The sequence below is a fragment of the Gallinula chloropus genome, assembly GCF_964237585.1.
Source record: "Gallinula chloropus genome assembly, chromosome: 1".
Classification (NCBI taxonomy): domain Eukaryota; kingdom Metazoa; phylum Chordata; class Aves; order Gruiformes; family Rallidae; genus Gallinula; species Gallinula chloropus.
Window position 1 is genome coordinate 116,724,212 of NC_140085.1, and position 72,089 is coordinate 116,796,300.

The 72,089-nt window shown below is 43.6% G+C and overlaps 2 protein-coding genes across 5 annotated transcripts in view; one reads left to right on the forward strand and one right to left on the reverse strand.

Moving 5' to 3' along the window:
* Positions 1-24,257: 24,257 nt before the first annotated feature.
* Positions 24,258-30,261, forward strand: KCNJ15 (potassium inwardly rectifying channel subfamily J member 15; the record flags this gene model as incomplete). 2 transcript variants are annotated; one of them, XM_084267602.1, is made up of 2 exons in its annotated part: positions 24,258-24,400; positions 29,115-30,261. In XM_084267602.1, 2 exons carry the CDS (start codon positions 24,258-24,260, stop codon positions 30,259-30,261), a joined length of 1,290 nt encoding a protein of 429 aa, XP_084123728.1. The 2 variants fall into 2 exon arrangements, with proteins under 2 accessions (XP_084123728.1, XP_084123729.1); XM_084267603.1 differs by lacking the exon at positions 24,258-24,400 and adding an exon at positions 28,692-28,759.
* Positions 30,262-71,756: 41,495 nt separating this feature from the next.
* ERG (ETS transcription factor ERG) overlaps positions 71,757-72,089 on the reverse strand; it is a gene marked incomplete at its 5' end in the record, with an annotated part of 108,821 nt that continues 108,488 nt past the window's right edge. For all 3 annotated transcript variants that reach the window (XM_084273992.1, XM_084273991.1, XM_084273990.1), the window contains one exon: positions 71,757-72,089. This exon is cut by the window's right edge and continues 215 nt beyond it. In XM_084273992.1, the coding sequence (XP_084130118.1) occupies positions 71,784-72,089 (306 nt within the window). In that variant the 3' untranslated portion in view covers positions 71,757-71,783.

The window sequence follows — 72,089 nt, forward strand, 5'->3', positions numbered from 1 at the left end:
TGTCACGAAACAGTCATTTTCTTCCCCTGTAATATCATGGATTATATTTTAATTCCTCTCAAAGTTGAGTTCAGCAGTTAAATGGTGTCAACTCTGCTTTCTACAAAATTTGATCTTAAAGTTGAGTCTTAGCACTGTCTGGACAAATATTTGCGCTTTGCTTTTGGGAGACCACTTTCCTAATCACTTTGCAGTAGGGAATGCCATGATCTATGATGGTGATAGTAAGCCTGGGGATAGTCTTTGTACATACACCCTGTACTGCAAACTCTGTACCCTTCCCTTTATTACCCTCTTTTGGTGCACTTTCAGTAGTGTCATGCACTCTGTCAACCTCAATAGTTGTCTTTAGGCTCACTTCTTAATCCTCTTTGATAAAGCCTGGCAAAGGTACACACTTCGGTTCCTTTCATTAAAACCCGAAGTTATTTTCCAGGAAGACACATTTAAAATGCACAAAGTTACTCATTGAATTAGCTCTTCCTTTTTAATACTACTTCCCATGAGTCCATCTAGTCTGTGCTTCTGAAACTGGTAATAGTAATGCCACGTTTTTGTCTCAAATAGTCACAGGCTTGTACAACTCAAAGAAATACAGTAAAGAAAGTCCAAAACAGGTATTTTCACAGTGCTCTTATTGCTGCTCATGCCAATAACTTTCCAAGTAAAATAATCCATTATTTCCCAAGTTACTCCAAAGCAGAACTCCACTAACATGTCACAAAGTTTTAAAGGTAATGAAAAAAACTAAAACTACCTGCTGGAGAATGCTAAGAAATTTGTTTGAGAATTAGAGGTTGTGGCCTGAGTGAGTTGGAAAGCTGTCTGCTCCTGCTCTCATAAGAAGGAGCATGGAAGTGCTACAGGATGTATCTTTGCCTCCTGGGGTGCTACCAGCAATGTGAGTAGATCATTTCCATAGACAGATTTATACATTTTGCCGGTTCATGATGTGGCAAACTGAGCACGTACCCACCACAGATTTTTAGAAAGCAAAGATGCATGGGCCAGTTCCAGGAATTTGAGGTGAATTTTGTCTGCATTGGACATTCTCACCAGATTGGCAGGGGAGGGGCAATTAAAATCACTGGTGGATCTGAAGTCCTTTGTCATTTTATCTTTGGTGTGGAAAGTCAGCTTGGATTTGAATTCCTGCTTCTGAATCTGCCTTAGGTCAGGGCTAGAAGCGAAACTGGAGGATGCTCGTTTCTGCAGCTGGAGGCAGGGAAGACAGCCAAACGCACCTGGGAATGAGTGGGTTTTTTTCTCTGGAGGCTGTTTTTTTCTCAAGAGCTTTCTGCTACCTGGTAATCGTTTTGACACTTTAGATAGTACCATGTCAGTACTTTTGTCAAGAAGCAACACCTTTGGGTGGGAGCTCAAATTTGGAAGCTGAGGTCAGCCATCAAAGTCTTTCCATCCCTAGAAGGACAGCAGCCTTGCTGATGCTCTGTAACCCTGCACCAGTGGATGAAGAACAACTACCTTCCCTTGTGTGAACAGATAGGACACATCTCAGCAACTGCAGTCTTCTTGAATCCAGTTTACTTGGAATGAAGTTCAAGCTTTTGAAAGCATTAACAAGGTTTCCACAAAAGTCACAGTTTGCTTCACTGAGAAGGGAGCTGGGCCCTCCTCAGCCGGATCCATCTGTGTGAAGCTCATCAACTGGGATAAAATCCCATTCCAATTATATGCTTTTCATGTGTACAATGATCCCTTAGGATCAACAGTGTCAGCCACAACCTCTTACAATGGAAAGAACATCTGCTGTAGGGCTGGTGCGCACACCACCGCTGTAAACCCCAGCAAGCTGGGTAATGTGCTGTGAATTCCTTGGTGCAGCCACGGTTGCAACACCAATAAAGACACGACAAAAGAAAGAAGACAGAAAAATGTGCATCAACCATCCAGAAGTACACATAGGCAGTGAAAGCATGGGGTTTGGGTTTTTTTTGGAGAGCTGAAGATCCATGTGACCTTAATCATTCACACACTTGGAGAATTGCATTTCCTATAGCACCTTCAGGTCCAGTGTTGTACCTAATCTCATAAGAATGTGTGCAATGAACTTCAGCATTTTCAATTCTTTTTTTTTATTTAAGAACTTCATCAATAAGAAGCAGATGAATGGATTGATTTACAGTTTAGATGAATCATAGAATCAAAGAATAGCTTGGGCTGGAAGCAACCTTAAAGATCATCAAGTTCCAACTCCCCTGCCATGGGCAGGGACACCTATCACTAGACCAGGTTGCTCAAGGTCCCGTCCAACCCGGCCTTAATACACATTGGAGAAATACAAAAACCAGAAAAGTATTTTAAAACAATTAAAGAAATCATACAGTAAAAAAGGCACAAACTCACCAGAGACTTTCTCTATGTTTAACAAGAACTGGTTTTGGATTAAATACTTTGAATCTCTTGTATTCAAGTGTTCTCGTTAAGAAAGCATTTATTTCTATTTCCATGTGATAAAGTCAGTGAAACTTTAGCTGCAGGGGATAGTCTAGAAACTTTATGAATAGGAAAATAAATTTAGGTTAGCCTCTTGCTTTTAAAATCAAATTCATGTGGACAGCAATATGGTTATGAGGTTTTTTTACCATTTTCAACAAATGCAATTTTGATCCTGGAGGTGTCTTGTACTGGCTGGGTAAGATTCAAATGATGCTCAGTGAAATGGTATTTGGGCTTAGTTCCGCATTGTGTGTTACAGGTTTTTATTGTTAATAGGAAGTGGATAATTTTTATTGCATTGGTTTTATAGTATTTGCTTTCAAATCAAGACATGTTTTGAAGTAATGAGTCCATAGACAACTTAGGCAGCATTCCTACCAGCTTTTCACTAACACATCTACTAACTGAAGGCCTTCCTATTATTGATGCAATTTTTCAAAAGCCTACAATACAAACAGAAAAAATGGCTTGTGCAGGTTATGATGGATGGCCAGCTGGTACATGCAGAAAACATTAAGTTCTGTCAGTCCAGTACTGAAATACAAACACAGCACTTGGGCTGCAGGACTGAAATGGCTGCAAAATGCAGAGCACCATGAATCATGGCAGAACAGTTCTGGCCTCCAGCCAGCAGAACTGAATGCTTTACCAAATTGTTTTGACTTGGAGGGTGCACTAAAAATAAATACACTATTATGAGAGATAAATTTTTGTTCTTTTCCTTCCCATCTTTACTGTATTTGCTGTAAAATATTTCTAAGGTTTGGCTGTGCTGCTATCCCAGTGTTACAGAGGAAGCCTGAGTCCTGAAAGGCCATGCATGCAATGAGGCCTTGTCACCAGTATGATTTCTCTGTGTCCTGTGGTCCCCAGCACTTTCAAGGAGCTGGGCAAGGGAAGGAAAGGCTCAGCTTTACACAGATATTTAGGTGCGTAAAAATACAAACAGGGGTGCAGCAGATCTCAGGTGACATGTCTGCTCAGAATGCTTTGAACTGACTTTGTGCAAAGATCCATTTCTAGTCCCCTGTCTGGTTTTATATAGCAATCCAAATTTCTTTAAATCCTGTATCTGATTTTTAACTCATGAATTCGAGCTTCACAGGAACAGAGAAAAAGAAATAAGGCTTGAAGTGACATTGTGGCTTTTCCCCATGCCCATTGCACACATATTCGTGAGCTGAGGGTCACTTTCCACATGAGAAGCTGAAAGCACTTTTTCAGGAGAAGAATTGACTTTGGATCAAGGATAAGTTGGAGGTGCAGACCTGATGTGTAGGACTAACTTTTCTGCCAGGGATTCTGGTTTTATTGTCTATTTCCTAACTTAACTCTATCCAGAGCCAGCATAAGAACTGAAAATGCCCTGAGCAAGCCTCCTATCATCATGGGATTTCCTGCTCAGCTTTATTGATTGAAGCACTTTGGATAAGATTCTCAACTTATCTAGTCCAAACTTTTGAACCCTTACCTGTTGTTGCTGTAAGGAAACAGGTTTATGAGCTCTGGTACTGAAAAAATACTTCAACTTTTCGTGTTTTGGAGAGCATGGACTAACAAATTAGCTTCCCCTTTTAGCCCACCTCAGCAGCAGTGTGGGAACAGTCCAGGAGCATGTGGTTGCCTGCCAGGAAACAACGCTTGTTTAAGATAGCTTTCATGTAATAAAGGAGAAGTAAGAGCTGAGCACAGACAGCTATCAGCTGTCTGTGGTAACCCACGTCCTGCTCTTCCTCTGCTGCCCACACACTCCTCTCACTCCTCTTGTAGGAAATCCCATATTGGTGTGACCTCTAGACAAATTGCCTCAAGTTTCTAGACTGGCAGAAAAGTAACCCTGCAGAAAGGAACAGACATAGGGCCCTTACTGTCTGATTTAGCAAGATGATGGGATTCACTGAGCAGGTCGGATGAACACCAGAGGTGGTGCAAAGGTGGGGAAGGGACAAGCACAGTTAAAGCAGAGAGAAAACAAGGGATGAGAAATTGCTTTGCATGGCAGTGAGCAGTGTAGTCATCTCAGTCATCTTTTGGAGCCTGTCCATACCTTCCTGTGAGAGAGGATGTGTAGCCTTTATTTCCTGCTAAGAGCCCTGATCACTTGTGCTCTCGCTGCTAAACAGATGAATAGAAAACTGTGTTCAAAGAAAGGAGTTTACATTTTCAAGTCAAGCGTGCAAAGTTGGGAAATGCCCATGCAACTTAAATTCTACCCTCTGCTCCACTGATCTGTCTTCTGCAATGGGACAGGGATGCACAGGGCTTGAGCAGAACACCACAGGAATGAGAACAGTGAGTTTGCAGAAAGTGTGAAATGCGTCATTCAGAGCATATATTCAAATTATGCTCTCCCAGTCACCCCTCACATTGCAGCTGATTTCACAGGCACTGTCTTGCCACAGATGCTGATTTGGGGGTTGTGTGGGACTAACACATTAGAATATTCATATTCAATTACAACTGGGGCAGTTTCCCAAACTTTGCCAGAAGAGAGGAGACATGTAATTGGGGATTTTTGGATAATGTATAATTCAGTTACATCTAAATGTAATTAAATTGGATAGTGAATAAGAATTTCTAGTATAGGTGTTTCATCCCACAATGTTGCTAAGGGCTCTGCAAACAGAAGATCTTATCTGAAAGGAGAAAAAGACATTCACAAGCATTTTTATATATACACACACATATATATATAAAATGAAAACAGATGGGAACTGTTGCCATCTCCCTCATAGTAAATATAGAGATTAAGATACCAGTGCAACAGGTTCATGGATTTGGGGAACAATCCAAATCCTGTGAAATTCTTTAGTCTCTGGCAAAATAAAAAAAAAAAAAATCACATCTAACTGTTGCCCTTTTAAATGTAAAACAGCTGCTGCCTACTGGCACTGCCTGAATGCCGACATACTTGACCACTTGACGGCAGAATTCCAGCCTCCAGTTTCCTATGGTTGCATATCATGACATTATTAATGTCTGTTAATGGCATTCAAGTGTCTGTTTACCAACACTACTGAGGAAAGGAGACATATTACTTTTGATAATGTGAGTTTGAAGTGGGCAGGATTTTCTTCACAAACTACTACCTGGGGAGTGGATTTCTTCTTTCTCCCAAGCAAAAGGGAATGAAGTTAACCTGGCACCGGTCGGACTGTGGGATGCCCCTGCAGGTGATGCTGAGCTACAGGTGTATTGGGGTAGCTTGCCAAGATATGTGATTCCTGGAAATGGTATCCCTGGGAATACGATATCTGAGAAGGATGATATCCAAGAGGTGTCACGTTAGCCTTTCTAGTGCTGCAGAGACTTTTCTTTCATTGCTGCTGTTTGCATTTGGTTCTGGGTACCGGAGTGGTACCGACAGCAGTGTACTGGCTTTACGGATGGCAAGCATCCACACCTCTTCCTCGACTCATTCAAGGTACCCGACTTGCCCCAGTTCAAATCAGCACTATCTGCACTTTCTGCATCTCAGAAACAGAATCAGAAAGGCACTGAAGCAAACCCAAAGGAAAAGCCTGTTGTGGCTAAACAGATTGGAAACTTTGGTGGTCAGGGATTTCAGCTGCACCCGTGGCTGCTGCAGCTCAGTGTGTTACAACCATAGTACGTATTTATTTCAGATGAGTCTCGGCCTCCCTTTTGCCAACAGGAAAGGGGTAATCAATAATGTTGACTTTTTATTCTTTTTACTCTTTTCTTAGCATTATACAACCACTTGTAACCTTATTTATTTAGGCAATAAGGCCTTTAAGGGACTTTGATCAGCCTGGCTAAAGTTTCTTCAAAGATTAACTGGTGTTCTTTAAAAGTACATCAGTTTCCTCTTAAGCAGGTATTTGCTTACCACGTAACTGGGTGTCGAGTACTATGTAGTTATAAAGTTTGCCGGGCTCAGCTGTAGATTTCCTTAAGACATACTGCTGACATCACTGAGTCTCCTCTCGGACTACTTTTTTTTTTCTCTCTCTCTCTTTCCCCCTCCCTCCCTCTCCTCCCTCCCTCTCTCCAGTTTCTTTATTCAGGTAATTCCAACTCAGACTTATTCCAACTTGTTTTTGACTGACAGTGAGGCAAGGGAGACTCTCTGAGGGCTGTGTTTTGGGTTTTTTCTTTCTTTGTTTTGTTTTTTTTAAACCATACACCCATGCTTTATTGAAAATACATCCAACCTTCTATAAAAAAAGATTGTCTGACTTGTCATGACGATAACATCTAGTAAGGAATCTGAACATTGCTCTTTTACAGGTAAGAGGTATTTGTCAAAAATGCATACATGCTTAAAAGTGCTTTGGAAACTGCGGAACCGAAAGCTAACGAGTAGGTTCTTTTCCTATTTTTCTTTTATTTTAGTAATTTAAGGATTTAGAAACTCTTTGTAAAAGTAAAATGTTTAAAGATTATGCCTTCTTGCGAACTTTGAGATACGGGCAGTATGTGATGATAATGCAAAAACTGTCATGATTTGGTCTTTCCACTGATGCAAGCTACTGACTGTGGGGTTTGTAATGTATGTGGCTGATATTTTTATATGTTGGAGAAAGGGGGGTGGAGGGGAAGCAGACACTGAACCTCTCTTTGTAAATGTTTGCTTGCCAGAGACTTTTTCTTGCAGAAATGCATAGCGATTTTTAGGGTCTTAGAAGCATATCTTTCAGTCAGCTCTTGTTCTTTTTTAATGCAGAAGTCAGTTTTCATTGAAACAGGGGGAAAACTTGCCTAGAACTTTATCCAGTTCCTGTTACCCTTCTGTATAAGAAAAGATTATGTAAGTTTTCTGTGGTAGGTGTAAAGGATGTAAACATGTCTGAGTTGGAGAACATTATGCATTTTCTTCCAACTTTCGCATGTGTCTTCATATTTCTTGTTTACAACAGGTTTGGCTTATCCTCAGTAATCACAATCTGAGCCTGTGGTGCGAATTCCCCTCTACTTCAGTGTAGCCAAATTTTGTCCTCCCTTTCTTATTTTCACATAGGGATCTTGTTGTAAAGAGATTTACAGATAAGTTCCTTTTTTTCTCCGTGACGTGCTGGTCATAAAAAGGAACAAAGCTGGCTTTCCTTTGCAAACCAGGAGTATCTACATTACTTTTTAACTAACCTTGTTTCCTCACTTGCCTTTGACTGTACAGTATTTAGAGGCATTTCTAGGGTCTTTCTGATTGTAGTGCCTGTGCACTGATCTGCCAAGCTTATTGTCCACATTATTACCTGCGATTTATTCTTTTAAATTTGAGGGGAAAGGGGCCAATTCACTATTACAGAAAAGTATTCTTTCTTTCCTTGGCTGTAAAATGTCACTATGCTCTCTGCACTCTCTAATAATCAGCTTATGGGGGTGGGGGGGGGGGGGGGGGGGAGAGGAACAAGCCTGGAATGTAACACAGTGCTGGTTGTACAGTACAAACTGGCATCGCTTTTGTAAGCAGAGTGTAGACGAGACCAAAAACTTCCCCAAGAATTTCATCCCAGTAAATGAGGCATGGCCTAGAGACAAAAACAGCAGCAGATGACTTGGGCTTCAGTCTTCCAACATACATACAATACTTCAGTCCTGTTACTTTTTATAGAATTTCAAATGAAAACAAATAGTTCTTTTTTATCCTGGCTCCTCATGCAAAGAAACAAACAAGCCATCAACCCGCAGCCCTGATTGGAGCTGAAATTTTTGTTTGTCCAGATCTCATTAAAGCAGTCTGGAATATTTTTCCCTCCTCCTCTCCTGTTTCTCCCTCCTAAGACACACAGCTTACACGGACAGGCTGTGTTCTTTGGGAACAGGTAGAGACCGAGTCCATGAAGTACCATGCAGTACTCTTGTGAGGGGCCAAGAAAAACAGAAACTTCACTGTTTTGCATGCTGAGCCTCAGAACATTTTGAAATAAATTTTGCTTCACTTTACCTCCAGGAAAAACAAAGCAGATTATGGGATGACTTTTTTTTTTTAAAATCTATTTATTTATTAATGGAGGTAATTACATTTTTTAAGACTTTACCTTATTTGCTATACTGTGTATATGAAAATTAGGAAATATATTGGTTGTAGTATCAAACAGTTAAAATCAACCTTTTCAGTCCAAATGAATTCTCTAAGTGTTAAATATTTGAAAGCTAGCTACTTGCTCAGCTGTCCTTAACTCCTTGGGATAAAAGACCATTCGTGACTTACTTGCATGAGTTAATACATGCTTGAAGAACATTTTAGCACTCAATGTGTTTGCATCATTAATATGGTAAACAGCTCAGCATTAAGCATGTGCACGCTCTTGGAGTAAACAGGGCACAGCTGAAAAAAGTAGCTCACTTGTATTGGCTGTGCATGAATTGAACCCCCTGCTCATTCTCTAATTATCTAGGCTGAATGGTGCGAAATACACGTGAAGAGCAGCCAAAAGCAGTTTATACAGTACTAATGGCGCTGGAGGAAGAAAGAAAAATGTCAAGTAAGAACCACAGCACCTTTTCCTCCTCCTAAGCATATTAAATTGTATGACTACCACACTCTGAGGTTCAGAGTAAGTTAGAGGTCATGGCCAGGCAGAAAGGGAGCAAGCAACGGCATGACTGCTCTGAGTATTATCATCCTTTACTGGCAAAATAAATGCTTGGACATAAAGGGGGAAGGTATATGTTTTGGGATAACACATCCGCAGTCATTTTTACCCACCGGGGAGAAAGGTGTTTGGCAAATTTCATCTTCTAGCAGAGCCCTGTACAAATCTTGAAAGGTTGACACTGAACTGGTCGGACATAGGTTGGACCCAGCATGTATCTCAGGCAAGTGCTGGGGTGTTGCACAGTTTCCCTGTGTCTGGAGGACACCCCTGGGGATAATGGGAAGCCTTGCAAGCTTTTAGGCACCAAGGCTTGACTCTCCTTGGCTTGCTTGCTAAGGAGATCTGGCTCACTCTGCAAGGGTCAGTGGTGAGCAATCAATCATTTTGATCTAGGCATTTTGTTACTTGTAAAACTTCTTCCTTCCCTGTAGAGTCTGCTGAAGTATGAACTGTCCTTTTGTTGCCTCTGAAGGCTTCTTGATTAAAAAATGTCTTTCTGCCACTCGGTTCAAAGTAGCCCCCACATTTTGACCTTCAGGGCAGACTGTATTATAGCTGGCTTTTCAGGTGGAGGGGAGGTCTAAAGCTGGGAAACTGCAGCTTGGTATCTTTTAAAACCACAGTTGACTCCTTTCTGGTTTGTTTTCCTCATGGAGAACGTCAGCTAGATCTGTCCATGCTTAGAGAGCCTAGGTAAGCCACCTTCTCCTTGAAAATAAAAAGTGATAAAAGTTTTGACTGGAACAATAGTATGGCCTGATTAGATTAATTTAATCTCCATTGCTTTAACTATTCACTCTTGGTTAGATCATAGCTTGCAGGATACCTCTCTGGGTTTGCATTGTGAATTCTTCCTTATCTAGTTAGCACTTTTGCTTATATAGCTATATGATAAAAATGTTTATCTGTTCAATGAATGACTGTACTCTGTAATGAAGAAATACTTATAACTACACCTACTTAGATGATTTACAATCTGTACTTTCAGCATGAACTGATGACGAGAAACAGGAAAAATATATTACGATCAAAATTTCCCATTTTCCTCACTAGAAATACACAGCCTGGCAAAAACATATAAAAAATAGATGTTCACAGCATTTTGACCAGTAAGTAAATTTTTCCTGCTTAAGTGCTTTTTATTTCAGTCAAATTTTTTCAAGTAAAATATAAACAAAAAATGTATCTGATTTTTTCTGACCTTGTCTGTAACAACTCCCCTAAAGTCCACCCTGTTTTCTGCTCCCACTCAAAGCTGCCTACCCTTACTCCTGGAAACTTCCATGCCTGCTGTCCTCTTCTGAACCTCCTCCAGCCTCTCACCCAAGCAAACAGGCTTCAGTTTCCTGCTGCCTTATCCAGAAATAATGTTTCCTGAAAGTTTCCTTCCTCAAACACTCCAACATCAAACCTATCAACAGCTCTCCCTCTTTGCAATAAACAGCCAAACCACAGCTCCGTGTGTTGCAGCAATGGATAAAAGGACCAAGGGAAGGCAAGCAAAGATGTGCTTTCTCTGACTTTCCCAGCATTTGATCAGGGCTAGGCTTCTTTGGCACATGAAAGTTATATCAGCATATGGGAGGAGGTGTTAAGTGATACAGAAAACTTGTAATTCCAATTCATTTTCTTAGGCAAATGAAAAAAAACATTCTTGCCTCAATACAAAAGCTTAGGATGAAAAAAACCCCAAAACTTTTAAGGCAACATTTTTTTATTACCATATTTTCACTAGCTGGCACACTTGGTGGTGTCTATGGTACATGGTAGCTGGTCTCTTGACTGTTCCCAGCTTGTTGGTTTTAGATCACAACTTTCCCTAAGATTAGACAGAAAGTAAATCTTCACAAGGCACTCTGTTCATGAGTTATAAATTAACATAGTGAACGTCATACTCATGGGTGCTGGCCTTCAGTATGTCCATTACCCGTTGTGAAATGTGCTACGTAAAAGGTGCTGAAAGCTCTTGTCAAGGCAAAAAAAGAAAGTCAAAGACTAAAATGGCCTGCAGTGTAAAATGCTTCCACAAGACTAGAGGTCAATGAACACAATTCAGGCAGGTGTGGGAAAGCTAACAATGCCATTTTTATCTATGTACAATGGACAAACAAAAGGCTTCAGAGCTGGTTCTTGTTCACATTCTGGCTGTTTTACGCTGCTATGGGAAATGTAGAGACCGGAAGGGGTCTTCTGCTGGTAGCATCACACTATGAGCTCCAAGTTGAGGTCTTTCTGGTTTTACTTGTGAGAACACATTTCAACAAGAAAAATTCAGAAAACTGTGCCATACATCAGTTAGTTTTGCAGATGTCTAAAGGTCTATTAGACTGCCAAGAAACCAAATAATATATCTTATTTTTCCTCATACCCTTATTCTCCTTGAGCTAATTACGTTAACACACTTCAGGCTATAAGCCTTGCTCCCTGTCCTCAGTAAAGGCAACCACAATATTGGTGCTTTGGTCCAAGTCTTGAGGAGTGCCTGGTCCTTGAAGCTCATTCCTACTCTGTTCTATTGTTGCACTTTAAAACAAAACAAAACAAAACAACAAAGTGACCAAAAAACCAAACCAAAACCTATGTACTAAACTTTAAGTATATATATTTTGGAATAAAAGTGTCTAAATTTTAGTGTTGGTTTTACTTTCTGTTAGCATAAAGCTGTGACTTAATGATGACCCAGAATAATATTTATTGGTAGTAAATGTCGTTCCCCTGTGTAAAGTCTCAGGTGATAAGGGACATGAAACTTTATTTTAAGACCTTTTCTTAGGATTTCTGTGCTGAAATACAAGAAAACATTTAAGTGGAGCAGTTCTGGTGGTATATCCTCCTACTGTAGCTTGGTGTGGGGTTCTACCGTTGCCGATACATTGCTGGTTGGTAAGCAGTGAAAATGTAAGGGGGGCACCATGCCCTTAAAAGCTACATTAGTTCTTTAGCTCTCATAAATAATGATTACACAATTAAGGAAAACACTTTTATTTCCAATTACTTTATATGATCTTAAGAAGCATGTTAGTCACCCAAGCTTTCACATAAAGACTAACAGTGTCACAGAAGTCAGTAACTTTTGTGTTCTCACCAGAAACTTTGGTTTAAGCATGTTGCTAATAATGCATTCTATATGAGCTCAAATGTTAACACTAAAATAAAAAAAAAAAAAGCTGGGGGAAGGACCAGATCCTCATTCCCTAGCCTCAGAAGAGAACAATGCTCAGAATTTCAGAATTTGCTGAGTTTGTAAAACTCCAAGTGTTATGAACTGAAATTAGTTCTGATCTTCAGCTTTGCTCAACTTAGAAGAACGCGTGCCACCCACTGGTTTAGTCACCTTCTCTTTTTCAACTGATTACTAGTTCCATCTCATTGAATGGGAGGTTAGGCACAATGAAAAGCAGGAGTAGACTTGAAGCACATTGTGAAAAAGTGATCCTTTGAAAGATGCAGTGGACAAGAAATATAGGAAGTAGGTTGTTCACAGGCAGGCCCAGACATCATTTTTTGGAGGAGCATAGATAAAACCGTCAAGGAGGATTAAGCCCCTTACAGCACAAGCTTGATGAATTCATACATTGGTAATGGATGTGGTAACAGTGTTTCTGTTGATGACATAGATAAGGAAGCTGACCTCAACGTCATAGGCCAAAACCTGTAAAACAGAACAGACATGTCCTGTCTCTTGTTTTAGATTCCTAGACAGCTTGCTTTTGCATAAGAACCTTGTTCATTTGCTTCAGTACATGATTTACATTCGTTTACAATAACTAAACAATATGTGTGATAGAAACAGTACATCATGTTGTGTAATCTTACATCGGATTCCATACCACACAGCATTCTCTATGGGATTGAACCGGAAAGGCTTCATCAGTACCAAACTGACATCTGTTTATTTAGGATATTTCAACTTAAAATACCCATATGTACTATGTATCTTACACGTGTAGGCCTTGTGATTCCAAGAAGAATGGGGGTACCTTCACATGCTCTGGAACAGTTGATTTCCATACAGGTAGCAAACTTGCCATCTCTCAGAAGCACTGGCCTTGCTATATGGGTGAAAGTATAAGATAAATCTCAACTGCTTATAAGTTAACAATCTGGGTTTAGTTCATCAGGCCCTGCAAGGAAATGGGCACCTCCAGGCATTAAAGGAAGACTCACTGTGTGGAGGTGTCCAGCTCTTTCCAGTGTATCTGGTGCCTTAGAGGACTAACTCAGACCAGACGGAAACCTTTCAGAGAACTAAAGTGAAAGGAGAGGAATTTCAACCTACACAACCCAACGCTTGGCCTTGCAGTGCATCTACCTTTAGAAATGTCTCAGTTTGGTAGCTGGTCGGCAGCTAAGTACAAGCTACTGTCTTATAGTGAGGTTTCCAGATGTCGGTATTCCCAGGCAAATTTTAAGAAAAGCATATCTCCAAGTTTCTTTCAGACAAAGCTTACTGTTAGATAAAGAAGCATCAACCAAGGTAACTAAGGTATGTAGTAGACAGAGCCATCCTGGGAAAGGAGTACCTGCAAGAAAACAAATCCCTTGTTATCATTGCTGATTGCAAACATAGCCTATAATCAGAACACATGATTTCTCAACATGCTGTAAGTCCTCAACAAGCTTTGTGGTCAGGTGAAAAAAGCACAGGAAAACTTTAGATCTGCTCTAAATGATTTCAGATCTAGCACTAAGTGAGGCAGGATTGCCCATGGCAGGGTATTGGAACTAGATGATCTTGATGGTCCCTTCCAACCCAAACCGTTCTGCGATTCTGTGATTCTAGATGCAACAGATAGGAGGAACTTGTTAGATGAACATCACAACTAGCAGATGTTTGTTAAAGTTGTAATGTGTCTCAAAATGTGTATCTTTAGGATTTGTTTGCAAGCTGGTGAGGGGGGGGAATTTCATGTATGTTAAATGGGGGGGGGGGGGGAATTGTGCAATGGTAGAAGGGAAGTCTAAAGCATGAAGGGAGCAAAAAAATCAGAAGGAGTAGAGGAGTAGGTGCTGCTGAGAAAGAGGAATGAGATAGCACCAAAGAGTAAATGAAGGAAAAGCTGTGGCATCTGGGCAGTAGCTGTGGAATGGTTAGGCTGTGACCTTTATGGGTATGAAGTAATGAATGAAATGTTTGCATTAATGAAGGGGAAAATTATGGTCAAAATACTAGAAACAACGTAAGATTTTTACCATAGAAGTTAGAATGATTTCTCCAATTAGAAGGGCTGTGAACAAGAGGCACATTGGGAAATGGATTAATAATAAACTCTAGTTCTGGGCAGGAAGAAGAAGTAGATTTTGGAGATGTGGCATCAGACTGCCTACAGACAAGCAGCCTGACACATATAGCAAGTGGAGCAGAGGAAGTGCTTTCAGATACAACATGTCTTTTTGGGAAGACCTGGCTTTGATAGTGTGTCACCAGAGCAGTGAATAAAGGGGTTTTCCGTGCTGCCATTAAGCCATCATCTGCCTGGTGGAGTCACAGTCTCTGAGGTTTTCCAACATCGGCACTATCACAACCCCGTTTGAAATACAACAACGCAGCTTGAAACCTTCGTAGTCCTGCTTAGCTACTTTCTGCAATGACATATCTTTCACAGTTGTCTGCAAAATATGAATTCTGTTCACTAGCACTAAAATAACATATAAATGTCTAGTAGGTCTAGTTACACATTTCCAATCAAGTGTGTTTTTCAGTGAAAATGAAGGCTTTATTAAATTAAATATTACAGGAAAAGTACGGAGGGTGAGAGATCAAAAAGCTTCAGTTTTCCACTGAAAGAATGATCTCCTGTGGAAGATGCAGTTGATTTTCTCATACCCCAGTTATTCTTTATGCCCGGACTCCTCAGCCAGACTGTATTTCCATTGATGTATCAAGCCTTATAACAAGGCAACAGAAAGTAATTGGGGAATGGTGGTATTTTTTTCTTCTCATAAATCAGGCTGCTTGGAAAACATCAAAGTGACTTCTGAAATTCACGGCATCTGGAAAACTTACAAAAAACAAGGTAGAAATTGCTGAATATTGTAGAATTTTAAAAATAAGTTTGCGGTATTCTGAATGTAGTCGGAAACTATTCTCAGCAGAACAGGAACAATGTTCTATTCAGTCTAATTACTTCAGTGATCAAAGCTAGACCTTCCCAAGTTCCCAACTGTAAAAGATTGCGGAGCTTTTGAGATGACATGGGATCATAAAGGAACAGTCATAAAGATAAGGTATGTGTAAATAAACAAGCAAAATAAGCTCCTTTGAGTATAAGGAAATGTAGTAACTTTGAAAAACAGCATGAGCTTTTTTTCTTGTTTGATCACTGCTTTTTTTCAGCGTGTTGCAGGGTAGCACCGCAGAGCTTCTGTGGAGGTTCCCAAGAAACTATAGGATAAAGAAAAAAATGACTGGTGAATCACACAGTTATGTCCCCAGACCCCAACAATGGAGACCAGCATTTCTTCTGCTGTGCTCTCCTAAGAGGAACAGTAGTTCATTGCACAAGCTTCACTTGCCACCAAATCAGCCAGGAAACTCATGTGGTCTTTACAGTTGCAGAAGGCTGTGATTTTTCAGCCAAAATTCTTATGAGCTGAAAATGCAGACTTAGGTCAGATGCGAGATATAATCAGTTCATGTGAACAAGATAAAGCTTACGCTGAAAAAGCCTGAAAACAATTTTGAAAAGTAAAAAAAATGCATTTTGACTTTGTGGAAGAAAGATGTTGTGATCTGTCACTTCAAGCAATGTTGGGTTTTTTCCTTTTTATTCCTCACCTTATTTCAGCTGGCCTATACAACTGTCAAAGAAAAATGAAAGGTTTCATTTTGGTTTGAACAAACAGCGTCTTGAGTCCAGGATGACTTTTTTTATTATTATTATTTATTTTGCCAGAAAAGTTGAAACTTTTTCTTTTGCATTTTTTGTTTGTTTTGATTTTTTTGGTTTGGCGAGAAAATAAAAAAACATTGATGTGCACCAGTACATTCATGCTATTTCCTCCCTTTCAGAAGCCACAGTCTCTGCAGACTGAGGGGTCTGTGTCATGGAAACTGGCAGGGGTTGAGTAATTTGGGAAAGCAATGAGGAAAACAAATATTCTTTTCCTTCTGATTCCTTGGGAGTTTATCTGGAAGACATACAATCCCGAGCTGTGTAACCTTTCTTCAAGAAATTCAGGAAACAGATTTTTCTATTCAAAACTCTACATCTGTTATTCCAAGTTTTACAATATAAGAGTGATGATAAGGTTCTGTACAGTGACAACATTTTGTTGATGGAAAGGATAAATAATTAACCTAGAATATTTTCATTTCCATCCCCTCACAATGAAGGGATACAAAGCAGCCCATGTATTTAAATGCACAGGCTAATTTCAGCTTAACTTGGCTGGTGAACAGAGGCTTCAGAAATTACATTCCAACAAGCTTCATGAAACTAGGTGGTTCTGTAAGTCATACAGACTTCACTAATGCCTTCACTGAGAAGAGGAAACAAAAGGGGACCAGCCTTAACCAGACATCAGAGAGTCCCCATGGAGGCGAGTGCAGGGGAAAAGGCTTTGCGTGGAGCTTGCCTGTTGTTACAGCCCTGGGGTTCACCCTGGAGGTGTAATAGCAGGAGGGAACAGGGCTTTGCTGGCTCCTTCCCCGTGGCCTGGGGGCTCCTGCCACCCCATGGGTCACTACGACAGCACTTGTGGGAGGGAAGGCATGGGACAGGGTGGAAAGGTGAGAGTCCTGCAGCCGTTCGTCTGCCAGGCTGCTGCTGGGGAGGAGCCCTTGGCTACCACCTGTCACAGAGATGCTTGTGGCCCAAAATACCCTGGTAAAGAATCACGGAATGACACGGCTGAAAATTTTGCTGTATAAAAATCCCTAATGTTTCTTGCCATTAAGCTTTATTCATTTTTTCATCCTTCCCATAAAATATCAATGCATCCAAGAGTGCTGCTAAAGTCGTTCATATCAACGGAATGAAAACACATACCAGCCAGGAGCTTATGCTATTTTGCTTTATGATTATTAATTTTTAAATCTCCATGTCATACCACAAATACAACTCAGGGTCCCAGGTAACCAGTGGGTCTTGGACACTGTGCACAGAAACAGAGTATTCCCATGGATGGCACTTTGAATGTCTCCTGTTTCTGCTGTGAAACAACAGGTATAACTAAATTCCCCTGGAGGCCTTTCCTCCCTCTTCTCTACATGCCCTCCTCCCCCCAAAATGTGCAGAAGTGGAAAAAAAGGGCATTTTCCATTCATTGCATGGAGAGAATGAAAGCTTGGCACACAAGTGAGCTCTGTGCTGGAATTTGGGTGGGTCTAGGAAAAAGCACAGACTTCAGTGGAAAACATATATGGGTGTGTGTGTATGTGTGAGAAAAACCTTTTAAACTTTAAATTAACCACATCCATGGATTGATCAGAGGGGTGGGGGGTGGGAAGAGAAAGCTGCCCTGAAATAAAACTCTTGCGCAGTACTGAGAATAAGCAACCCTACACCGATATGCAAGTGTCATTGATATTTTTAATTTGGCCCTGATCACTTCAAAGAGGCAGGTGAAAGGTCCCCATTTATACACCAATTTATAGAACCTCTGTGACCATTTCTGTCTTCCCTGGGAACTGTGGCCACCCTCCATGGGGCTGGTGAGGGAGCAACGGGAGAAACAGCAGTGCCTTCTGGAGACTGTGTTGTGACTGCTTGGGCAGTGCAAACCTCAAGGGGAGACTTTGACTTGACTTGGTTTGGCTTGACTTGACTTAGCGAGGACATTGCTCCAAGGCTGTGGTTAGTGGTCATTGTGGATGTGTCTTCTTGTTTGAGAAAAATTGTATCAAGGCCTAGAAACATTTTTAAGGGAAATAATGGCACAATGGGAAACATGTAAAAGATGATGCATTCACAACTGAGTCTCGATACATCAAAATCTCCCACATCAATACTCTACACTTGCAACTGCTTATGCTTTACAGAACTCATCATTTATGAAAACACACACATATAATCAAATACTATTTTAAATAGCAAAAATGAACCTATGATTTCAATATAAGTGCATATATATGTTTGCCTGTGAAGTGTCATGTGTCCTCATTTTATTGGATGCTTTTTAATTTCCTTTCCAACATTTAAAAGTTATAACGTTTTGGTTTTGTGAAGTAGCTACCAAATATTTATCTGAGATCAAGTAGAACTTGCTCTGTTTACCAGACCTAGACAACCAAGGGGAATGGTGCAATTTGAAATCTTTATAGTGCAGAGTAGGAATGAACATTTCTGAAGCTGTGCTTCTCAAAGAGAATACCAACCACACTTAGCCTAAAACTCACAATAAAGTAACTAATCATCAAAAAATAGACGAGTAAGCTATGTAAGTCTCTGCTGTGCCAGTAGCATCATCTGTGTTTTGCCTAAGAGAGAAAGACAACCAATTTAAAAATCATTAGATTTGGGTGAGGAAAGTGGATGCTTTGTCTCACAGGCTGAATTTTGCTAGCATGAAAGAAGAGTCGTTTTTGAAAACATTTTCCACAGTGTGAACTTGTTCACACAGGTAGGGCAATCCTTCATAACCAAATAACTTCCTGAGAAAATCAGCTTGCAACAAGTTTTAAGATGAAACCATGACAAACCCATCCTTCTTTCTTGGAAATGTGCTTTATAGTATTGCAAAAATCACAAGGCCAAATTCAATGGTATGTCCTGGCCATGCAGAGAAGCCATAAATCTGGCTTAATTAGCAGGTTACTCTGCATTTATTGGTGTTCTGCCTAGGTGAAGCAGCACAAAGCAACTACCCTGTACAAGTAAGGGAGACCCAGGAAGTGTCACAGAGGAAAAGCTTTGCTACTTGAACAGGGGCCATCTCCCTGTTGGGTCAGGGTGTGCTATTTCCCCAGGTAGATTTGATGCTGTCTGGGCTAGACACAAGATGAAAAACAGGTTACCAGTACAAAGACCTTTAAAAAAAAAACTTTATTTGCCGTTTTCCTTGCAACCCTACCATGATTTTCAACACTGTCGAGTTTTTTATGTATTCATAAGACACAGACATTTTTTCGGTGGAAAATTCTTTTCATGGGCTGGTATTTCAGCTTGGAGACTTATTGGCTGTATGGAGATAGAAAATCATGAATGTGCTTACTTCAGCTGTGTTTGCCAATGTGTGCATACAGTAGGATGTTTGTGGATGTGTACATACAATGGGAAGTTTGCTGGCTGCTACGGTCCTTCCTCCCTCAGCGGAATGCCTCATAGTACGGGCTGAAGGAGTGCTGTGGTTTATGGGAAGCGCAGCTTTTATATGGAGGGAGCACATGAAGAAAACCCCGCAGCAGCAGCAGCCTGACACCCTGCAGGGAGCCTCACCTCATGCCACACCTACGCTGAGCTATGAGAGCCCCGCTGTGCAATGACTAATTAAAAAACAAAGCCCAACTTGACTGGGATACAGTGCGTGCATCATGCAATGAATTGGCATCGCACGCAGTAATTAAAAACGAGGGCTGCTGAGCCACGGGGTGTTCTCATACTGTACGGCTGGCGTACAGGTAGGCAGGCGCCGATGCCCCAGTGCATCAGAGAGAGACAAGGCTGGTGCTGGGATCTGTTGCCCAGTGTGGGCTTTGAGGCTCAGGGTATCTGTAGTCAGAGAAAGGAAAGAGAGGCACAAAGCACCCTAATTTATTTGAAATATCCCATTGCTGCCTGATAACCATATTTCGTGTTCCAGACAAGGTAGCTGAGAAACAGGGAGAAGAAGTGGCCCTGGGGAAAGCAGACTGCAGACGTTTTAGCCAGCTTTCATGAACTATCAGCAAAGTGCTAACTTTTCTCCCTGCCTCTTGCATAACTATGACTAGGCACATTACTATTCATTTTCAGCCACCTGCTGACAATTTAAATTAAAAATCTAGAGTAAGTGTCTGGGTTTTGGTTTTTTTGCTTGTCTTTAAATGAAACCAGATTTTTATTAGACCAAGAAATTAATTCAGAGAAAAAAAAAAAACAAATAAAAAAAGAAACCAGACAAGCTTTCTGACCCACTAACCCTTCTTTAGGTCTGAAACAAAAGTAGAGAATTTCAAACCAACTGCAGACTGGTAAATCAGTTGCTATGGGTTCAGTTTTATTCTTATTACTATTATTCAGGTATCTGGCAGCTTGTGAAGGGATGGGTGAGTACTGGGGAGGTTAAAAAACAGGTGCTGTCCTTTACCTGCTGTGAAGGAAGGGAAAACAAGGACACAGCCAACCTACGGTGGGCAGGGAATGACAGTCCCAGCAAATGCAGGCAGCAGCCCAAGCCAGTACATTTGTGTTCTGCACTGACCTGGAAGGGGACCCTTTCCTACAAGCTCTGTTGGACTTAACAACCTGAGCACGAGAAGGGTTCAGACTGGTTATTTTCTACATTGTTATAAAAGCCACCATCGTGTGACTACAATACTGGACAGAAACAGAGTCATCCCTCAGTTGTGTATGAAACTGCCTTGGCACGTGAGGTCGTGAGGTCAGATTGTAGCCAGGTGATTTATACCAGGCAGTTTATAAATAAGCATAAAGAGAGGTAAAATACGCCTCTGGGCAAAAAACTCAATCACCTTGAACCCAAGCCCTGAAATCAGGGAAGAGAGCAGCGCTGCATCTCTGGGTGTCTTTGCCGGGCTGATGCTCCCCTGGAAGCCATGGGAGGTGGTCTGTGCTTGCACTGGGATGGGGAAGGCAGTGGGAGCTGTGTGAAAGCATGCTCCCACAGCAGCCAGAGCAGCTGGCTGGCAAAGGGCCCATTCCCAAAAAAGGAATTAAGTACTTAAGTAGGACTTAGGTAGGCCTTAGTTGACTAAGTGCAAAACTATTTTGCAGAAAATCCCTGCCCAGCTTCTGTTTTATGCAGGATTTGCTCAACGTGTACAGGTGTCTTGATTTCTGACCCTCATTTTGCTGTGTGCCCAAGAGCTCTGAGTTTGGGCATGCCACAAAGCACCCTATAAGACACCAAATGGATCAGTTTATCTTGTCTCCAAGCAAGAAGAGCCAGAAATGAGGCATTCCTTGGCTTGTCTTCAACTTTCTCCCAACATATCCCCTTGTCTACTTCTCCACCTCCCTCCTGCATAGCAGGGCTCCCTGAAATGTCTGGCTGCTGCCACTTGTGTCCCAAACCTGACCATCGAAGGAGGTGAAGGTGAGACTCCTCCCCATGTCTGAGGCATCTGTTCCCACATTTCCACCCTTGCAGGTGAGTTCACTCATAAGGAACTGAGGAGGTGGGGAGGGGAGACTCTGCGCTTCCTGATGAAGCTGCATCACGGTATGGATGAGGGTTTATAAAGCCAGAAAGCAAGAAAGCATCAACCTGACTCTGTGGCCAAGCTGTTAGCATGCTTAGGTGGCTTTGGAGAGTGTGAGCATGTCTCTGCACCAGGAGTTGTTTATGTGTTTGCACTCTCTCTTCCTGAAGGAAAAGACACTAGAACTCTCTTAACAAGGATGCAGAAACATCCCAAAACATATTTTCTTGGCTTTGATTTTGATTTTTTTTTTGTTTTGATTGGCACATTAAGGAAACAAATTAATTAAGAAATGCATTCTCTTATGACCAGTTTTGAGGAAAACCTCAGCCCAAACATTTAAGTCTTGCAAAATTTGATCCCATTGAAAACAGAGCTGTGTATCAGAGAGGTCAGGAATAGATGCTGTGAACCTACAGTAAGATACTTGTGGAACATAAACCAGTGTGCAGTCTTGTGAGAAACAACCCTGCTGCCATAGCTACATGCTTCTCTGGTGGCAGTGCAAGAACAACTGCTTTGGATCTTTTGATTCTCAGAGAGCAGGAAAGAGGGGAGGAATGATATAGTAAGCAAAACTGGGGTAAATCAAGACAATAAAAGACACCCTTGTGGAAAAGAGTAATACCTTATGGAGAAGGAAGGAAGGATGCAGCTACTGGCTGCTCCCAAAGATATCCAAGAAGGGAAGAGTGAAGAAATAGCAACAGTGGCAGCAAAAAGGGACAGTAGTAGGTTTTTAGCTCTCTGAAGGTCCCGTCCTGGCCTGAGCCCTGACTTCTAACATTGGTTGATATAGGACAGTGGTCCCATTCTCCCTTAGCTCAGTTCCTTCTCTGTGGTGTTGCTAAGATGTTTTCCCAATGCCAGAGGGCTACTGTGAAGGGGTCACTGATGTTCCTCCAGACGGTCAGAGATGTAAAAGGAAGTGCAAGTACAGGGGATAAGCTAAATCAACATAATGCAGTGATAATGTCCCTTTCAGCCTTGCAGAGTAGTTCTGGCACCCAGTTCCCCAGAAACAGAAAGGACAGGCTCTCAGGAGTCTGTTTAGACTTGCCCATGTAGAAAGAGTCAGGTCAGGTTCGCACAACAAGAACAAGGAAAGGGTTAGTGGGTGGGAAAACATCACAGCAGAGGCAGGTTTTAAATGCTTAACCATGCCAGTGGAGTGTTTGAAACTGAAAGGAGTTTGAAGGAACAATACGCTGGCAAGGGAGACATTCAAAAGTACTAAATGCTGTGCTGCTGAAGAAAAGACATTTGTATAAATAAAAAAGCAGAGCAGGTTCCTGGAGAACCTTTCTCTCTTTTCCAGCAGCATTGTATAAACTGTGTTGCTGAACATAAAAAGGACAGTTTGGGAAACTGGTCGGTTTACTTACTTTCTCAGACTTTGGTGCATGTGAAGGCTCCTGGACTGAAGGCTCTGCACAGTAAGGGCCCTGTTCATCCACAAAGCCCAGGGCAGAGACCGGAGGGCAGGGTTTTTGAAGGACGGATGACTTTCAGTGTTCTATCTGTTCAGACGCTCCTGGTATGTGCTTTTCTTCAACTTGGAGGCCTGATCCAGAAACCTGTGAAATCACTGGGAACTTCTTCATTAACCTCAATAATCTTTGAGTCATCTTTTGCCTTCTCTCTGCCTCCTTGGTTGTTTTCCTATTTGCCTGAATCAGTGTAGTTTCCAAAGCTCATCTACTTAAATCAATAATTAATGAAAAACTTTGTCTCCTGCTCTTGGAAAGAACAAGATTTCTGTACAAACCTCCCCCAGAAACAACATGCAGTGAGACTTCTTTACTTCATCTTCCGTGGCCATATCGGAGGCAGGGAGCCCTAGGAGAGACAAAGGTGGATTTGAGTTTTCACTTCCTTTGTACTGGTCTGTAAAAGGCTGTTGCCCTGGCCCTGCTGTGAGTGATAAAAATCATGCCTCTTGCTCCACACCATGTTGCTTGCCCCCACCTCTGGTGCAGCCAGTTCTGCAGTCCCTGGGTGCTAGCCTGCCTGCAGGCCTGGCCTTGCCTCTGTTTTCACCCATGTCTGGGTGCCCCCTCTGCTTTCTCCTGCTCCTTGGTGCACAAGCCTGGGGACCATCACCATTCACAGGGCTGCCCTGCACTGCTGGGTGGCTCTACTGAGGGATGGGGAGCTAAAGGAACAACTTTGGGAAATTATTTTGACTTGAGGGTATATTTGCAGTTCTCTTGGCTAGGTCCCTTTGTGAAAGAAAAGAAAAGAAAAAAGGTATTAATTTAGTTTTTAAAGGCAGCATCTTTCTCAATGCAACTGACTGCCAGCCTGCCTATCACCACTCTCAGTGCTGATGGATCCTAGTGCTGAAGGTCTCTTTCATGAAGTCCAGGATAGCAGAGTCCAGCTGTACGACTGCATGCTGCAGCTGGTGGCAGGGGCGAAGCATCCTTCTGCAATCACTCCTTCCTTCCCTCAACCTCCACGCTCTCCTTTTGTACTCCATAATGCAGCTACAGAGAAGGATTTTGCTGGCTGACGATTGTGCAGCATAGCTTGGTGCGTAGCCCAAAAGGAGGAGGGTGTTCATGCTAGGCAGAGCACTAAGAATTCAGGAGGCACCACATCAGACCTAGGAAAGATCTAAAGATTATGTAGTTCTTTCAAATGTTTTCGTTCCTCACCCATGCTTGCTTTTTTTTTCCTGTTTTGATTTCGTTGGGCTTTTTTAATGCCAAGCCTGCTAATGGTTAATGCTGGTTGAAAAAACAGTTTGAGTTTTGCCCCCTTATCAGAGCGTCAGCGAAGCGTGCTTGAGGGTTTGCTCAAGTGGCAAAGCATATCTGATTTGAAAAAAAGCAAACAGCTGAGGCCATTCGAACAAGTCATCCTCCCGTACACTTTTATTCAGTTGTGCCTGCCAAAAGACATCTTGCACAAGCAAACCTGGCTTCATGCAACAGGGACATTTTTGTGTGTATGCAGGCTGGCTTCGGCTTCTTGATAATGCGGTCTCTGGAATCGGTGTTAATGTGCTTGTTAGATGGCTGGCTGCTGGAATTACCTTAATATCAAGGTATTCATGGTTGGTGGTTTGGTATGTAGCTCTACGTTTTATTGACTTTGTCTGCACTAAACTTCCTTACCAGCATGTGCTCTGATGGGGAGTCTCCTCTGGCTGTTCCGAAGGGCTGGTGAGGAAAGGAGGCAATTCATAGGACATCAGAGCGATAGACAAGGCTGAGACGGTTTCATTTTCTTCCCTCCTTAAGTGTCTGCTTCCTTAACTGTACTTCAGTCCACTTTTATTTGCAGCTACAGTTTGAGTAATAAAAAATGCTTTATCAGTGTAAAATCAGTTATCTAATGGACAGGAGATGTTATTTTAATTTTAAAATGTATACTGCTATTGTTATTCAGGCTTGTTTGCTTGTATTAACTTACTGCGGTAGACTTACGTCCTGATTTAGAGGGAAAGGAGTAGAGACCAAACAAACCAAAATCTTTTGCCTGAGGTGCTGAGGATGCTTGCCAGGGCGCAGAATCTCTGAGGTGCCTATATAAGGTATAAGATAGCAAGAAGTAATGCAGGTGTTGTAATATGGGGTTAGTACATACGGACACCCATGAATCATTTATTGCGGGATATTGTACTCATCACTTCACTTAGGAAGCAGTGGGGAAGCAGAGGGCAGAGGAGAACCCTCCTCTGAAGCCCATTTTTGTTTCACTGTTGGTTTCACCAGAGTTTCCTCCCCCAGATGACCGTTGCTGGCTGCTGACAGTGATAACAGAGGGCAGTGGAGGCTGCACTGCTCCCGGGCGGCATGACAGATCCTCTCTTCCCGTATTAGCGTGGCAGAGCAGAAGGGAAGTATTTCTGCAGGGAAAGGAAACCAAGCTGAATTTCCCTGGGGAGGAAAGAGCACTAGTGGACTTCAGGATCACACAGGAAAAAGTGATGTAAGATAAAAAAATAGGAAGCAAATCAACACAAAAAATACCCTGGTACCAAAAAAAGCACCAGAAATTGGCTGGGGTCCATTTCAGGAAGTCACTGTAAAGCTGAGTAACTTCGTCACATATAAAAATACAAATAAAGGGAGGAACTCAAGAGATGACAGGGGAGATCTGATACAGCGTCTTTCATCTACAGCAAACTCCAAAATGAAAATCTCTGCCATGCCGACCTCACATGTGGAGATCAACTTTGGAATAGAATCATAGAATAGAATTATAGAATGTACTGAGTTGGAAGGGACCCATAAGGATCATCAAGTTCAACTCCTGGCTCCACACAGGGTCAGCCAAGTCAGAGCATGTGACTAAGGGAATCGTCCAGACACTTCTTGAACTCAGCCAAGCTCAGCACCGTGACCCCCTCCCTAGGGACCCTGTTCCAGTGCTCGACCACCCTCTCAGTAAAGAACTTCTTCCTAACATCCAACCTAAACCTCCCCTGTTGCAGCTTCATGCCATTCCCTCAGGTTCTGTCACTGGTCTCCAAAGAGGGGATATGAGCACCTGCTCCTTCACTCCCTCTCATCAGGAGGCCATAGGCTGTGATGAAGTTTCCCCTCAGCCTCCTCTTCTCCAGCTGTACAAACCAAGGGACTTCAGCCTCTTCTCATAAGTCTCCCCCTCCAGACCCTTCACCATCCTCGTTGTCATCCTCTGGACACTCTCCAATATTTTTATGTCCACTCAAGGTGAGGCTGCGCCAGCACAGTGTAGAGCAGGACAATCCCCTCCCCGGACCGGCTAGCCATGCCATGCTTGATGCACCCCAGGACACGGATGGCCCTCCTGGCTGCCTGAGCACACTGCTGGCTCATGTTTAACTTGCTGTTGACCGAAACCCCCCAAATCCCTCTAAGCATGGCTGGCCTCCAGCATCTCATACCTCACTCTGTATGAGCAGCTGTGGGGACATATATGCATAGATAGGGGGACAGTAGAGAGGCACAGGGAGAAACAGCTCTGGTTGTGAGTTGATACACAGTCTGGAGTGTGCCAGACATTGCCTAGGGCTGCAACAAAGCTTTACTTCTCAGATTAAGCCTGAAATGGAAATTTTGCAGCTGTCACTCTGTTGACATAGTTCAGGGAAGACATTGTGCCTTGCAACTACCTTTCAACTTCACATCTCATGGAGGGAACTCTTCTGCTACTGCATTTCAGTAGTTCTGTGATGTTAAGTGTCCTTCGCCAGGTCTGGAAACGTCGGGGAATGAGGTGTCAGGATTTTCTCTGTTCAGGGCTCCCTGACAGAGAACAGTGTATTTCAGGGTAGAGCAGTGGCAGGGGCAAGAACTCTTACCAGGCCCTTGTGTGGGTTGAACTTGAGGGCTTGTCTGATGCTGCAGATGCATGGTGCAGTGTATACGTACCATATCTGGCATATGAATGAGGAGCCACAGTACATGTGGGGCAGAGCTGCTCAGACAAGCATGCCCAGTGCACCCCAAACATGCCAGATTTATTACTGACCACTTGTGCAGAAACCAGTATTTCTATGACATGGTAGAGCCATGATGAGTGCTGTATACTGAGTGTACATGTTCCCCTCGCCTTGGGCCACCCCTGACCCTGATGTCAGTCTGCTCTTCACCAAGCCTGCAAGCCCTGTCCCTGCCCCACCAGCTTAAGCCCACCAGCTCAGAGCACCGAGAAGGTGGAGCCTTGGCCGACTCCATCCTCGTGTCCTGAAGAGAAGGAGGAGCTGGCAGCCCTGGGGAGCTGCTCCCAGGAGCAGGCGTCCAGGTAGGCTGATCAGGGGGATGGTATGGGTACATGTCCTTAGCAGCAGATAGGAGACACCAGCTATCCCCTGGCCTAGCAATTTATGTCAGGGAAAGTTGTTCTGACTATGCAATGCTTGTGCCTGGAAGTAATGGCTACAGGGAAGTGTGCTTGAGAGGAAAAAGTATACTTATTTTGGGAGAGATTTTTCCACATGTATTGTAACCATGGCTTATCCAGGGTGAGACTCAGTGTGGGGAGCAGAGCCTCTTCACGAAGCCGTATGCATGGTAAATGGTTTCCCATTAGAAGCTGCATGTATTTACTGCGCACTGAGAGTAGCGCTTGATTTTGAGTTTGCCTAAAGAGCGGTTGCATGTACGCTCCTTCCCATCCCTACCCCTCCCACCCTCACCCCCCCCCCCCCCCCATTTCCTCCCGTTGTTCTTTTTCAGATCACTTGAAGGTTTTTTCCTGTTTATTATCCGGACATGCTGCGTGCTGTGTGTTGATTTGACTGTCACATAAGGAATGTCCTACTGGGATCACTGATGCGTTCCTTTCTTTTATATATATATATATATATCGCTATGGTTTCTATACTGTGGAAGAGAAATGTTGGTGATTAAGCCAAAACTGGCACAAGCTACAGGTGTTAATGGGAGTTAAGTTTAATTACCCTTTCCCAGAAAACCTGCAACAGTGGCATGGGTATAGTCATAAACAAAAATTCTCCTTAATTGACATAACAGGAAAGGTACTTTAGTGAGCAATTATGCTGATGTCCTGGACTGGCACATGTGTGTAGGACAAATATATCTTGTACTTCCTGTAAAATTCTTTTAAGTAGCTATAAGGAAGACATTCTTTTTTTTATTCTTTTTTCTTCTTTTTTTTTTTTTCAGTGGTTCACGAAAAACGAAACCCTTACTTAAGGCTCTTTTTGAGGAAAACAATGGAACAAAACAATGCTTTTTGTATGACCTGCCAAAGCACAAAGGATGCACGGGATGGTTTTTTTTTCTTTGTGTTTTTTTGTCAGCAGGAAGTTTTGTTGTTGGAAACGACTATAACATGCACTGTCCTTGCTCTATGTAATCACTGTCTGGTCCTGCAAGCCGGGTCTTGTTATTTGCCTTGTCAAACTGAGACAGGCACCGTTCTGCTTCGCTCTGTGGGCTTTGTTCACTGTCCGCACGCTTACTCTCCATCCGGACTGATGCACAGTAAACAAACTTCAGGAGTCGGGTGGTCCAATGGTTGCTGGGTTTTCACAGGTCAGGGCCCACAGCTAAAACGCTGACTTCGTGTATTACCTCCTTTTTTAATGTTTTTTTTTTTTTTTCCTTATACGGCTTAAAACCGGAGTGCTGTGTAATGCAAGCAGCTTCTAAGTGTTTTCAGGTGTAAATGTTCCTTTCCACAACTCGACTTTGATGTGTTCAGGTCTGCTTTGTTTCCCTCTAGGTTAGTTGTAGTTTTGTAACAAAGAGCCAGATCCGACTGAGTAAATCACTTGTGGAAGTTAATTGTTCACAGTGAAAGCTGGTCTGGCTCATTTTGCCTCCGTCGCAGGAAGAGACAGAGGTGGTGTGCTGGATCTGCGTTCTGAACTGAAGCACTGAACTGACTTTAATTTTGATCAGATGTCTCTCTTCAAGGCATTAAAGAAAACCTGCTCAGTAATCAAAAAGAGCCTCTTCTCTAGAGAAACGTAAGAAAAAAAATTTAATGCATTTTACAGAAATAAAGTACTAATACAAAACGTCAGCTTGGTCAAATTTCTTTTGCAGGCTATCATAAAAGAAACCTACTTCTCCATATTTGGCAGTCACCAGAATCAAGGAATGGTTGTTTGGTTTTTTATTCCTTGGAAAAAAGAATATCAAATTATTTGTAATGTCAGATATTGTGTGATGGTAACTTTATATTCCAACTGGTTTAATTCACTGCTGCTGTGTTTACATGTTGTTTGTGCCTTCTCTCCATCAACATTTTCAAATGCTTTTCAGAAACAGCTTTGTGCTTTGATTTCATCAATTAACAGTCTTTGTTTATTCTCTCCTTAGGACTGAAGCAGTGAGCATGGAAACCACAAAGATTAATATGTCCCGTGTCCCGCTGGTTAATGGAGGCATTGACGCTGCCATGCTCAAGGCACATAAGCCCCGTGTGATGTCCAAAAGTGGTCACAGCAATGTGCGGATAGACAAAGTTGATGGCATTTACCTACTCTACCTTCAAGATCTGTGGACTACAGTTATAGACATGAAGTGGAGGTACAAACTCACCTTATTTGCTGCTACTTTTGTTATGACCTGGTTCCTCTTTGGAGTTATCTACTATGCCATTGCATTCCTTCATGGTGATCTAGAAATAAACAAATTCACCCCAAAGCGGGAGCCGTGTGTCAAAAATGTAGACTCTCTGACTGGGGCATTCCTCTTCTCCCTGGAGTCACAAACAACCATTGGCTATGGATTTCGTTTCATTACAGAGGAGTGTCCTCATGCCATTTTCTTACTTGTGGCCCAGCTGGTCATCACCACCTTGATTGAAATATTCATCACCGGTACCTTTCTGGCCAAAATTGCAAGACCTAAAAAAAGGGCAGAGACTATTAAATTCAGCCACTGTGCTGTCATTACTAAACACAATGGAGAACTTTGCCTGGTGATCAGAGTAGCAAATATGAGGAAGAGCCTTCTGATACAGTGTCAGCTGTCTGGAAAGCTTCTTCAGACGTATGAAACCAAAGAAGGGGAGCGGATCCTGCTGAATCAAGCCAGCGTCAAGTTCAATGTTGACTCCTCTTCAGAAAGTCCATTTCTCATTTTGCCTTTAACCTTCTACCATATCTTGGATGAAAGCAGCCCTTTGAGAGATCTCACACCTCAGAATCTCAAGGAGAAGGACTTTGAGCTTGTGGTGCTCCTGAACGCCACAGTGGAGTCCACCAGTGCTGTCTGCCAAAGCAGGACTTCCTACATCCCCGAGGAGATCCACTGGGGTTATGAGTTCGTGCCTGTGGTTTCTCTCTCTCCAAATGGAAAGTATGTTGCGGATTTCAGTCAGTTTGAGAAGATTAGGAGAAGCACAGATTCCACTTTTTATAGTATGGACTCTGAAAAACAAAAACTGGAGGAGAAATACAGACAGGAGGATCAAAGAGAGAGGGAACTGAGAACAATGTTGTTACAGCAAAGCAATGTTTGATTGAATGGGCAAACTATTCTGATGAATTCCTTCTGCAAACTGAAAACATGTACTCCCTGTGCTGTATGTCTGCTACAAAACCAGCAGTGAAGCCCTTTCAGCAAATAGCTTTGGTGTGTAGTGAACCTATCCCTTTGTTTGGCTGAGCTCTTAATCAAGTATTTTGTAATTAGGCAGGATTTCTTTGTTCATGATTGTGACTTAACAAAGTTGGATTTGCATTAGGTCTCTGCCTTATACCATCACTAAAAGCAGACACGCCACTTTCTGTTTGGAAAGTGAAACTGGATGCACTGTGCCGATTCCTTCAGATATTTATTTGACATGGTTTTAACTGTGAACATGTATTTGCAGAGACAGCGCACAGTACTGCTAGAAGAAAATACGCTCCTTTAAAATGTGTATATTTAAAATGTATGTCCTTGTACCAGGTAGTGCCTTCACAGGGGTTCCTGGCACTGAAAGTAAATTGACTGGAGAGATGAACAGTTGGGAAAGGCCTGCAGGGAAGTGATAAACTCCTTCTTAAATCTTGAAGGAGGGTGACAGAGTAGTCGTCCTGGGGGGTGAGGAAGGGTGCACACTCTCTGCATCTGCTACTCAGAGCTTGTTTTGTTATTATTTTTTGATCACTCACTTTTTTAACCTTGTTAATGCCTGGTTTGTATGTAATAACAGAAAGGGGAGATGAGAGCAAGATACGCAGAATTGTAACAGTAATCAACTAAGGTTAAAGCTGGCTTTGAGACACCTGCTTTTTATCCAATGTAAATAGTATGTAATAACAGCATAACAATACATTTCTACAGGTTGCTTGCTTTGCTATGGACCATATTTAATTTTGGTAAAAAGAAAGCTGTATAGTGTCTGTAGACAACATTTACTTTTTCTGGCAACCATAAAGGACAAGCATTCCTCTCATCCATTTCATTTTTGGTCTATTAAAACCATTCCATTAATAAAGGAATTTCATTTGAGCAGCTCCTGATCTCTTTGTGGCATGGGAGAGGGTGTGGTACCTCAGAGATGTTGAAAGAGACAAGTGCTTAGCATAGGCAGTTGCACCCAGCACACAACCCAGGGACTCAGCAGATCACTAAAGTGGTCAGCTTATGGGTAGCAAACCAGGCAGCGATGGTGTCCATGTACCATAGGTCCGCTTTTTTAATGGGACTTAGAAACGATTTTAGACTCTTACCACTTTGGCAGCTTTCTGAGTTCTAGACATTTTGCCCCTCTAAATATCTGGCAAGGAAAATCTGTATTAAGTACACGTCTCAGGTGTGTGGGCTGCGTCTTGGCCTGAGAGCCACCAAGGCCTGCACAGTGACGGAAGGGCTTTTGGTATCATTACACTTACTGCTGCTGCACTTAGCTCTCTAACACCGAGTAGCCCTGTGAAATGCAGTCCTGCAGTTTGCCATGCACTGTTCTACAAAATAAATTAGTCTAGTTTAGTTCCTAAAGAGTCAAACAGCAAGTTGAGCATGGAGATGGCTGTGGCACCAAGAATGAACCTCAAGAAGAAGGGAGCGATTACTGGGGGGGATGGTGGTGGTAAGGGGGGACATGAGAGGCTTAAAACTGCTTGTTTGTGTAAATGGTTAGCTCTGCTGTGTGAGAAGGCAGCGATCCAAGTACTTGCCTGAAGAGAGAGATTTAATCCAAGAAGGTTCCCTACCCAGGACAATGCGAGCAGTTTCTCAAATCATTGTAATTACAGGGCCCGCCTAGCATTTTTGGAAAGAATTTCCAGGTGGCATTATGCTGTGTGATCACACAGGTTTTCATTTGCCACTGCATATGGAGAATGTCATTGTTTAAATTATTGTTCATTTTCACTTTTCCTTCACTTTGTCTCATTGCCTGTTTCATTGCAAGGAAGTGTGTGTGCTCCATGAATTTTTGCAGTCACTTTGTAGACCTGAGGTTTCTCCTACAACTGAAAGAACTCTGCTTTAGAATGTGTATGTGGAAGTACGCAGGTGTCTTAACCCTTTTTTTGCCAAGCCTTAGCCTCCATGTTTTGATAATCAAACATATACTCCAGTTCTTTCTTACCTGGGTAAGTGCTCAGATCATTTCTGAAGTCAATGCCTCAGCTGTAAAACAAATTCACCAACAGCGAGTGAGCTGGTTCTCCTTCAGAAACACCCGATAATGAACTGATCCCCTTCTTTGTACCTCCTTCCCACCCCTGGAAGTAGAGACATGCCAATTTGTGTCTTTCAGGTGAGCGTTCCACTGTTTTCAACAAACTTGTTTCTTGCTTTTCTTGCTTGTTCCTTAAGAAATCCAAGTGTATTGAGCCCTGTAAGGTGTGTGTGTGGAGAGGGGGGGTGCTAAGGTGGTTCCTGTAGGCCTTCATGTTTCTTGAGTTTTAAACCTCAAAAGCCATGTGGGTACCCAGCTGCAGCAATGTACTTATGTCAAGATTTTTTTGGTAGCCATTTAGGAGTCTAGAGACGAGGCTCCACCAGGCTTTGGCAGCTGTTGGGAAGTCATTTTTTAAGAGCTTCACTTCTGGTGCTAAGGAAATGGGTAGAGACTTAAGTTCCTGTGTATATTGACCCCAAGGACCATTCACCATGGTCACCACACCATTCTGATCATTAGGTTGTCCTGAAGAAAAATACTATAAGCAAAAGCCTTGAAAAGGGAAAAAACCACCACAGAAATTATTTTCTCTGAGGGAAGGGAAGGGAAGGGAAGGGAAGGGAAGGGAAGGGAAGGGAAGGGAAGGGAAGGGAAGGGAAGGGAAGGGAAGGGAAGGGAAGGGAAGGGAAGGGAAGGGAAGGGAAGGGAAGGGAAGGGAAGGGAAGGGAAGGGAAGGGAAGGGAAGGGAAGGGAAGGGAAGGGAAGGGAAGGGAAGGGAAGGGAAGGGAAGGGAAGGGAAGGGAAGGGAAGGGAAGGAAAGGAAAGGAAAGGAAAGGAAAGGAAAGGAAAGGAAAGGAAAGGAAAGGAAAGGAAAGGAAAGGAAAGGAAAGGAAAGGAAAGGAAAGGAAAGGAAAGGAAAGGAAAGGAAAGGAAAGGAAAGGAAAGGAAAGGAAAGGAAAGGAAAGGGCAGAAAACATGAGAAAGCTTTGACGCAGTCTAAGCAAAAGCCATTCATCAGGTAGTGAGAGACTGTACAGTAGTATTATTATAGTTATAATAATTAGTATAAATTAGCATATATATAATGCACTGCTATTCATTCATTCCAGCTTCAGAATACAGTCTAAGTCTGCAATGTGTTGTAGTTTTTATTCCTGCCCTTGTGCAAGCATCATTTCCATTGCCCTATCTACAAGTTAGGAAGAACAGACGTGGCCTTGGAGCAGCATGCTTAGCTGCAGAGTACTAAGCTACAGTGGAAAAATGTCATGACATGCGGATCTGATATGAATCATCAACAAACCACAGCCTCTCACTACTTGTGGTAAGCTCTTCTAGTTGTGTAAACACAGCTATGGTAATTTACCTCAGCTGAGGACTGACAGGATGGAGAACCAGAAAGCAAAACTTCCATGGTCATCCCAAAGCTGCCTTACCCATGAGTAAGGACTGTCCTGCCCACAGGGTGATTGATTGAGGGTGTGAGAGCTATCTTGTCTGCCCACTGTTTGTCCAAGGATGTGGAGGCAGAGAACCACAGCTCTAGCAGGTCAGGCCCCTACACAGCTGGCAGCAGCACCTTCTCACTCCTCTCCCTGCCCCACAAATAGAAGATACAGCTTTAGGAACCAGAGTTGGATTATTACACTAGTCTCTAGAATTTTCTAATATTATGATTAAATTTAAATTAAATCTGAACATAAAATTTCAAGGACTAAAGAAAAGAGTGGAGCCCCATATCTCTGCATGCACTAAGTGCATGAGTATGTCCATCAAGAAAATCTTCCATTCCGGTCACTAGATCATTTAGAAGAAAATAGTCATGGTAACTTATTTTTTTTTATTTTTTAAATTTACTGAGGAATAGGACATCTTTATCTTTATTTTATTTGTGAGTTACCAGTGAGCAGAGCATTTTTAGAGTTGTTTTAATTATTTGGACTTTTACAGCACACAGCTGAACTGGAATTTGTTTCAGTTCATGGACTGTTTCTGAACTATTTACTTTGGCTTCAGCTTCAATACTTCATTGTTCTCTTTTTTTTGCCCCTGCTTTTTTGTTGTTTTTCTTTTTTTCTGTGGAGGTAGGTGATTGAAGAAGCATAACTTCACTTGTGTTTCTTCCTTGCAATGATTTAGGTAGAGAAGGAATGAACCCCTAAAGGCTGCAGGCTGACTTTGTCTGAGTCAGATCTACCATACTTCACAAATGTTTCACTTCATCTTCCAAAATTATGACAATGTTTGTGGAAAGCCAAGTATTTGAGAGGGGAGCATAATGGTCTCTATTTAGAGAACTGTGTTTCTCTAAATTTCTGAATAGAGGTTGTAGGGCAAATAGCTATTAGGTCTAAGAAGTACTGAACAGAGAAGAAAATCCCAATCTTGGGCCCTCATACTCATCTGTATGACTGAGCATTTCCCACTTCCATAGGATTCCAGGTTAAAATCCCCCACAACTTTCTCAGGTTTCCTGAGATGACACAAAGGACAGGGAAGAGTGACTGTAAGTTCTGTATTTGAACAAATGTTCCTGATGACTTCTGAATCTGTTTGCTCAGTGTTAGTCTGATGACAGCCTGATCTTGAAAGAAAGCAGGTAAGACTCTGTGATGACTCCATCAAATTAAGACTGGAGAGAAGCTTAATAAAGCATAGTGTATGCTCTAGCTCTTGCTTATTCATTGCTGATACACTCTTGAGCTGCAAAGCAGTCATGTCCTGGTCACTCTCATGCTGTCGGGATTATGTGCATAAAGGAATGCTACCCTGACTTGCCTGCTCAGCTTTCAGCAGATACTCTCTGCAAATATTAGATTACCAGAACACAGCCCTTTTAATGTAATAGGTACTGGTTGAACATCCTGTACCTAAATGACTTGAAAGAGCTTTTGGAGCATTTCCAGGTCGCTGAATAGTCCCTCAGCAGAGACTGCTCAGAGCTGCCCTGTCCTGTGTTAGCACACAGTGCACACAGCAAAACAACCTAATTCCACAAGTAGCACTACACACATATGCCTTTTGCATCTCCTCTTAACAAAAAATTCCACAGTGGTCACTATGCACCTCATCATATTGCATGACTGTTAAATTCATTCCTTCTTTACTATCCCCTGTAAATGTTTATCCAGACAAAATATGACATGATGACGGACATTAGTGATACTGAGAGGAGGAAAGTGTTTAAGGACACAGGATTTACAACTCTGACAGACACGTTGCCATGAATCACAGCTGGCAAACACCATGCTGCTCTACCTGCCTGCTCCTCTCCTTTGCCCGAGACCAGAATTCTCAAGACTAACAGCAGAATGGAGCATTTCTTGGCACTACTGAGGTTCCAGATGAGATTCAAATGTGCATTAGGCTCTGATGAAAACAAAACCAGTCCACAGAGGTACGTTGATGCTAAGGTCCTGCACTGTGGAGGTCCAAGACATGAAGCAACTCCAAAAAGCTACAGACTTGGGTGCATATTATGAATTTTATGGCTGGCAAAAAGATTTTAATGTGCCGGAGGGATGGGATGCCATCCAGAGGGACATGAACAGGCTGGAGAAGTGGGCCCAGACGAACATCATGAGGTTCAACAAAGCCAAGTGCAAGGTCCTGCACCTGGGTCGGGACAATCCCCATTATCCATACAGGTTACGAGATGACTTACTGGAAAGAAGCCCTGAGGAAAAGGACTTGGGAGTACTCATGGATAAGAAGCTGGACATGAGCCACTAATGTGCATCTGCAGCCCAGAAGGCCAACCTGCTTCCTGGGCTGCATCAGAAGTGTGGCCAGCAGATTGAGAGAAGTGATTCTGCCCCTCTGCTCTGGTGAGACCTCACCTGGAATATTGTGTCCAGCTTTTGAGCCCACAACACAAGAAGGACATGGTCCTGTTGGAGCATGTCCAGAGGAAAGCCACAAAAATTATCATAGGGCTGGAGCACCTCTTCTATGAAGATTGGCTGAGAAGGTTGGGGTTATTCAACTTGGAGAAAAGAGGGCTCTGGGGGGACCTTATAGAGGTCTTCCAATACCTGAAAGGTGCCTGTAAGAAAGCTGGGGAAGAACTGTTCAAGAGGGCATGTAATAAGAGGACGAGGGGTAATAGTTTTTTAATAGAAAAGTGTAGATTTAGGTTAGATATTAGGAAAAAAATCTTCAATATCAGGGTGGTAGATCACTGGAACAGGTTTCCCAGAGGTAGCAGAGGCCCCATCACTGGAGATATTCAAGGTCAGGCTTGATGGGGGTCTAAGCAATCTGATCTAGTGAAGATGTCCCTCCAACCTAACACAGTCTACAATTCTATGATTCTGTAGGATGTGTTCTGTTGACTTCCATGCAGAGCAAAAATGTCTGATGGGAGCTGCAGCATAAAGCTGTCTTCAGCTACCCTCACTGTGTATCTGCTCTGTCTCAGGAATATGCCAGACTCAAACTAAAATACAGTGAGTCTGAGTTGCTATACACTAAAAAGAGATGAGTTGTCTGACGAAAAGACTTAACAGAGGTCAGACAGCTCGTTAATGTCTTTTGTAGTACAAATCGTTCACCTCCCATAGACCTGTTCCAATGTGTTTTCCCTTCTACTGCTTATATTAAACATCTAATTATCTAATTCTAGTGAGGATCATAAGTTATTTATCTTTCCTTTGCAACAAAGATACATACTTGAATCATAAGAAGAGTAAGATTTCACTTAATAACTGTGGTTAAACAACAATTTTCAAGTTAGGGAATTGTTTTTCATTCTTTACCCAATGAAGCTGGTATAATAGTCTGTGAAATGTACCCTTCACTTTGCTCCAAAATAAGAAATATCTCAAAATAAATATCAAAGTCCAAGATCTGGAAGGAATTAGGTGATTCATGCTAAATGGCCAATCTTGCCAGTTATTGGAAAAAAGCAGTTAGTTACTTTCAGAAAAAAAAAGTACCATAAATGCTACCCGGATGGTAGACAAAGTTCAGAAAGAATATTGTACTATATTATACACCATAGTACATCATGTTTAATAATGCCAAGTGTAGAGTGCTGTACATGGGACATAGCAACCCCATGCAGCACTACAGGCTTAGGGGAGGCTGGCTGGAGAGCTGTCAGGCAGAGAAGGACCTGGGGGTGTTGGTTGACTGCAGGCTGAATATGAGCCAGCAGTGTGCCCAGGCGGCCAGAAAGGCCAATGGCATCCTGGCTTGTATCAAAAACAGTGTGGCCAGTAGGCCTAGGGAGGTGATGTTGCCCCTGTACTCAGCATTGGTGAGACCGCATCTCAAGTACTGTGTCCAGTTCTGGGATCCCCACCATAAGAGGGACATTGAGGTCCTCAAGTGATTCCAGAGAGGGGCAACCAGGCTGGTGAAGAGGCTGGAGGGCAAATCATATGAGGAGCGTTTGAAGGAGCTGGGGACGTTTAGCCTGGAGAAGAGGAGGCTGAGGGGAGACCTTATCACTGCCTACAGTTACCTGAAAGGAGGTTGTAGAGAGGTGGGCGATGGTCTCTTCAGCCAGGTGACAGAAGATAGAACAAGGGGAAATGGCACGAAGCTGTGCCAGGGCAGGGTCAGATGAGATGTTAGAAAAAAAAATTTTACTGAAAGAGTTGTCGGGGCCTGGAACAGGCTGCCCAGGGAGGGGGTTGAGTCACCTTCCCTGGATGTGTTTAAAAAAAAGGGTAGATTAGGTATTTAGGGACATGGTTTAGCTTAGGACTGGAACCATTGGACTTGATGATCTTAAAGGTCTTTTCCAACCTTGTGATTCTGTGATAATGTAATAGCAGCCTAAGAAGGATGCTTGTTATAAATCAGAGTAGTTTTTCATTGTCAAACTGCAGATGTATAGCTGCTTTCCTGTGAGCCACAAAGGTTTAAGCAACATTCATTTCCCAAAGCATGGACAACTATGACAGAATCACTCACTTGAGTCTTAATGCAGTACCATCAGGCATCTGGGGAAAGTCAGAATAGAAGTTAAGCATAATTCCCAATGAGATCCCATGTTTCTTCCTCCCCCCTTTCTCTGCTCTCTTCTATTAATTCATTTGGGAAGGGTCTGTTCTGTTCACCAAGTGCCCTGAAATAGCAATGAATAACAAATAGCATCCCTACAAGTTCTGTATGAACATGAAGTATTTTTAAGAGCTGCTGGCTTGGGTGCATATTAGGACAGTTTATGGCTGGCAAAAAATGAGGAAAAGTCTTTCCAAAAAGACAGGTAAGTGAAGGAGGAACAGATAAAAGCCTTCTCTAAGTGTGTAGCGCTTTGGAACTGAGACTTGCTTTCCTCTTAGTTGCAACTAAGTATAAGACAAGTTGGGCTGCTGGTTTTTGGTGTGGGTTGTGGATTTTTTCCCTAGAAAATAGCCATAAAACCATTTTTTGACTTATATCTGCATGAATATGATAGCAGATCTTTTCTCCTTCAACTAAACTGCTTGAAAACCAGAACAGACACTCAAAGCTTATGTTTTGGAAAGCAGAAATGATTGGGTCTTCCAGCTGATATGTTGAAAATTTTACTCATCTGTGAAACATCTATTAATGAAAAGCTGATTGCTTTATCCTGGCAACTTTACTTGTACTAAACTCACAAACCTGAGCAAATCTTTCATTCTGAGAGGAAATCAGCAAGCTGAATGTGTTCCCCGATAGACTTTTGCCATTTCCCAGTTCTACAGAAAAATGAGAGCTTGTCTGCACATGTAGGTTATTCCACCACAATCACTGAACAACTCCAAGTAACTCAGTCTGGAGCCATAGTACACGTGGACGCTGGGAGACTGGAATGCAGGTGTCTTTCCCTGCATCAACTTCACGGACTTTCATGACTGATTCCACCAGAAATAAAAAAAAAAAGAAATAATTGCATTGCCACATGCCTTACTCCATTTTACCACTCTCTCACTTTAAATTTACAGCTTCTCTTATTCCAGATGCATTTATTCTCATGTGCAGACAAGCCCCAGACTGCAAGGAATGGCTCCAGTTTCGCTCATGGAAGTGGTCCTTCCCAGTAATTCTTTCTGGGTGTTAATGTCACTGAAATACAGAGGCAAAATTCTTGGCTCCACCGTTTCCCTTTCTGCAGCAGCCTGGCGTTGCAAAGAGGCCGTAAAGCTGATCCAAGAAGCCAGCTGAACCTTTTCTCTGGCGCAGAGAGAAGCATCGTCAAGACCAGGCTATTTCCACTGGAAAAATGAGCCTCATTTTGTTCAAGAAATGAATGTGCTGTAATGAAATTTTACAACCCCCATAATAAGCCCATTATCGAGATTGTGACAAAACATGAAAAAGGTTTAAACTTCCAGTAGTTTTGTGCTAACCCAGAAGAATTGTAGCCAGCTCTAATTCTGGTTTGCAATGATCAGTTGGTGTAAGATACAGGTTTGTTTAAACATTCTATTTTACAACCAAAAATGTGGCTTTTTAGCTGGAATTTGAACTTAGACTTCATTGCTAATCCATGGTCATTGATTGAACTGGTATTTCACAAGTTTAACTGTGGACTTTCATATTCTGAAAGTGTCTATTTTAAACCTTCAATCTGATATTACCATCCCGCTATGAAGTATCCTTCTCCTGCCTAGATATGGCTGCTGAGTAATGGTAACTGCTTATTTTTCTTTTGCTCCTCTTTAGAGCACGTGGTTCTTTTGTGCTTTACTAAAGCAGACAACATGATTTGCTGTCATTGTCCTCTGTAGCAGTGAAGCTATGGCACAGAACAGCAAAACAGCAAGGGCAGCCCAGCAGGTAAAACCCGAAGGTGTCAATACCAGGTGACAAAGCTGGAGACCTGAGCTTTAGTACAGTGGGGATACAAGTAGGTCACATTAAGCATGTGAACATTTTTTAATACATTTGATGCTACCTGAGAAGTGGTATGTATCAAATTTTCTATCTCATTCTCCTATCATCCAAGAGAGAGCTCAGATTCATACTGATGTTTGTCCATTGAGATAAACACTACTGTTACTGGCACAAGTTTTGTTCTCCTCAGTTGTCTTGGTCAACCCATGTTGCTGTTTCTGCCTATTAGGACAGTGTCTCCAGTTATTTTTCTATATGTCTGCTCAGTCTCCCTCTCTCCTTTGCCTCCTTCTCTCACAAACATTTGTTGTGCTGAGACGGACAAGTAAAAATCAATTTACTCCCTCAGCCTATCAATAGGTAAGATGGGCTGCCACAGCTGAGACCTGTGGCTTGATCTCCAGGCCCAAGATGGACAGGACATGGGTCTGACTGAAAGCCACACAGCTGATGCATCTTGAACCTGTGCAGAGACGCCATTTGAGACATCCCAGAGCCTATGAAGAGCTTTGTGTTTCATTGGATTTTCTCTGCATTTCTTTAGTTATGTGATGACTGGAGTCACTGCTCTTCTCTACTCAGGTCAGACTAGGGCAAACTCAGCAACTTAAATGCATGATCTGGCTCTCCATCAGCTTTCTCCTACCAAACTTCTGCTAGAGAGCTTTCTTAGGAAAATTATGGTCACAGCTAGGTTTAAAGAACAGACAGCTGGTGCAGGGCAAGGATATGTTAGCTTATAACCACATCTTTTCTGATGAAGCTTCATCTAAAATAGTTTCATTTTTCAGGCAGTTACAGAATGATTTGAGGGGGTGATGGAATAACATATGCTAAAAGGAATTAAATTGCAAGCAAACTGAGGGGCTGGGCACTAAGTGGAAGTATTCTAAATGTGAAAAGACCAGCTCCAAATGTGGGCTTGGGTTACAGAAAAAGAGTATTTGCTATTTGTGATACATTTCCAGTCCCACTGTTGGGTCAGTACGTGTCACGACACAGCATATATATGTACATGGTGATCTGCAGTATAACTAATTCAGTTGCTGGCAAGACACATCATACACCAGATAGGATCCAAAGTCGCTTGAAGTCAAGGACCCTTTCCATTGACTTCAAAGGACTCTGGATCCACACTGCAGGGCTGGCGAGCCAAGCTCACTGCTGGAACAAATGATGACAACTCCGTGGAAGCCAATGTAACTCTGGTTGCTTGTGCCAACAGTGAATCTGGCCTAGAAACTTTGTTCTGCAGTGATCAGAGACTGCATAATTCATTCAGTGGTTCGGAAGGTAATTAAATTTTCATGGCCATCAGCATATTGGCCATGTTATGTACCCAATTACATTCTGACTAAATGAAATAGTTCTTTTCCACAATCATTTATTTAAATGTTCCCTCTTTGTTGTTGTTGTTGAAGCAGTCACGGCTTGCTCACTCTCCTTATCTAAAATGCTGCTTAATCTTTGAAACCGTCCTTTTCACACAGTGGCAATGTAATAAAATTGATTGCATGATTATGAGTCTGGTTTTCATTTACTAGAGTGTTGATAGAGGAGAAATCAAATCACATGACTTGTAAAAGAACAGAGTGGAAATAACTCTGGACATTGCTAGCTCTAGTAAATGTACCAGTAATTCTGAGCTGGCTTGATACTGCCTATTTTCAGTTCAGGCATTTGAATTCAGAGGAGACCCTAAAAGCATTGTATTTTGTCTTCTCTTTACTTGAAGGTCTTGGTGATAAATCCCTGGCTCAGTGATTCATGCAAGAAAGTCACGCAGACTGTAATGGTGACATTCATGATCGCAAGACCACACAGACAAAAATAATAATTATGAGAGCATTATGGAAGAGGGAATGGTATTTCTTATCCTTTCTGGTTTTTTATTTGTCTGTAGCCTGATTCCTTGTTTCATTGGATTTGCTCATATTAGCAACCTGACAAATGACCATCATCTGTGGATTGTGGCAAATGAAACGCCATACAGGTTTCCATCCCTTTTTGGCCAGCTGAATGAATAGCCTTAATCCAGATAACAGATGTCAAGTGGGGTACAGATTTTTATGAACATATAAAACATACTTGAAAGAAATACACATTACACGTTGGCAAGGGGAGGCAGTGAATGTAATTAGGCGCCCTGAGAGCACTTACATGCCTCAAGTTAAAATCAGTCTAAGCATGAGGAATTTTGTGGTAGTGCAGAACAATGGGATTTATGAGGAAGCAAAGGAACATTGCACCATTTCATTCTTGTTTGTTTATTTGTCCTTAGAAACACCACCAATCATCAATGAGGAGGAAAAACCCTATTAAAAATGCTTATTGCACCTGCCTCCTTCTTCAGTTTGGAGGTTTCCTCCCCTTCAGGCAGACAGCAGCCCCATAAACAGTTAATCTGGCATTTGGCACATCTAAGGGTCTGTGGTGGAGGAAGGAACAAGATGGGTGGAAATCTGACAACGCCAAGAAAAAAGTAGCCCAATTGCTTTTCGTAAACATGATCATCAGTAATCTGGTAACAATTCAACAGCTGTATAAGGAGCTATGCTAGAGTGATTAGGTTTAATTAATACCGAGTCATTTATCAGAAATTCAAGCCTTCATGAAGGGGAAGGTGCACGCTCCAGTGCGGCTTTGTATCATTTCCTCTGCTTCCCATTGTTTGCGCAGGAGCGAGGCCTTGATTGTGTCCTGGGCACTATGCTGCCTGGAACCAAGCTTGCTGGAATGTCACAATGATAAATGCTTCTCTTTCAAAAATGAAAATGCTTTCAGCCAATTAAGAGTCTTCACAATTGCATTTGTAGGAATATCAGTCTACCCTGGAAAGGTTTTGGCTCTGGACAGTTCATAATTGAGGATAAAAACTGTCTCACGTTTCACCTATGGGGTGAACCATGTTGCCCACATTTCTGTCACCTGTGAGGTGACATCTACATGGAAAACCTACCATGAGATAGGTTTTGTGTAATAGTAATTTCCTCAGCAGCAGAAGGCATAGGAACAAATGGGTGGGATGGTTCAGACACTGTACCAAATGTCATATGTAATATAAAGCATTCTCTACTGAAGGTGGATGCTTAGTCTCCCCAGATATAGGTTGGGATAGGAGTAGTGACATAATCCAACCTGCAGTCATCTGCTGGCTGATGTCATGTGGGTGACATAAGTCCTGCAAGTACATTTTGGCCTGTGTAAACTAGTGGCCAGGTGCATATGGGAGCTCCTGCTACTGGCCCCTCCATCTCAAACCCAGTGATGGCATTTAACAGCCAGCTCGAGCCTTTGCTGCTTCAACCACAGTTAGCTCTCCCCTAGACTTAGTATTTTGCTCCAAGGGCAAGCATTACATCATGCTGGCTTTGACAACAGCAGTAATCAGTTTTCAGGGTGAATGCAGCTCTCACAAGTCTTTCTAACAGCAGCTTGATGAGACTAGTGAAGTCTCATCTGCTTAAGAAAAGCCCCCCGAGCACAAAGCCGCGTTGGGAAATATTTTTCGTGCCTGTGATGAGTGGGTTGGAATTTCTAATCTGCAGCTTCCCCACAGCTGCAGGCACCCCTCCAAAATGGGTCTGTCTTGAGGTATTTATAACGTGTCTGTCACCAGGGTAGCCAAGCACCACATGGAAACGCGGCGCCCAGGTTTGCAGCTGATGCAGCTTGTCATCGTTTTGTCTCTCTCTCTCTCTCTCTTTCAGGTTCCCCACCCTGGCATGTTTCCCATGGTGTTCGCTCCAAAAGAGCTTGTACAAATGTTCGCTCCTCCAAAAGCTCCTTCATGGGAATGGTGGGCAAGCCTGGTACCTGCTGCCCTGCAGTGCAGCATCCCTGTCACAGAGTAAAGGCTTTTAGGCAGGACTTTAACTTTTCTGTTCAAGACTTTGGGCTAGCGTGCAACAAACTTTTGACACTTCGGCAAACAGCCACATTTGGCTGAATAGTATTCCAGTATAGCTCTTCAGACTCTTTGTGAATTAACTTCAAATGCCTAAGTCTAATGAGCTAGCCAGCTGAATTCTTTGCAAGGATCACAAGTCAGTGTAGAGCCTTGCACTTGGTCCTACAAAGCCATGAACTGTTTTCCCCTCTAATCTCCTTTCTGACAGATTCTGAAGGTACTTCAACCTGAACTAACTATCTAATGGCCTGATCAGCCATTTCCTTTTCGTTTTGTGTGCAGTTTTCATCCCTTCCTCGTGTTTTGCCCAATATTTACCCATAGGAGAGTAATCTTATCTGAAAGTTGAAGTTTCTGCTTTTCAAAGTAAATATACAGCTTGGACTGCTAGTAAATTATCTGTAAAGTAGCTGATAAAGGAAAATCACTCCCAAGCAGTTCTGGTCTGATCCAGATCTGAAGCCAAGGTAAAGACCTGGGACTTCAGAAAGCAGCCAAGGAATTCAAACATTTATGCTGTCTAACTGGAATATGTGTCTGAAACAGTTGCTAGGCAAACTCACCCAGTGCTTCCCATACCAACTCCACCACTGGGTTTTGTACACACTTGTATGTCTGAAGTTTGATGGTTTTGCAAAATATGTTTTGGGAAAAAAACTCACTCTAAGTGGCATTGAGCTTGCAAACAGCTGAGAATTCATGGGGTAACCGGCATTCCTGGGCAGTGAAGCAGCCCCCGTGCCCACCCAACCAGTTACTCAGCCCACATAGTAGGGCTCACATAGGGGGGGATTTGGGTAAGCCATTTGTGCAAGCCTTCTGAACAGGACAGAATTTTTACTCTCTTTGAATAGTTTGCTCCACCTTGGTGGATGTTCAGAGAGCAAATTCTCCTGGAGGTGGACAATCCGAAGGATGGAAATCTCAGACAGAAATTGTGAACACTGCCTTTCTTTTTTCCTCCCCAAGATTTCAAACCTTGAGAAAACAGGTCTGCAGTGGGGTTGGAGCAGCCCCCCTAGTGCTCCCTCCTATCTCTGCCTCTTGCACGTTCACTGAACCTTGTCATTACAGACACAGAGCCGGATTCTGCCATTGATTTCCCATGTTTTCCCTAGAGAGCAGCCTCATTGACTTCCAAGGTATTACCCACAAAGCAAACAACTGCTTCCACTCATCTGGCCCTCAGCAGCCATGTTACGTGCTTGCTTTGCCCACATGCTGCTCCACAGAGACTATCACAAACCATGGAAAATTCCAAAATTTGCCTTTGGAATTCCTGCGTGTTTTGAACAGGGGAAGGGGCTGGGTCTGCATCCAGATTAAGTTTAGATTTGGTTTGTGGCTCGAAGCTGACACAGGACTAGAGTTCATACTCATAATTGAGGAGTGGAAAACTCATGGGTTCATCTGATGAGGACTCTTACCAAAACAGCTGCTAGTGTTGGATTTGGGGCACACATGAAGCAGAGCAGGACACAGAGTATCCCCTCAACATGGTGTGATTTCCATGGTATGATCAGAAGACCTTGGAGTCAAGCCCTAAAACCAGACTATGTAAGCCTTATGATTTTCTAATTCTTATGATGAACAGTATCCACTGAAGCAGGCTTGCTTGTGGGAATCAGTCCTGACTATTTGAAAGATACTGTGACTTCTAGCCACCATGTGATACCTAGACCGTGCCTTGGACCAGGCTTTCTCCTAATCTAGCTGAGGGGGAGTGCACTTTCATTGCTACAGCTTCAGGAGGTGAGCACACTTGCTGCGCTGGCCAGGACATGAGGATTGGGCTAAGGGACTTGTGCCAGCTGACAGATTTCTACTGTAAATATCCATTGCTGCTTCCTATTTAGACTTGGCTCTGCAGTGGCAGGACTTAATAGGGGATGTATGTCATCAGAGTTTTTTATTCACTTCTGGGAGACTTCCCTCCCCGCGTCCTATGACACTACATCGGACAACACACCCGAAAAGAGATGGGGTCTTCAAAACTATTGAGTGTGGCATCTCTCTTAGCTTACGGAAGAAACACACTTTTTGGCAGGAATAACACAACCTGTACACAGACCAGCAGAGTCAGATGAAATATGCATCAGGTCCTCCTAGCTGATGTGCTCCAGCACTGCTAGAAACAAATCTGTTTGCTCTTTTATCAGTGCAGCACACAGCACCAGTTTTCCATTCATTCCATTGCTGATCCAAAAGGGAAAGAAGCCAAACCTTTCACTTTTCCACTGCTGTTAAAGCACAAGCTTTTTTATTTGGAGACTCTGAGAATATAATTGTTTAAAGTCTTAAATGAGATTCCTGTGTTGCCAAAGATATCCATTCAGAAACCACGAATCAGGCCACTAGAGACCTTTAGACTGGCATAAACATCATGAGACCTTAAAACCCAAGACAATATGTGTTTTCTTTTGCTCCTTTTTTTCTCTCTCTCCTTCTTTCTTTCTTTCTGCCTCTCCTCTTTTCCTCTCCTTCTTTCTCTCCCCCCATTTCTCTCTCACTCTCCACCTCGCTCTTCCTCCAGGATTAATATTTTAAGCTTTTCACTGGACCATTACAAGTAAAGAAACTTGTTTTTCAGGGGAAGCTGAGATGTGACTGTAATGACCTGACTCTTAGGACATGAAGTTTTCAGAAAAACAAATATTGGAAGACTTCTTGTGCCATTACAAGACCTGCCATAGGTGCTCCACATAACAGACAGAACTAGTGCTGACATGGAAGCTCAGCTGCATGCCATTCATTTTACTTTTTAGTTTGTATCAGGTGACAGCAATTCCATGGCTACTTTCATTACTATTTATTGTCTATATTCAAGTAACACCTATGGGTCCTGTTCAAACTCGGGATACGCATACATGCTACAAGAAACAGCCATTAACCTCAGAAGCTGCAGTCTTAAAGGGCAAGATGAACAAAGGGAGGAAGAAATGAGAGATTATCTCTTCCTCCCCCCTTCACAGACAGACACTGTGCAGCACGACAAGATGGAGTGGCTTTCCCACGCTAGATCAGGAAGTCTGTGGCAGAGCTCAAAACTGAACCTAGACACTGATTTCCCTGAAACTGCCTTATGTGCAAAGCCTTCCTTTCAACCAGAAGCCAAAGAAATGAGAGCAGTAACAGGCAGCAACCTGAGGCGACCCACCTCCAGATGAGCTGTCATCAGCCTCTGCGCTGCCTCCTCCTGCAGCTGCCGCTGCCTGTGCAGGGGAGGCACCCCGGGCGGTCAGGGTCCCTGTTTGGGCAAGGGGGAAGCCCTGCTCTGGTGCCCCCGGGCACCAAAGGGCATGTTTCTGCAACACAGAGCCTCGCAGGTGAACTGTGACCTGAGGGGGACTTGAGGACTTGTCTTGACACACAGCACAGGGAGGCACCACCGGTGCCGAAGTGCTGGGTCAGGCCCATCTTCCCCAGGGCTTGATGGCCAGCTGCTCATTTTGGTCCAAGAGGAAAGAAAAACACAAGCAGCTTTGCTTACCATAGCATGACAGGAACACAGGAACTAAGTACACTGTTCTTGAAAGTCAACACATTACGGAGAAACATCTCAGAGCTGGCAGGAGCACTGCTTTGATTAAAAAGTTTTGGTTGCTGGTAAACTTACTGGATTTCAAGGAATCTGTCTGACCTTATCAGTACACAGGCTGGGGGTGCTGAATTATGTTCTACATATCTGGAAAACTGTCCATTGTAAATAAATTTTATGACTTCCAACTATATATTATGAGGTAATAAACTTAATTACTTTATGCAGGTTATTAAGAAAAAGCATAAACTGTATCAGGGTCCAGGAATAGGTATTGTATGTTTTAATTCAAAGGAGTCTGTGGGAAACATCTGTAGCGGAAGTAACCTAACAGTTTTCTGAGTAAGGTGATTTAAGGTTATATCAAAAGATATTAAGTGGTGCTGTTGGGTTCAGAGGTCTCATCCCAGTGCTGTGAAAATTATGTATCAGTGGAACTTGGGGTCAAAAAGTGATTACAGAACTAGAGACCCTTTCTGGCGGGAGTTAAGAGGGTGGGTAAGCACAAACAAGCCACAGGTTTGCTTTTTGCAAAGGAAGACGATAGGATTGTCTTCCCTAGAAGCTGGGAAGGGTCAAACCTCAGAATCAGGCTTTCTCTTTTTTAATTTCTCTGAAGTGGATTTCATTTAAGTAAAAGCCATCAGCCCTGTGGGTTGTGCCAGCTACTGAAGAGCACCGTCACTGCCCCAGTGGGGCTGAAGTCAGACATAAGCACGCCAAGTGGGCTTGAGTGAAGTGGCTGATGCAGAAAGTACCTCCAACTGCAACTGGGAGTGCCTGGTGACCTGAGGGACTGGAGGGAACTTGAGGGGACTTGGAGGATGCCTCCCCCAGCACTCCCTGTGCTGGGAGTCAGGGTGTGGGCCAGGGGTTCATAGAGCATGTGAATATCTCTGGGGCAGAGAAGTTGTTCACTTGCTAACTCTGGCAGGAATGGGGCTTTACTGAAAAATATTCTTCTTCTGGGTGTAACTCATGGGCTCAAGCTGCCCAGGTGCTCAAGCTGTGACAGGGGTCACCCTGAGCCCTGGCATGGACCTGCCTCTGTCATGGCAGCTCCAGGGGCTCTGCTTCTCCCTGTCAACACAGCAAGTATGGCTGGGCCTTGGTGACAGCACTGGCTTTGCCCACTGCCCCCCTCCTCACCACTGTCCCAGTCATGAGCTGCTGCCACCACCAGTCACACAGCTCTGTGTCTTGAAAGAAGGGAGGTTTGCTGTTTACTTTGGAAAGCATTTACCTCCCTTTTGTTACTGCAGATCACACACAAAGGACAATCTTTGTCAGTTTTTCTCTGATCCCTACTCAGATATTTTTCCACAGCTGATACCAATCTTGCTGGCTGCAAATACAGGTACCCTTTCCTTCCTGCTCTGGTCTCTCCTTTCCCATGGTTAATCAAGTAAAATAAATGATTTACAACAGATTTTGTCTTTGCAGCATTGTTACATTTACTAAGAGGGCTCCTGTTTAAAGGCCAAATCATGCTGCTCTATAGACATACTCCCCAAACAGTGAGGTCCCTCCACAGCCTTCTCTTCTCCAGGCTGAACAAGCCCAGCTCCCCCAGCCTCTCTTCATAGGGGAGGTGCTCCAGCACTCTAATCATCTTCATGGCCTCCTCTGAACCCTCTCCAACAGTTCCACATCTTTCTTGTACTGCGGGACCCAGATCTGGACACAGGACTCCAGATGGGACCTCATGAGGGCAGAGTAGAGAGGGACAATCACCTCCCTGTCCCTGCTGGCCACCCCTCTTCTGATGGAGCCCAGGATACCATTGGCCTTGTGAGCTGCAAGAGCACACTGCTGGCTGATGTTAAGTTTCTCATCCACCAGAATCCCCAAGTCCTTCTCAGCAGGGCTGCTCTCAAGGAGCTCTTCTCCCAGTCTGTATCTGTGTCTGGGATTCTTCTGGCCCAAGTGCCAGACCTTGCACTTTGCAGTGTTGAACCTCATTAGGTTCACCCGGACCCAACTTTCCAGCTCTGTTTCATGGGATTCAAAACTGGGATGGGCCAGGGAAAAAACAAAACAAAACCCAAGTGCATCTGCAGCAACTTGATGATGTGTCCTAGACCTCCAGTATCACCAAGGCTTCATCATTCTAGTTCCCCATTCAACAGGAGGGTAGTTATACCCCATACACTCACCCTCTCCCTTTCAGTCCTCAGAGAGCCCTCACATTTTGCAGTGGAGCATTAGGCCAATGAAGATGCCAGATTGCTGTCTGTCTTTTCTTTAACATTTACATTTTATTAAACAGATCTTTGAGGTGTCCCTGTGATGGATAAGCATTGTTGTTCTTCAGACCAGATGGGCAGGTATAACCAGGGAAAAGCTCAGTTTCTGACCCAATGCCAAAGTGGAAAGTGAAGGCAGTGACAGTTGGCCAAGGGCAGTGGTTGGAAGAGTTTGCAGCTCTACTGCAGCCATTTAGGGCTCAATCTGCAGAATGGCAACAAATTCACTTAGTCCACAGCTTTGGGGAGCTCCCAGGTCCTCCGTGTGTTTTAAGTAATGCATGGTGGTACCATTGTTCAACTCCTATTGTGTAGGAACTGACATTCCCTTTTGACCTGGCCATTTCTAGTCCCTTGGCTTCCTTACTTATGTAGACCACAGCAAAACCATAAAGCCATCAGTGCATGGGAACACTAACTGCAAGAGAAAATTGTGGCAGCTCTGCTTTGCGATACTGGCTGCCACAGACATACCAGGGGCCTGAGCCCAGCATTTTGGAAAAACTGCTTTAAGCTTTGAGTCAGAGAATGACTTTGCAGCCTCCAATTACTTCCCCCATAAACTTAATATTAGTCTGTTCAAGAGAAAAGGTTGCTTTGGAAGCTGGTCCTGGACCATGAAGTCATCTGCCCACAGAAACTGTGAGCTATCTCAGCCTCTGTCATACTTTAACACACACACACACAGAGGAATAAGAATATTGGAAAAAAAAAAAAAAGTGCATCCCAAACCACCCTGAAAGCATTAAATCAAAAGACAACATTGCACAAGTAATTTTTCCTCTGGGAAAGGAAAACCAAACCACATGCACCATATACTAACCATATGATTTAATATACTCCTGGAATCATGTACAGCTCCTGGGAAAGATAAAAAAAGTATAATTAAAAAAAACCCCAAACTATGGGTTCACTGTTCACTAAATTCACAGATCAAATTCCATTAAGCTGAACTAGAGGATGGGTGAGATGCAGGGAGAGCCATTTCTGGTGGTTTTTTTTCCTCCAAAGTGCAATCAGTCAACAGGAAAAGCTGAAGAGGGCTGTGGAGGGCATGGACTAGAAGCAGGTCTCACACATACACATATACACACACGTGTACACATACAGAGAAGAACACATGGTCTTTGAAGCAGAGGTCAAAATAAAAAATCCCATGGTGCTTGTGACGCTCTCGGCCCCCCCACCTCCCCCGAGGTTCAGTGTAGCATGGGCACCGGCAGAACATAGGGCTCCAGGATGATAGTTTCCTGCTCCACCAAGGCAACAGGATGAGAGTCCCAGCATGGCCCTGTGCATGCCCCACGCTCAGATAATGTCACTACCGCAACCGCTGAGCCCTCCCATTTCCTTCGATGAATAAACACCTCTGCTTCCTCTTGATTCTCCCAACAGATATTTGGCGACTAAGCTGCTCAATTTCCTCATGAGACAGAAGAAAAGTCTAGGTTTTTCCCAGTTGCGCAAATGCCCCACAATTATAACCTTGGCATGCATCAATAAATGATTTCCTCTTTCACCAGTGAAACCTTTGCACAAGCCTCCCCTGGCTTCTGAGCTGGCAGGAAAGACACTGTTGGATTTACCTTGGCAGAAGAGAGGACACAGCATGGTATGAGCAGCCCCATCAGTCGCTAAATGCAAGCAGCAGAACGATATTTGTTGGCATATACCCCATTCTCACATTTGACAGCTCAGTGGCAATTTGTTGCAGGCCACCTTCACTCACCTCTGCTCCCTTCTTCAAAAGGGTCGCACAGCAGAAATATTGCCAAGGCCTTTGCTGTACCAAATCTAGAGCTCTACACCAGTAAAGCCACTGGCACAGGGAAGGACAAGTGTGATTATTTTTTTCAGAGGGTAGGCAAGTTGATGGTGGTAATCTGGTAGAAGAAAACATTATAACTCATCGGCACCTCTCTTCCCTTTAGCTTAGTAGACTGTGCAATCCTTGTGCAAGGAAATAGTTCAGCATCTCTCTTCCCTCTCTTTCCAGGCAGTGACAAGCATATCAGCTCTCCAACCACTGCTCTGTTTCCAGTGTGCTCACCTTTGGTATAGGGTTCAGCCTTCAGGGATGTGACTCTACTACATCAACAGTGTTACTGGGTTAGGCACCTGCACTTTTCTTTTTGGCCCCTCACTGTGTTGCAGAGAGAGCAAAGGACTTCACTTTATGAATAGCAAGGACAGGATGCTGTGCAGTTTTTAGCCTTTTGTGTATTGAATCCATGCGCTGCACAATGGCATGTTTCAGAGCTAACGGTCCCCCAGGAGGAAAACAGACTGGAGGAAGCATTTCCTGCTGTGGGTAGTTGACAGCTGGTGTTGAAAAAGGGCTTCTTGAGCGATGGGGAGGAGGTTATTTTGGGGAAGTTTTGGTAACGTTATTTTACTCTTCTTGTCAACAGTATCGATGGTTACCATAACACAAGTACAGTGACAGATCACAGGAAAATGATGACAGTAGTTAAAGGCTTCAGGTCAGTATGTGTCTCCCACCATGCAAACACAGGTATCATCTCCTCAACTCTTGCCATCCTCAGACAGGGACAGCTGTCCTTTGCCTGACAATCATGTTTTCTGAGCAAGGATGGAGATGATAAGCACAGAGATGCCACAAATTGCTGTGGTGGTTTGACCCTGTCTGGAGGCTAGACACTCACCAAACCTGCTCTATCACTCCCCTTTTCACCTGGACAGGGGAGAAAATATCTATTGAGAGGTTCAGGAGTTGAGATAAGGACAAGGAGAGATCATTCCACAATTAGTCTCACAGGCAAACCAGACTCAACACAGAATAAAGGAAAGAAACGCTCTAATTTATTACACTGCACTGCACACCCAGTGACACCAAAGTCAGATGCTGAGAGGGCAGCCAGATCTTAAAGCACATCCCCCCACCCCTCCCTTCTTAGCAGACTTCACTTTAGTCATTACTTTGCTCCCTTCTTCCCCCGCCTTGTGGCACGGGAAGGGGCAGGGACTGGGGGAATGGGGGTTTTGGGCTGTTCCTCACCAGTTGTTTTCCTTCTTAGCTGGGGGGGAGGCATTCCTCACACCCTTCCCCTACTGTACCATGGGGTCCCACAAACTTCTGCAATGTGAGTCTTTTCCCAAGGGGCTTCACCTCTTCACCAGCTGCCCCAGCGTGGGTCACTGCTATGGGGTGCAGTCATAAATCACAGAATGTCTCTTGGTCTCTCAGGCCTGGATTGCTCCAGCCTGGTCCTCCATGGAGTCAAAAGTCCTCCCCAGCAAACCTGCCCCAGCTTGGGTCTCTCATGCTCATCTCAGTGTCTCTGCCTCTCTCCAAGGGCTGCAAGTGCTGGCAGAGGCTTGCTCCAATGTGAGTCACAGCGTTTTCCGTATGTCTCCCCGAGCTCCAGTGTGGGGCCTCTCCACGGGCTGCAGGTGGGGTCTCAGCCTTTTCCATTGGCTGGGGGGGGGGGACACCCGCTCCACCATGGGTTTCTCCATGGGCTGCAGGGGCATCTTTCTCTCCGGCATCTGGGACACCTTCTTCACGCACTTCCCTGGCCTTGGTGCCTGCACAGTTTCTTACACCTTCTCACTCCCTTCCCTGGTGGCAAAAAGCAGCTGGTTGCATTTTTTTTTCTCCTAACTGTGATTCCCAGAGGTGCTGTGACCGTCACTGACGGGCTCGGCCTTGGTCAGCAGCAACTCTGGCCTTGAGCCGGCTGGTGTTTGCTCTGTCAGGGCTGCAGAGACCTTCTGGCTGCTGCTTGCAAAAGCCACCCCTGCAGCACCCCTTCTCCGCCAGAACCCAGCCACACAAAACTATGACAATTGTGTATATTATACCATGCATGGACTATGTCTCCGAAGCTCAGTGATAGCTGGGGGTGGGGTTGCAGTGACAATACAGAAGAAAGAGTATGGGGTCTTAGCAGAACAGGGATTTCATGAGCTGTATTTTCTGCAATGAGACAAGAACAAGTGGAAAGATAAAGGTCAAGACCAGGATGATTCTGGTGAAGTACTGAAAAGACAGGACCGTTTCAGCAGGTAGTGGAGGGGGGTGGGGGGCGCTGAGATGAAGAAACAAAGGAGGGGTCGAAGAAACTCATCCGCTGAGCTCTGAGGCCAGAATTCCAATAGCCAGGGTCGCAGGGGCCAGTCAGCTGGGAAATGTGATGGATGTCAAAAGAAATCATAGTTTTTGCCAACTGGTAACAAAATGTTTTATTACACTGAGCAAACCAAAAGGGAATACATCCAGTGCAATTTTCACTACCTCCAAAAAACCTGTGGCACAGCTTAGCTTGGCAGTAACATCCTTGTTATTGGGAGTTTGAAACAAAGATGGTATAAATATGAAAAGAAATCAGTTTAGATGATCCTACATTTCCATGAGTGTAACTGGATGAAACCATTTTTAACAAAAGGTTTTAAATCACAAAAAAAAAAAAAAAATAGAAAACTGAATCGACCAAATATTTTGGTGAATTCCCATAAAATTAATTGAACTACTCAACCAGAAAGGGCTGAGAAGACAATAGTTAACCAACAAATTATTTAACTTCAAGATTGTGTATCTTTCCAAAATATATCTCTGTATAAATATATCTTTAAGATTAAGGCAGGTGGGTGAGTGTTTATCTCTGAAGTAATTTATTTACAGTTTGAGGCAGCTTTACTGTAGATGCAAAAGGAGGTTGCAGAGCTCAAACCGCCTGGCATGTCACGCACCACATATTACAGGACAGCTGCACAATCTTCTTTTGTCCGTCCATCCCCTGAGATCGTGACTGTCATCACTTCTCACAGCTTCAGCTGACACAATGAACTTGACAACACAGATGAGCTTGTCCTTTGTGTTGCTGCTTGGTCTCGTCCATAGCTACTCCAGCATGTCCTTCATGTTAGATTACCTATCCCCATGTACATCATTTCTCTATGGCATTATTGCTGAAGCAAAGCTGGTTGCTTTTTCTTCTTTTCTTCATAAACCTCCTCTATTATTGAAGGGCTATGGAGCTTTGGGCAGGGGGAGGGGGCAGGAGCAGAACGGCAGCAAGCTAAATGTTTACTTAATTGCTGGTCAAGTGTTGGCTCCCATGGAAATGCCGGCTGAAGGCAATGCTATAAAGCCTAGTCCCTTCTATGAGAGTGCCAAAAAACCAAGGGGCAGGTGGCAGTCCTTGAACAATAGTCAATTACACTTTTTAGGCAAATATTTGCTTATGTGTCCAGACAATAATGTCTTGTGGAAATGTGTTTGCACAATGTCCTTGACAAAGGTTCGTCTATTAACCTGGACACAATCGGGTACAGCCCTGGAACAGTGTTTAACACATGAACTTCAAGCAACAACAAAACACCATGCATCCAACTCCTAACAAAACAATCATCCCAGATCACCTTCATATGGGGTGGGGGAGGGGGGGCAGGGAAAAAGCAGCTTCTTGAAGATTTACTTTTAACCTATAAAAGCATCCAACACAGATGCATGTGCTGCGACTGGTGACTCAGTTCCTACAATTTCAGTCTGTTTCCAGTATAGCCTTGGGCAGCTCGCTCAAGAACGGAGTTTCAAAAGCCCCCGTGGGGTGCCTTCGTGCCATGCCACCGCGAGAGAGCTTTGCCTGTGCTTCGCGCTTCTGGGGGCCCAGTGGCTGTCTCAACACGACACTGCCTCCAAGCTCACATGCCGAGACCCTGGTGAGTAGTTGGCTTTGCTTGGCACCATGGTGATCATGCACACACAGCTTTCATCTGCCCCATGCCCAGGAAGGGAGTGAGTTTGCCTGAGAGCTACTGAAGATCATACTTGTGCCTCCTCATCCTAGCCATGAGCAGAAACTCTGAAAGAGCAAGGCCATCACAGCTCAGCAGCCTCTTCATCGGGGGGAGGGAAGGGATTTCAGTCTCTCCTGGGAATGGCAGGGACAGCAGAGCCTCATTTTCAGTACAGAAATGGAGTTTTGGGTGATACATCGTGTATGACAGCATACCACTGTATTGCTAGTGCTCACAGTTCTAAGCAAATAATAGTTTAGCCAAATAGTTCCCAGACTTGGAGTGGGGACTTCTGAGGAGGGGTTGTTGACTAGAGCTAGATGAAGTTCAGCTGAATTTTCTGTATTTCTCTCTAGTTTTGGAGTCACACAAAATGAATGGTCTGTAGTGGGGCTATCAGCCAGAAGCATTTAGTTTAGACCTTTGGGCTGTAAATAATCATTCACAAGCTGCTCCTCTTCCCCTCCTGTGAATTCCTTAGTGTGTACCAGTATTCTCTGAATGTTTTGGCTGAAAGTGTTCCAGCCTCCACTTTGGACGCCACATATTCACCTCATCTTAATGGTGATTCAGTATCCACGAGGTGTGTGAGTCACCTCAGGGATGTGGGATTGTGTCCTATTCCCTGAATGATGGGTGGGCACTTATACAGAGGAGAACATAATATTTGTTATGGACAATAAAAAAAATAAAGGAACTAAAGATCAACAGGCACAGTAGTGGCTGAATATTTGGCAGAAACACATGTTTGTGCTAAAACTGATGAAAGTCACAGAATTCTTGTAGTTCTGCCTGGATATTAATGAAAAATTACGAACCTGTTCCCGTAGTGTCAAGTTCACCACAGGAGTAAGCTGGATGAAACCCCATGGCATCTGCTGATAAAGGAGGTCAGGCAAGATGAACAACTGGTCCCTATTGACCTCAAAACTGAATTCGAGAGTCATGACAAAATGAACTTGTGTTACTTTCTCATAAAAAATACACCTGAGCCAATTGTTTAGTTTTTTTTTCCCCTACTAATGAATGTTTTTTAAAAATCTCCATTACTGCTGTAGCATTCCTGATGGTGAAATTGTGCTCGTAACCATTTTATTGCGATCATTATCTCATACCTCTTTTCCTTCCCAAGCTTATTATTTTCCTGCATCATTTCGATGCCTATTTTTCAGAGCTTTATCTTTGAAACCCTCTTTCAACACACTAAAAGAAACTTTATTCTTCTGGGAAGCTGAGCTCCGGTTTACATTACGGGGACCACAGAAAGAGACGTTTAAGAAACAACAGTTATGATGGATTGCTCTGAAAACCTTACTCGGTTATTATAATGAATCATGTTTTCTTCCTTTCCAGTTCTGGATGAGTTATAAAGCAATGTCTCAATTGGAGGCACCTTTTGCTCTCTTGTGGTGTCCCAATTTTGACGGCTAATGCCTATAGCTTAAAGAAGAGTCTAGTAAGCAGGTAAGTATCAAACACCAGGCCAGGTTTAAATTGCACTCAGAATTTCTTGGGGTAGAGGGAAAGTGACCAAAAATGCTGAAGTGGCTCGATACCACAGAGTTCAGCACAGGTAAGTAGGATCTCATGTGCCTAATACATAGCGTCACGAAGGAAATCCTCCCAGAAGTCATTCTGACCCTCAGCATTCTGCCAGCACGTGTGCTGATGAAAAGAAAAGCATCTATTCAGAAGAGGAAAGAAATCACATCTTGAACAGCCATACTCAATGGCTTCTGAAGAAGCAACTCCGTTAATTAACGCTCTGCAGAAGATAAATTTAACAGCACGATTACAAAAAGAAAGGCATATACAAAGGCAAAAAATATTCATTCCCCTGGGCCAAAAGCTGCTTTCAGTTACACCCAACAAACCACATTAAAGCCTCCTGCTTGTGAGGTGCCAAGCCATCCTCAAAGTACCGAATCCCATTTGCTGCCGTTGACATGAGTGAGCGTGGCAGGCGCCCACGGCTCCCCACGGCACCTCAGCGCTTGCCAGATGAAGCACCGGTGCCCCGGTACGGCAAAGCACACACGCACGTGCCAGCGCCCAAGGCCGGCACTGCCAGTGTTGGTACGAGCTGGGCTCGTGCTTGGGGGCTGCAGGGAAACAGTCCTGGCAGCAGAGCTAGACTCAATCCAGTAGCTGCTTTGTCACTAGAGGTGAGCTCCTGTCCTCTTGGGGGATGATTTATTCAGGTAATTAGCTTTGCTTTTGTCTGAGATTTCTAGGAAGTTAACGAAAGCAAGTGAAGGAGAAGCAAAACTGGGTTCAGAGTGGGTCGGCAGAGCTGCAAACAGCTGATGCTGCTGCTCTCCGCATCCCGACCCAAAACCACGCGGCTCCTTCAGACCCTGGCGCCCTTCGAGCAGAGGCCGACTAACGTGCAACGTCCTGCCAAACCCCAGGACCGGCCTGCAATGTGCTCCAAAACAGGGTCTCGGGCAAAGAGGGGATTGCTCTAACTCACCGCACCATCTAGTGTCAGGACCTTTTAAAACACTCGGTTCCCCGTGCCCAGGCGTTTTGCTCTGAAGCATCCTAAATATATACTCTTTACACAGCGATTTCCACAGTCACAGTGGATTTTGGATTTCCAAATCAGGGTCTGATTTGTAAAGCCTTTTTTGAGGTTGTTGTTTGCGGTTTTGTTTTGGGTGGGTTGGTTGGGTTGGTTTGGTTGGTTGGGTTTTGTTGTTGTTCTCCTTGGGTTCTTTTGTTTGTGGGGCTGGATTTTTTTTGGTGGGTTTTTTTGTTGGTTTTTTTTTGTTGTTGTTGTTGGGGTTTTGTTTGTTTGTTTATTTGGTTTTGTTTTTTCTTTGGGGCTACCTGAGTTTTGAAAAGTCAGCAAACTGCTGCCCTCCGAAAGGGCTGCGGGTGCATCCAACCTGAAGGAGTGCTCTCCTCTGAGCTTGTGTTATCCCTTCACTATTTCATTAGTATCCTGGACTCACAGATTAGTAGCTGTGCCACAACAGCAGATGGCAATTTACCGAGCACTGAGCAGACCAGTCCCTACCTAAAGGTGTGAGAAGCAGAAGGCTAGTTCTAAGCACAACAATAGGAGTGGGCAGTGCAGGGCAGTAACGTGCTCAACAGACACCTCTGAGATTATGCACACAGAAGAACAACTGTATTGCAAGGACTTCACCTTCCCCAGGTCTGTCATGTGTGCTCTTCAGCTCAGGGGCAAGTACAGGCTTCAGACAGCCTTTCACACATGTATATTTAATCACAGAGATATATTTTTTATCCAGAAGGGGGAAAAACCCATCTTTCCGGCTGCTAGCAGTAGGAATGACTGTAGGCTGACCTCTGGTCCAAAAAAAATCAGAAGCACGTGGGAAACAGACCTTTACCTTTCAGGAGACACCATCATTTGCAAAACAAAAGGCGTCGTTGCAAGAAGTGTTACTGCTGAACTCACTATTGCTAGCAAATAATATTGCTCGCAAATAATATTTGCTTGGGCAACTCTGGGACCCAGTAGTCCTTGGAGGTTGCTGAGATTCCCAGGAAGGTGAGTCACTTCAACAAGGAGCTCCCTAGATTTACTGAGGCAGCACTTTCAGCCCCGGAGCTCTGCTGCCTTTAGAAAGCCTTCATCTGCACACTTTAACTTCTTTTCATTTATGGATCTATGATGCTATCATTTTCTTTAATGAAAAGAAAAAACCCAGCTATTCAGGTGATAGGTCTATTAGAGACATTAATGAATACAAAAAGTCCATTATCTTGGAATAAGGGTTGTTTTTCAGGCAAAACACAATTGCTTCACTGTCAGATAAAAAGCTTTCTTCAATATGTTTTTAAAATTACATGGAAAAATAATCTCACCAGAAGTTATTTTCATCAGTTCTTTTAATCATGAAAATATTTCTGTAATTATCATTGTGTAGAAACATTTGCATTCAAAACCCCCTTAAAATGTGGCCTAAATTACCAGACAGACTCTCTATTCATAGGTTTATGGGCTGTGTTTCTCAAATGAAAAAATAATTAACTTCTCAGTAAAAATCCTAATTACGTCAATTTTGTTACAGCAGATAATGTCAGCACACAAGATTAATTCCAGCATCGCATATTCATTTTTCTCATTGCCTTAGAAATAACCCATGGGATGCATGGAGAGGGGGGTGGTGGGATTTTCATCCCACCAAAAAACATCCCCTCCTGCTATGTACTCTTAGCTGGTGGCAACTCGTTTTTCACTCTGCTCTTGTTGCACCATAATGTAGAGCCCCGTTAGGGTCTGCTGTGGGGAGGTGATAGCTGCATGGTTCCAGGTGACAGCACTTGGTGATGGGACACGAGGCGTGGGCACCACGGTGGAGAGCCCTGGTGGCATTGTTCACAGATGTAAAAGATATTCAGGGTGCCGAGTGGTTCGCTTTTGGTGAATCCTAGTGCCATCTTTTGGGGGAAACAGGAATATGCCTTGACCGGCGAATGTGCCCTGACAGATGTGAGGAGAGCAGCTCTGGTTGTTCTGCTGCCAGGGGAGCTGGGTGTCCCTGGGGCTGATGGGCCTGCAAGGCAGGGCTGGAGGTGCATGGTCTCCTGTGTCTCTTGGTATTGCAGCAGCTTCAGGAGACAAACCAGGGCTGGCTTTTGTGAGCAGGACCATGTCCCAGGCCAAGTAGGACAGTGTGGTATGCAAAACAAGGGAGCATTGCAGTGGGGCGTGAGCACCTGGCTGGGGGGTCACTTGTCCCTGGGGCAAGCACGTTGTCACCCCACATTCTGCAGTGATTTGGTGAGGGGATGGGAAACGTGCAAGCTGTTCTGAGAAGGAGCAGCAGGATTGCACCCGCAGCGCAGTACAGCAGCAGCATCTAGCCAGGCCAGGGCAGCAGAGCAGGGACAGCATGTCCTGCAGTACCTTTCCAGCCCACACTGCCTTCATCTCCCACTTTCACACATCTTGGTCTCTCCTGCAGCTGCCCTGCAGGGAGCAGGCACAGCCTGCTTCAGGCTAGAGAAAGAAGCCAGCCGAGACCTTCAAACAGAAACTTCAGGGAGCTCCTGATATACAGAGGGAATCCAAAAACCTCGTGTGCTTTCAGCTCCTCCTGGCCACCCAGCTGCAAGAGGAAAGAGATGAGGGGAGAGTGCAAAGACTGAATAGAATACAGCCTGTGTCACAAAGCAGCCCTCAAACAGCCAGTCATAAACCACTTGGCAAAGCCCTGAGGTCACTCGGTATTAGAGAGCACTGGTGTGGGAATTATGACATCATGAGAAGACCTTACCAGGGAGCACTGGGGCATGAAAACTCCTCGCACACAAGCACTCTTCTGCTAATGCTGGAGAGAAGCTCTGACCCATGCCCGGGGGTGCCCAGTCCCCCTCCTGCAGGAAGGGGGCACACAGGGCTGCACCACTGCCTGCAGAAGTCCCAACAGCACAGGTTCATCCCCCAAGACGAACTCCACCATAGGAGGAGTGCAGTGGCCACACAGGATGAGAAGGCAAGAGGGCTTGACTTGGCAGTGCTCTGCTCCAGTGCCCCTTGGCATACGTGGCGCTGGCAGCCTGTGAATTCAGCTTCCATCTACAGGGACGCTGAGCACCAGGGCTGCCGGCACGGCCGTGGCAGCAGGTTTGGTCCCAGGCTGGCAGCCCTGCCTTGCCAGAGCACAGCCAGAGGAGCCCTGCCCCCAGGGATGCAGCCTGTAACACATGGTTTAAATTCACTTACCAGTTCTTATATTTTTTAGAACAGGTTTTTTTGTTTTTCTTGCTGAAGAGAAGAATGTCCAGCTCCTTGTGCACCCACAGATCTGAGCACAACCATGGCTGTGGGGACTGGTCAGCTGGGGTGTCCAGCTGCCACTGGTGCTGTTTCTAGATCTCAAAGGCCGAGTTAAGTGACAGGAAGAGCTGTAAGACCTGACTCCATTGGTGACTATGTAACATTAGGGAGGGTCTAAGTGGAGGCATAAAGTATTTGCAGGCTAAACCCAGCTTGTGCTGCTCCTGGATTTACTTCAACAATGAAGCAAACCATACCACTCCTAGAAAACGTTAGGGTCACCTCTTTCTATAGGATGTGCAGGGTACTAAGCTGGAGAGTGGCCAGCAGCCTGAGTATAAGGTTAATTGCACAAGCAGTGCCAGGCCCAGCAGATGTTTGGGTCCACTGCTCCTTCCCTGGAGGCCTGTCAGGTCTTCACATGATTCACGATGAACCACACCCCTGCCCTGATCGCTTCTTAGTCCCACAATGCCACAAGCACCCAGACCTTTCTTTTTGTCTCATACTACATTATTATTCAGCACTTCTAAAGTTTTTGAGAGAGCTCCTCCCAACAGAAGCTCTGAGGCCACAAAATAGTTGTCTGCCTGGACACTTGTTGGCTGCTACTACCCTGAACACCACAGAAGGCCCCAGCAGACCCACAGAATGGACTAGAAAAACAAATGCATAGTCCTTTTTCATTGAGATCCAAGAGCCATAATGCCCACATTTTCATGTGTGGGAGAGCTTGCTTGGGGGTAGTTCACACTGGCACAATATACAGGTGTCAGACCAAGACTGTAGACTTCGTTGTCAAGGGCACTCAAACACAATCCCAAATCTACCTCATTGTCCACCTCTTTCTTCTCAGTACCACCCCAAGACACACCATGAGGACATGAAGGTATCAATAACAGTTTTGAAAAGTGCTCTGGAAAGATATTTTTTATTTAGCAGTGAACATTTTGTAGGGTGGCATTTTACCCCCGAGGACTGTCTTTGCTGGAGGGTGAGTCACTCCCAGGGCTATGGACTCAGCCTCAAGCCCTTCCAAATGAATGTTAAATGACAGTGCACCAGGCAAGGGTTTCTGGAACGGCAGAGGGACACAAATCCCATCGCAAATCCATCAGATTTGAGAGCCTAAGATACTTTGGGTCTTTTGGAAACCTAATCATCAGTCAGCTAACTACATTTTGCCAGGTATTCTGACTGAATAAAGCTGCTTTATCTCTTCCAATTTCTCTGCTTTCATGTTGTGTTGTGCCAAAATTGAAGAAAAAAGGCATGTTAGACCCCATTGACTCTCTATAACATAATTATAATTACAGTAAAACCCACCAGATATTTTTGAGAAATAGGAGACCAACTGTCTCAGCTTTTAGCCAAAGTAGGGAAGTGGAAAAGTAACAGTAACTAGGATCACCTACCACATCTCAGTTCAAGAGCTATTCCAGTAGTTACAGCGGAACACCAAAAACATCAACGTGGTGACCGCTTTCCCACCTCAGAGACTGCTGTGCTAAAACCTTTCACTGTGGAAAACCTACTTCCTTCCACTAGTTGGAAAAGGAGAGCATATTGGATGCGGCACATACGCCACATGCATGAAATTTTACTGGGTTTTGGTATACAATTAAAGCAACAAGAGTGCTAAGCCAGCATTTTATACAGCTTATGACAAAACAACAGAGATGTATCGTCTGATGCTTTTATACAGTCTGGAATGATTTATTATATGCCATGCATTTAGCATTGCAATACGTTTAATTGTTGAGGTAAGTGGTTAAAGAAATGAAAAATGCTGGTTAGTTCATTTTGCATAGCACTCATCAGTGATTGGAACTGGATATTACATTCCCAGTGCAAATTACCAGCACTGGCAAGGCTATTTTACAGCTGTTCAGTGTGCAGTCTACATGGTAATGAAGTCGTGACATGAAATGTTTGTGGAAATTGTAATGAAATGTTAGTTGAAAATATACTGGAGTGGTAAGTGTGGAAAGAGAGATGGAGTATAACATTGACAAACTCTGCTGTCTCCTTAGCTCAGGAAGCTTCAACTGTTCCTTTAGCCCAGATGTGCTAACCAGCCTCCTCCTACAGAATTGTGCACCACAGTTGCTCTCCAGCATGTCCTTTGGGCTCAGTACTTTGAATTAAACTTGACCTTATCTTATTTTTAAGCATTTTTTGTTTCTCTCAAATCTCTAAATTCCCTAGGTCCTATGATCTCCTTTTCTTCCACTTTCACCTCTCTTTCTGTTAATGTCTTAACATAGCCAGTTGTTGTTTCCTTCCCCACCTCCCTTAGATACATTTTTCACTTTCCATGCCTAGACAGGAAAATAACCTGTTTGGGTTTCCCTGGGTATTGAAGCCTTCATGGAATTCCCTGGCCGCATTCAGTTCCCCTTTCTGTAAGTGGAGGGGGGTGGGGGGGGAAGTCTGAGCTAAGTCAGCATCTTCTATTGCTGCCTTCATGTTGTCAGCCCATGTTTTGAAACTCAGTTGGCTGTGTTTGTTGATGACCTGATCTCATGTCGCCATCATCAAATCAGGTCTAACACGTAGCACTGAGTGATCCTTGAGAGAATGTCTAAAAGGTCCACTTAGATACCCATCCTTAAATTGTTACTAGGACAGTCAGTGTTATGACACTTTGCTACCCCCTCTGACAGCACTTCATAACTCTTTTTTGTCTTTGTCTCTTGATTTTGGCATCCTCCTTCTATTTTTCTTTCCTCTTTCCAAGCCCAAATGATAATAGCCCTGTCATTTCCATGCACCCTTGGTTGTATGCTCCCTTACCTGCCACCACCTCCACTTTAATCTTCCAGGAAAAGCCAAGGTAACAACCCTCATTTCCACACCTGTTTTGAGAATCAAGCCCTGCTCTTCTCCAAAGGCTGTGCGCCACTTGCTTTTGTCCTCATTTTTCATCTTTTCTTTGAAGTTTGTGGTGGGAGGTTTACAACTTGCTTACAATCACACAGAGCCACCTACAACTTTTCAATAGTTGTAAGCAGAAGAAATTCAGGGAAACAGCAGACACTTCAGTCTCTTGAGGACCCAAGCTGCGAGCTGTCTATCTGCGTCAGGACATGAACCCATTGCAATGTCCAAACACATTCTGCATGTTTCCTGGCTTTATCCTCAGAGTATGCTGGAAGAAAACAACAATCCCACCCTCTCTCCCTGAAGAAAGAGCTGAAATGAAAAATGTTCAGCTAGTCTCGTCAGCCTCTTCCAGTATTTATTCATCTTGTGTATTTAAAGATATGAGCACTTCAAAGCAAAGTCAGTCATGATCTGTATTTACTGTATCAGGTACTATAGGATCCGACTCATGGTTGGGTCATCTGAATGCCATTCTTATCCTAGGAATCTGAAATACACTGATGTACCGGACTAGTGTTTCTGGGATGACTGGCATCAGCCATAGAAGAAACTAATATTTTACTTTGCTCTTTTTCCTTCTTTCCTTTGTATTTCGACTACAATCGTGCAGGTGAATGTACAAGGGAAAAGGGATGTTATTTTAAAAGTTGACCACCTTAGTGGTCAGTGCTGTTGCAGATGTACTGGAGAACTTCACAAACCTTCCACCTCCAGCTCTTCTCCATAGGGTACAGGAAAGTGGTCTTTGAAGTTTTGTATTATTCCTGGCAGTCCTGTGCTTATGCCTCAGGTGGCCATGTGGTCGACATGGCTGGTTTGCTGATACAAATCTGTAATTTTCCAAAAATATATTAAAGATTTGAGTGAATGATGTGTCTAAAACTTAAAACTAGAGTTTCATATCCTCTTAGGACCGCTTTGAAGCCTAAAAGGACCATGGCAGTAATTTAGCCCAAGTACCTGTTCTAAGAACCCCGTATCCATTTTCTTCAGAGCTGCTTTCAAGTTTCCAGTGGACAAGAATGACACCTTCATCATAAAGAAGATTGGAAAAGTAGATGTTCTTTTTCTGGCAACCTCACTCATGATTATCTAGTATTATTCAGCATCACACTGATGGGTGCTCTGTAGATGTTCATTTGCTGCCTGAAGCAGCTTTCAGCCTGGCCAGGATACAGACAGAACAGGGCCAAAATAAACACTGCACAGTTGAGCGAGATGAGCTGGTGGAATTAGTGCAGCAAGTTTGCAACAGTAGTTTGGAAAAACCTTTCTAGCAGTCTGCTGGTGGAGAGATCTGAAGAAGGGGGGGTTCTTCACTTCATGAGAAACTGCTCCAAACAAAGCAGAACATTGAAATCCATCCAAAGCTAAAGGAGTGAAGGGTCTTTTAGCTGCTCAAAGAAGACCTTTCATCCATGCAAGGCTACAAGCACATTACATGCTTGACTGGGGAGAGTAGAACAGACTCCAATGGGAAGGAGGTGGCGGTCAGAGAAGTCCTAGATGGAAATGGTTTAGACAGCAGGACATGTCAGGTCTACCCATGTAAAAAATTGGGGGGTGTGGGTTGTATGGAAAAAGTAAGAAGGGCCCATTAAGAGTTATCAGAGAAGAAGGGGGATAAGGTTATGAAGTAGAATCTATACGAGCTTGGCTAACATCCCATCAAAGGGACCATGATAACAAACTACAAATATTTGGAGAGCTGTAAACATTGACGCAGGTCAGGAACTCTGGATGCATGGGGAATGTAATCAGAAGAAATTGCAAAATGCAAAAATAGCAGGAAAACCTAAGAAAAATTGATGGTGAGATGCATTATCCTCTGTGTTAAAGGGATGAGCAGAAATAGAAATATCTTGGAGTTGAGACCTTGAGAAGCAGGTTAAGGAAACATCAGTAAGTACGCAAAAGAAAGTAGTTCTGTAATAGTGAGGAGGATGGATGGCGTTTCCCAATTAGACTTTCTCACTTCTTTTTCCAGATTGTGCATAGAAAACTATTCTGCCCCTTATTTTATAAAATATATGTAGCCCAATATTCTGATACACAAACCAAGATATTTTATGAGCCTGGTTTTAAGGAGTCCTTACTCCACTGATTTAAAAGTGTATCTCAGGGCAAGAGTATCTCAGGATGGTCTAACCATCCTGGCTGATTTTTATTTTTTTAAACATATGTCTTTTTACACAATCATGCCCATCACATTTTGAAACAGCTTTACACATTCCATTTGGCCTCATTAACCAGGCTGCCAAGTAGTTCCCCTTCTTCCAGCAAGGCTTTCACTGGGTCACGCATCTGACGAAGTCTCATCTGCCAGTGCCTTGAAGGAGCGATCACACCGCCTGAGGGGCAGCGGTGGAACCAAACCACTTTGGAGGTTGAAGATGAAGCCTGGAAACAAAGCCTGGAAACAAGCAGGGAGCCAGGGAAGCCTAATGAGCAGCCTCATGAGCTTCCTGAAAACGGTGTGGCTCACACAGAATTCATTTCCCGGTTTTCTCTTGCTGAAAACCTGCTGTGACCCACTTGTGTGGTCCGTACAGAGGTCAAGACATAACCAGAAGGTGAGAGGCATGAGGGAGTGCATAGCCAAGAGCTTCATGATTTGTCCAGGTGTGCGTATATGCAATGCTCGTTATGGAGGGAGTGCCATAGTGATTTCACAGACTCCTTAGCCATTGCCTCCCTCAAGTCTAATGCCAAGAGCTGGAGGGTGGCTTCCTCTGAACCCTATGGGCTGTGAGCTCTTAGCCGTATTCCGATGAAACAAGGGTCTCCAAGCAGCCCCCCTAAAAGAAGATATTTTAGCAAGAAAGCACAAGAGAGCTCTGTTTGGTTGGGTTTTTTTTGGGGGTGGCATTTTTTGGGATTGGTTTTGTTGGGGGGGGGGGGGCGGTGTTTTCCACCAGGCACTGCTGCCACAGAACTGTGTTACCTGCCACTCATGAAAGGGCTTGTCGTGCTGATGGTCAGTAAGGTCCCAGCCAAGCCCAAGGACTAGCCACAGTCCACTGTGAGCCTCCATGGTAGCGCCTAAAATCTTTAGCATAGGTACCAAAGGCAGGCAGCATCGGCTATGTCATCATCCAAAGGCTCCCTCTGCTGACCAGGGAAGGAACTAAGCACTTTTGCTACGTCAGGGTTGCTACAGGAGGCGGTTAAAAATCAAGCATGAGTTAAATGAGTCCTCTGGACAGATGAGATGCCATTATGACTTACCAGCGAGTTAGGTAAGCAGAGACTATTCTAAGGGCCATTGCCCTCATGTGACTAAAACTTGGGAAGATGGCACAGAAAAAGATCATGGGATCATTAAGCATATAATATAAGGTAGAGTGGGGGGGGGTTAACCTTTCTTTAAGGCATCCATAAAAAAAAATTATTTTAAAATTAGGTATTGTCTTCTGTAAGAAACAGCTTGAGCAAGGAGTGTTTGCAGAGGAAAGTCTGAATCTCTGATGATCCATCCATGTGTTTCAGTGGGAGGTTTGAAAGTATGCAGTGTTCGAGGTACCCCACGTGGACTCTTCTGAACATGAAAGCGTGTGCTGTGCTGTGCTGTGCTGTCTGACCCTCTGCCGATCTTCCCTTAAGACTCACAATACAAGTGCTGTAAAATACATCCTTCAAAAGCATTTTTTATGTACTCACTAAACCAAATTTGATATTGGGGAACAATCTTTACCAAGAACGGTGAAATTTGAGCTTCCCAGTTTTACTTTTAAAACTTTCTCACCCACATTACAGCGTAGCTTCTTAGAAAGACATGTATTTAGTGGTGAAAGATAAGCACACATGCCTATCTCTCAATTTCAGGAAAAAACAAAGCTTCTATTTTCAGAGCAGTCCTCAGAGCGCTGCACTAAGGTACGAGGCTTGACTGGCAACTGACTTCCAGAGAAATCCAAATTTAAACAAGGGGACATAGTTATCAACTTGGCCAAATGTACAAATACAGGCTCATTAGGGCCATGTCCTCCATACAGCCAGGTGATTAAATGCCAAACAGACTGCACGTTCAGCTGAGGTCTAGGGGTCTGGTTGAGCTTCATGAGAATGTCTCTCATAGGTGTGAAGGCAGAGGTTCTCAGCTTCCCTCAGCATTTCAGCTATACTGGTCCCATCCCTTGTCACGGTTTGAACTGAGAACCAGCCCCTGTAACTCTGGCATGACTCCAGACTTCCAGGCTCCCAGCAGCAGAGCCGGAGCAGCAGAGACACTACCATGGGTCCACTGCCTGTTTTGCCTCTGCCAGTGTCCTAGGACACTGGGTTCCTTGCCCTCTAGCAGGAAGACCCTGTGGGATGGCTGCTGCCCCTAGGATAATGAGCGCCTGCAAGTAGCAGATACCTCTCCCAGTGCAGGAACAGTAGTGTCTCTCCATCCTTTTGCTCTCTTCTTCATCCTCAGGGTTGCAAAACAAATGTTTTCCAAGGCTCCTCCCCTGGTCCTGGGGGAAGGTGCAGCTCTAAGATGGGTATTCTGGACTGGTTCACCCGTGAACTACCCATGACCTACTGTAGGATTTTGCTTTTCATCATGAAGGGTCTCCATCACGCCATCTGCTGTGACTCCATCCCTGTCCCAGGATTTGGACCCTTTCTTTTAATGTCAGGATGTTGTTCCCATTGCACATGATAGCAGCCAGGCAACACAATCTGGAAATTCTGCAGGCGGCTCTGTGAGCACTGGGGATGCATTGGAGGCCTCCAGGCATGCCCTTGCCAATCTAAACAAAGACAGTTGTTTTATCTGGATTTTTAAGTGTTTAATTAAAAGGTGGTTCAACGATACACTTACCGTTTTTTGAGCTGGAAGTACACACGGAGTAAATAGAAGCATCAGTAAATGTACTTCCACAGAAAGGCAAACTATTATTCTTATAGCCAGCATGTAGGTGTGCCTGCCATAACTTTCTAAAATAGCGAGTGACTAACCTTTTCCAAGAGTTCAGTTTTCCTAACCTTTCCGTGAGTTTTTATTTTTTAAGCGATACAGACTTACAGAGCTTATTTCCCAAACGATCACAAGGCGTGTGATGCCACTGTTCCAGGTCCCAAACACCAGTAATACAATCCCATTCTTGTAAACTGCCACCAAGACACCCATAACGTGGGAGTCTGGCAAGCGGGCTCCCGTCGCACAGCACCGACGATTGCTCCACAAGACGGATCCGCAGAACATTTGCTATAAAACCTGAAACCACACCCGTTTTGTCTGAAAAGAGAGACAAAAGAACAGGAAAAAAAAAGAGGGATACAGTTGGAGGTCTGAGTTGTCTGGGGTCTCTGCAGTAAACACTGCCTGCTGCGGAGACCCACTCATAAATGTCAGTGCTGATTTTCCAGACCAGTTCTTCAGCTGGTGCTGCAAAAAAATGGAGCCATGCCATTAGGCACCAGATGTAGTTTTGGGGCCCAGGGTACAGTGTGGGAAGCCTCTAAATCTGGACGGAAACATCCTGCCCTTTGTAAACAGCCAGGATGGACTTGCGATGACAAATTAACAAGCTACCATACGCTCCGTTCTAAAGTGAGGAATAATGGAAGTTATTCATTATTCACTTTATTTACTAATAACGATACAGTATGCATTAATAGCGAGGGGGCATGGTAATTCAACATAGGATTCAGTATGAAAATACATCTCAGGCTGAGAGTGTGCTGTGTGATCTGGTGGCAACAAAAGGTAATTTCTGGGTATCAGTATTCTTCCTTAGAGGTCTCCTTTAGACTTCACTTTCAAGTCTTGGCCATGAAGGTGTCAAAAAATTGGGCCCGGTTGCAATCCCTGAGCAAAAGAAGCTCAGGACAGGAACGGCAAGGCACTGTTAAAGAGGGGCTGCAAGTATTTTAGCAGAACTGTCTGGAAAAGAAGAGACACGGCCCCTGTCCACTCTGAACTTAGGCTAAGCATGGCTATTTGGTCCTACATCTTCATGATTGACAGATTTCACAAAACAAAATGCCCAGCGTATTTTAACATGGTGAGTAGGTGATCTGATAGGCGTGTCAGGCACTAAAAATGCAAATGCAAATGCAATGTACAGTGTCAATCTGAGTTGCCATGCTAGGCCAAGCTTATTTTATTACATACATTCTGCATTCTAAGTACTAATATGTTCATAATGTAAACATTAAGCATACAGAGTTAAAATTCAAGGCCACAATATTTTTGATTGTCCCTTTTTTGTGTCTTTGGTTGGCCGAGATCAACTCGTAGTGTATAAATGCATAAGTTATATAATAATTATATAAAAAGGAAAAAATAACATTGACTTGTATACTTCATTCTGACAAACGCACAGCGTTCGCGACTCGATAAAGAAAAACTGGCGCCCGCCTAACAAAAATACTTAGATGATTTCTGATTTTGGCAGTCAGGGGTTGTCTCTTGCTCTAACCAATAGAAGACAAACTCCCTTAATATTGATGAGGTTCTAACTGGTAACTTTTTAAATATCAAACACAATTCCAGTTTTACTTTTTTTTATAAAAAAGAGATGCATATTCTGATTTCTGAATACTTCTGCTTTTCCCTTCTTCTACTTTATTGCCATAAAATCAAGTCTGTTCCTCCTGTAATACTGGGAATGGTATGATACTGAGCAATATGTTTCACAAGTCCAAACAAGTTCTTCATAGTCCCAACGCTACTACGTTTTCAGTCTTTTCAGTCTCTACTGTTAAAGTTTCTTTTCTCGCATTCTCACGACCTTCATCCTCCTCTTTCTCCTTTCTGCTTCCTCTGTCAGGAGCAGGCCTCTGATCTACAATCATACACTTGCCCTCCAGCACATTCTCATTTCCAATGTTTGGCTCAGGGTTCCTGTAATATCATCAAGGAATCTTAAAAGTTTGGGTTGTCTTCACAGTTTGAGTAGCTGATAACACTCTGATGAACGGAACGCATCTGATTTTAACTAAAACAATGCTGTTGTTATATTCCAAATCAGCTTCCACACTAAACCAGTCTCTTCTGTTGATATGTTTCTATTTTTTTAAATACAGGTAAGTTGGCTTTTTTTCCTTTTTTTGTTTTCCCCCTTCCCCCCCTCTTTTGTAATGATTTGTATATTGTATGTTAGGTCACTATAGACTTATCCTTATATTGCTGTAGTATAGTCCCAGTTTTGCACTAGCAAGATATCAAACTTTACACATAAGCTTATCAACTTTTTAAGACCACTAGCTTTCATAGGTTTTCCTTATCATTTCATGCTTTGACCTACAATAGTCTATTGTTGTTTGGTCCACAGAGTCGATGCCCATATACATTACATTTTAGTATCTTAATACTTCTTGAATACCTCCTTTAAATCCCTACTATGAAGAGTCTTTTTGACATCTACTTTTGAATGTGAATTTTCCCAGCCAAACCTTTGCTTGTCTCTTTAGGCACTTTTAATTCGTGTACTCCAATAGAGTTCATTGCAATACAACAGGGACTGTATCCCAGTGAGAAGTGTCTTTGCTTTTTCTGGTGTTTCTTTTTTTCCCCACTTAGTAGTAGGTGCCAAGATGAGAAGGCATATGAGCAGCTGGCAGCCTGGTATTGGGATAGATACCTCCAGTTGGTGAATTCCAGTATGGATTTGGGGCAGCGAAAAAGCTGGACGATGTTACGGGCAAAGCAGGGGGGTGGGGAGCTACAAAGTTCATCTTCTGCGGGTGCGCATGATAGGAGCTCATGTAGGGGAGGTCTGATGGGTATTTGTACATGGACGACTCGGGGGGGTGAGGCTGGAGAGCCTGAGCGATTCCGTGGAAGTCAAATTTGTAGGCGTAGCGCTTACCGTGAACCTTAGT